Here is a 72089-nt window from a genome sequence, read left to right as displayed (position 1 = left end):
AAAATATTAAGAAGGAAGAGGAATACCAAATTCTCTAGGGTTTGATATTTCTGCAGTAATCTCAATAAGGCAGATATTTCTTCAGGTTCTGTAAAAGTACTCACAAAACATAAAGACAAATCCTGTAAAGTCAAATATGCATAAGATCTGAAATATGGAAATCCAAATCATAGAATTCAAGAGCTTGGAGGAAAACCTAGGAGGTTATTATTTCATCTTATACTGGCTGTAAGTTTCTCTTTTCAAGGGAGAGTTGGCCCCAGTGTAAAATACAGCCTGAGGTACAGAAAGTTCGTTCAAGAAAGTATTCACCCTAAAAACTTGCAAATGAAAAAGGGTTACGCAGCAAGCTGGCAGTGAAATGAGAAACAACCTCTCAGAGAAAGGTCAAGAGATGATGTGGAGTGAAAAATCTCCAGGGAACTGTCACTTTGTGAAAAGGAAAATGACAAAAGTGACAAATTTCAGAGAGCCTGAGAACAAAGAGGTTGAAAAACAGAATAGAACCAACCTTCCTTTTTCCTCTCAGATACCATTCAAGGTCATTTGCCCAGATTCCCTTAATTCTCCCCTGAAGATAAAAAAGGGGAAATCCTTGTCCCAGATGATTGCTAACCAAGAACAGGTGCTTCCTGACAGAGGTGAAGGTGAGAAGAAAGAGGTCTGGGTTCTTGAGCTGGCAGCCCCTGGCTCCAACCTTATTACCCAAGCTCCTTGAGGGCTTTACTTCAATATTAAACACACACCACTGTGCCTCCTAATGATCTCCTGAGCAATAATGAGTAAGATTAAATCCACACACTCAACACAGATTCAGACACACATTCATGAGACACATTCACACACGTGTGCGCGCACACAGACACACACAGAGTTATTAAGACATTTCCCAACTGGTGGCACCTTGCCATGTCACTTTCCGGGAATCCTTGCCTCCTCTTTCTTTCACATCCTTTTGTTTCATCCCTTTCCATTTCCCCCTTCCCTCAGCTAGCTTTAAACGTATAAGGGGGAGCATCCAAAACATTTGTTTGCACCACTGATAATATTCAGTGATTTAAAAGGTTCGCAAGCCTTACCCATTATTATGTGTTTAAGCATTTTGAGAAACAATGCACCAACTCTAGTCAGAGAGCCCCTGATTTGGGGCCACATGGAGAGTCAACTGAGAATAGTTCTGAATGTTTTTCAAATAAATATGCAAACCTATCTTCCAACCAGTTACTCTAGCCTCAAAGAGATAAAGAGTTGAAAAGCTTCTCTTTAGAGAGTAAAATATGTACTATTTGTCCACAATGAAAATCGTTTGCTTTAAATGTCTCCAAATTTAGGACATGTAAAAGGTATAGCTATTCATAATTTAACTACTTTAAGATAACTTCAGATCTTGGGGTTTTAATCATTTCTTTTTAAAGTTATTTTTAAAGATATTTATTTTGGGTGAAAACACTATAATACAATGTCATTCTGCAGCAGCAGTTTTCCATCAAATGCTTTTTACTTTAAGTTGTAAAAGCAATATTGACGACACTGCCAAGCACTGCTAAAAATTTCTCTGCATCATAAAAGGATTTGGAACCTCATTTATATTCATCTAAATTGTACATTGTACAATTGATATTAACATATTGTAAACTAAACAACCTTTCCTATCTAGACCAATGGATATTATAATAAAACAAGTCAGAAGTTTTTTGAAAAGCACAACTTGGTGGAGTCCTGATCTAAAACAAATCTTTTTGTTCCACCCAAAACAAACACTATTGAGGTGTGCCTGCCTCAATAGTTTTGTCCAACAGTGTTTGGTAATCCTGGTCACTTAGAATAGCACTGAGAGAGATGAGATGAAATGACAGGGATGCTAAGGGTCTGAATTCCATCACCAAAAAGCAACACTCAGAGGCAGAATGACTGGTTTTTGTTTTCCACGTTGCATCACACAGAGGTAGTTGTGTTTTCCTCCTGGGAAACAGCAAATAAACTTCAGAGAGACAAACCTATTAACACTGACCAAACTAATACTAAAATTAGTCCTAGTCAGAGCTAATGTACTTTGCCTGATATCAAAGTTTATTTCAGTTTCCAAATTTAATTTGAGGTCCAAAGTCTCGTGGTGGTGACCACATTTCTTCAGCCAAGTAAGAATAGGGAAGGCAATAGTATTTCTATGGTCTAAAATTGAGGTTCGGAGGGTTGAAAATGTCAATACTGATCTCATGACTTCTAATACTACTGCAAAAAAGGAGGATTGACTGTTGAGCTCTATGCAATATGATATGTGAAATTTTAGGCTGATGATGAAGCGAAACTAATGTAGGATTCATTCAACTGGCCTTTGTGACACAGGAATAACTTCAGTGGCTCCTGTGCTCTCATATATAGTACTTAATAGAAGACAGTAATGCTGGGCTTGACATTGGTCTTTGCCTAGTTTCTTACAACTGTTAGAATATTCTGGGCTGAATTTGCACATTGAATATGTCAAAAAACTCAAAGAGTTTATTATCATTAGAAAATATAAGCTTTATAACCTTTTATTATGTATTGTCAAAAAATGTCCTATCCTATACATTCTTATAAACCTTATAATTCCCTATCAAGAGGTGGACTCTATGTCTTTTCCCCTTAAAAATAGGTGGGCTCCAAACAAATAGAAGGTGCAAGGAGTGATACCACATGACTTCTGAGGCTAAGTTAAGAAACACTGTACAGTGTCTTCCAGTCTCCCTTAGGACACTTACCTGTGGATCCCTAAGCCTCCATGTCAGTAAGAAGTACCAGGCAGCCATGCTGTAAGGAAGGCCAAACTAGACCATACAAAGGGGCGCATGGGGAGGCCCCAATACTGCATGAATAGAGAGAGGTGCCTGGCCAACCCCCAGCTGACTTCAGTCATCATCTGACTGCATTCACACAAGATACCTCAGTGGTTCTGCTCACAGAACCCCTAAGGCAAGTCATTTGTGCTTCCTGACCCACAGAAAGCAGGAGCGATAATAAATTATTTTTGTTGTTTTAAGCCACTAAGTTGTGAGGTAGTATGTTACACAGTACTAGATAATGGGGAAAAAAACAAAACAAAACAAAACAAAACAAAACTTCTACCTTCTGCCTTAATTAAAGGACCTCTTCAATAAGGGGCCTTAAGTGGATTGCCCAGATTCTCCCCGTCTCTCTCCATCCCAGGTAGCAACAAAGAATTCATTCCACCAGAAGAGAGGAATGTTGGCTGCTGAAGGCTTAGAGCTGTGTCCCTTTGTAGGCATATTGCCCTCAGCTGAAGGGAGCTGCCTTGCCCAAGGGTATGCTCCACCCTAAAGACAGCCCACATCCAATAGTGGTTAATACAGGGTACTAAGACCTGGCCTCCTTGCTTTAATTCAGACAGCACAGAAGGGTCATCACCGATCCAGAGCTCTTTGTGGGATGGACTAAGGCCTTGATTGCAACTGTATCAGCTCAACTTCTTCCTCTGCTCAGTTTTGCTTCCCGCACTCTCTTACAGGTGTTATTCCTGAGTGTCTCCCTCAAAAACCTACATCCTCATTTCAAGTGTACATATAACCCGAATAGGCCTCAGTTTCCAGATATTGAATAGGCCTCAATCAAAGCTTAATTGCCATTGGAAAAGAAGGTAAAGTCAGGCTCTGAGATGCTACATTTCCCTGGTTTTCCCAGTACACAGCTGTAATAATTAAAGATATGATGATTCTCACAATGACGTGAACAAAGTTTCTAATCAACTGATTATCACCTGTAGACTGAGATGGTTTCCTTGACAGTCTTTAAGATGTCACTGACTCATTCTGACTCTTGCTGGACATGATCTAATTTGCCTGACCAAAACTATTTTGCCTTAAGAAGTTTTGACTATGTGATGTTTCAGAAGAGAGTGTGTCAAAAATAAAACCACTGTATTATGGATCTGTATTAGCAATGAAACACTTGACATAAGACATCTATTCCTAAATCTTGGTCCTAGATATATGGCAGAAATTAAGTAGATATCTGCTTTTTAAAAAGATTTTGATTAAAGTATATCTAAAATGCGATTTATATATTAGTTTCAGGTATACATACACCATAGTTATTCAATATTTAGTTGTAATTTTGATGTGGTCATGAGAGAAGGAAAGCATACCATTTACCTACTGCACCATCTTGACTGGAAATCAATATCTGCTTTTTTTTTTTTTAAAGAAGTCTTTTACAGCGAAGCTTATGAGATTTGAAGATGCCTAGTTCCATTTTTCCTGGAAGAAAATTGTTTCATTTTCTTATTTGTTGTTTGATCTCTTATTTTATCCACCAGTCATCTTCCAAAAGTGATTCATTTCTTCACAGGAACTGTGAAAAGAAAGACTGAGTTCAGAGATCATTACTAGAGGTTGATGGTATAAGGACAGTTCAGTAATTTAAACCACAGGACATTTTAATTTTTCCAACTAGGCCCTAACTTCTACTTCAGCCATTTTATAATTAATTCATGAAGATGATCTTCAAGTTCATTTTCTTACTTGTTTATCCTGTGTTTGTAGGCTCTTCCATGTCTTTACATGAGCACAGCTCCCAACAGAAACTACTGACTTCTCAAACTTTTCAAAGTCCTCTTGAGTTTATCACATCAGCCCTAAACACAATAGATAGGTGAATGGTAAGATACACTTACTGTCTTCCCAATAATAGGCACAGTGTAATACAGAATTGTTCTGTACCACTTTACCAGCTTGGGAAGCAAAGTAAGGTACCATTCTTTTTGATATTCAAACTAAGTCACTCTAATCACCCAATCCACCTGTGAAGGGAAGTATTTCTACCATCCCTGGGGTCTTCCTTCCCAAAAGAATTCCCAAGACTGAGAGGTGTTTACTCAGTCCAATAGGTCAGTTTTGATGACCAACTCTTCCAAAAGAGAAAATGGAACATACTCCTTGTTCAGAGTATTAGTCTGGCTCAATTAGGCCACTCTCTTTGGAAAATGAGTCCCCAGTGCTGCTTCACTACTGGCATAGGAATAGGCCAGGATCCACAGAATCAATGGTGCTGTTGACAGCCCAGCCACCTCAAAGCCAAGAGAAGGTCAACAACCACAATGGATCTCTCCATCCTCCAGCTCCAGGGCCCATCAGTTTTCTGACCTAGGATAATTCTTAGTCAGCATACTGACTGTCTCATCCCCATAGCCCACCATCAGCAATCAAAATATAGACCCACTATTCCAACACAGAAAGACTTGATTTCCCATAACACATAAGCCAAGGGTAGCAAGAATCTTAAAACAATATCATGTTGTGGTATCTCTCTAATTCAGCTCCATTAAGTCTGGGGGAACTCAAGTACACCTTCCCTCAAAATGCAGCTTGACACTTCTGGGATTTCTCAGAGGGTTTCTGCACATGCTCCATAAAACCTTTCAATATTCAGTTTTCAGTTCTCACAGTATTCACAGCTTTTACTGCTGCTCATCTTGGAACCATCTCTTGTTATGGCTGATCCCAAAACATTACTTCCAACTGTAACCCATCCTCAGTCATGAATGACGATGCCCACTATAGGCCCATTACTATGGGCACGTGCCAGAGTGCTGCAACTTGTGGCTCCTATCTGGCCAGGGCACTAACATATGACAAGGCCACTGGTTGCTCCCAGCAAAGCCACACCAAGATAACTACTATGCACACTAAGGGAGGTGTCTTCCATCCATGCCAACTCTGAGGCCTGTATTCCTGGCACCTAGCCTCTAAGAGCTCTTTAGCTTTTGCCCCATTTCGCTTCAACCCCTTTCTGTTGGGCACAGGCCAACACCCCCGGGGTCAGTTACAGATCCACTCTGCGCTTTCTCAGAGCTCACTTTGTGCAATACAGGCAGCATGACTCACTCAGGGTATCTTCTTGCCTAGTGAGTGCCCTGGTCTTATAAGGCAGCAGTGCCTGGCAGGCCCATCCACTGGTCCACCAGACATGCTCACACATGCCTGAACCGTGGGGAAGCATGGCTCAGCCTCCCGCTGCAACTTCTGTTACCAGCATGAGGCCACATTTATTTTGTGGATTAGGGATGACTGTTGGCTATGGGCTCAGACCCTCTAGAGCAGAGGTGTCCAAACTTTTTTCAACGTTTTTCACCAAGGGCCATATGCGGTAAAATACACAAATGGCCGGGCCACTCACTCGAGGTGAAGTACGTATTGCCTCACCTGGTTTATTTAACTAGATATATTTTTGGAATTTGCTGCAGGCCAATTAACAATGGATTGCAGGCCGCAGTTGGCCCGCGGGCTGCAGTTTGGACACCGCTGCTCTAGAAAGAGGTTGAGATCAAGGTGGGTGTTGAGGTTTCTTCAGCAGGACTAAATAATGTATTAAAGCTCAATGTGATGAGACGGGGAGCTACCAGAAAGTTTCCTGAAGAGGAAGAGGAAGGTTTAGGGGCCACAACTCAGTTATAATATTTTCATTTCTCCCCAGTGTCATCACTGAATATCCCTTCGATTATCCTTTAGGACCTACTTTTTCCCTCAAGGGTGAATAATATTGCACTTGTTGTATAAATAGAGAAACCCTCTAAGAGCAAAGATGCCTATTTTATGATAGCCTCCGCCACAGGCCCAGGGATTTAGAGTACTGTAAGGTTCTTTGAGGAAAGAATTTCAACTTTCTAAAATCCATGAAAGGGAAACTTCCTAAGGAGTTAATTAATTAAAGTTAAGTCCCCGCAAATACTGCCAAATACCAGCTCCAGATTAAGAGACATGTACATGCGTTATGCTTTGACCTATTGTCACTGCCTGAGTCCCTGGCAGATTTGTGGAAAGCAGCTTGTGTGCTGATCCAACAGAAATGGGTATTAGAGTGCAAGGAAGGAAGAGAGTGAGTTCAAGGGCAATCTCCAGCATTTACAGTTTGGGATTTTTTTCGTCTTTCTTTCTCCCCTCTGCTCCTCTGCAAAGTTTTCATCTTTTTTTTCACCCACATATGTATGAGGTGTGATCAAAACTACGGTGAATGTTTACATTAAAAAAAAAGTTATTACAGTAAGTGACACATTGCCATTAATCCTCCTCAAAATACTCCCCCTCACTTCAAACACTTATCTCATCAACCTTGCCACTTTCTAAAGCAGTTCTGGAAGTCCTACTTAGTGAATGTCTTTAATTGCTCTGTCATGGCTACCTCGATGTCCTGAATTAATTAAAAATATTTTCCTTTCATGGTCATTTTGACTTTGGGGAAGAGCCAGAAGTCGAATTGCACCAGATATGGTGAATAAGGTGAATGACACACTGTAATGTTTTTATTGGACAAAAATTTACGTACCAGAAGTGATGTGTGACAAGGAGAATTGTCATGGTGGAGAATGAAGTAAAGACACTCACAAAAGAGGACTTCTACAACTGCTTCAGAAAGTGGCAAGAATATGGAATAATGTGTTCAAAGTGAGGGGAAGTATTTTGAGGGGCATTAATGGCAATGTGTGTTTTACTGTAATAATTTTTTTTTAATTTAAATATTTATCATATCTTTCTACCACACCTCATATTTCTTGAATTGCTTCAGTACCGTCTTCTTGTGGGGGTGTATCTGGGATGAATGACTACTTTGAAGTCTGTCTGGTTTGGGGTTTGAGTAGCCACCTCTCTCAGCTCACCATACCTTCCTTTTCAGATGTTGCAAAGATTCTATGTGATTCTGTTGCAAAGCTCCCAGTTTAGAGCCAGGCATAAAAGAATACAGAGCAGGTCACTGGCTGTAAGAGTTGGCTGCCACACTGGAAAAAAGATACTTTTGTCATCAGTGGAGCACCAGCCTAGTAGGAGTGCTTACTTTGGTCCTCCAACCCTAAACCTTTCTCATCAGGTTGACACATGGTCAGGGGCTGAGATTTCTTCTCTGCTTTCCATCTTCCAAATTCCTCTGTTAAAGGGTAACCTCGAGTCTAAGCAATTATCATTCATTTCTACATTATCAGAGATTAGTTTATTAGACTACTTTCCCAGATAAGCAGAGGAAACAGGGCACAGAGCAGGAAAGTTTAAGAATGCTAGACTTCTTCCATAGAGGGGTTTTAAGAATTAAAAGAAGTGGAAACTGGCTAGGTGAACTGGGAAGAAGGAAGCAAGCAAATGGAATATCCATTACGTACTATAACAACACAACGAAGTGAGCATTCCTCCAAAGTAGGGTTTTTAAACAAGAGAAAACTAAACTTCAGAGAAGTTAATAATTTACCCCACTACTACTGGCTGTGGAGCCAAGATTCCAAGTCAGGACAACCTGATCTCTCTGCCATGGTACCTCCCTGGAGTCTGACCCATCATGTACATCATTTTCCCAGGGAAGCCATAGCTGGGAGACTCCACCACCCCTTAGCTTGGAGAGGGATGGTTTCAGAGCTCCCTCTACAGAGGCCTGGGATTGTCCCTGTTTCTTAACCTGCTGGTTGAGAATTGCTGGGAATCTAGTTGGGTATGTCTTAAATTAGATGCACTGTAATAATAATTAAAGCTAACTAGCATAATAATACCATTGTTTATTGAGAGCTTCACCGTGCCAGACACTAGGCTAAGCACTTCACAGACATGCTGTCAGAGAGAATACAAGGTAAGCAAATTCCATCACTGGTCATTGGCATTTGACCTTTTCCTTGGAACCCAAAAGCCGCACAATCTCAATGTGGGTTCAGGTTGTGGAATCAGTTTATTAACTGATCTAGAAACCAATTCCATTTTATTTTTCTCTGCCTATTAAACTCTCTCACCTGTTCTCTTCCAATCTTGAAATGAATCCTAAGGATGTCTCTGGTTTCTAATAATGCTTAGATAATAAAAGTCCTCTGGTTACCTTCAAACTTTATTGAGACCAGTCCAGCTAAAAATTACAGAGTTCCGTCTTTAGAGTAACTGAACTCCAAACTCATTCAAACTTAAAACTTCTCCTCCCCCCAAACCCTCCATTCAGGTCGCTCCAACCAGGAATTCCGCCATGAGGAAGGAGAGGAGTAATGATCGGTCTCTTTCCTCTTGCCATCTCCTCTCCCCTCACCCGCTTCTGTTTCTGACCATTCTGTGACTAGGCCTGGGGATAGGGCTTAGAGGGAAACGGCACAGATATAAATTGGTGTCAGTGCCCTTTGGGTTGGGGAAACGTCTGAGGTTGGCTTATTTTCTTGTGGGCACATTGGCAGGTTCCTCAGAGAACCCAGCTGTGGCCTCTGGTTACAGTCCAATGTCTATTTTCTGGTTGGCCATTTACTACCCCCTCAGCCTCTGGGCTTCACAAGTGTATGCCTCTGGGGAGTCTTTTCACCAGGCTAGCCTCATGGACAGACTGGCTCTCTCTTGTGAGGAACACATCTGACCCATGGAAAGCAATCACTTTTGCCCTGCCATCTTGTTCACTCCCCAGGAGATGCACTCTCTCTTTGCTCTGCCAACTCCAGGCTGACCTAGCCACAGCTCAAGCCTGCGGATGGTGTGTGCCAGGTACAAGGTCAAATTGTCTGAGTGGTCCCTTGAAGCTCCTTTCATTTGGGTTAACTGGTAATACTCTCCCCTTCCCCACAGCAAGACTTGGGGTGAGGGAGAAAGGGAGAAGAAAAATATCACAGCACTCTAAACCACCTCCAAAGAACACATCTATGAACGCTTGATCAGTTTCATAGAGCTTCGGCCATCTCCTTAGCATGCCCCGCAGATGAGAAACAACTTCTATAGCACCTCATGTTTTATTCTTGGGTGGGAGGCTCCACTGAGACAGCAGAAAAGCTTCTGAAGTCCGATTACACTCCAGAAAGGAGACACTTTCACATTTTCACCCCTTTCTTCCACCACTGACACGTTTGGAGAAATTCTGTGCACTGTGACAATCAGAATGTCTTGTATAGCCAAGTTCTTGAGCGGCAAACAGCACACCCCACAAATGTCATGACTGGGTACAAACCCCCACTTCCCAGGGCAAGATTGCATTACATGGATTTTTCCCATTACGTAAGCTATGTGACTTTTCTAGATTTGTTTACAGTCATCCCATTACTTTCAACAATTTCTACAATGTTATTGCAATGGGACTGAAAGCAATTTTATAACAATTTTAAAGATCCTTTGGAAATTATCTTAAAGAATCCTAGGATCTCCATTAAACTTGCTTGGAAAAGAAAAAAAAAAAATCCCCTGCCCTAGTCTAGCCCTCTTCTCCAAACTTTAAATACGACTGCCTAGGGCTTTCACTTTTCTTTCTTCAATGATAATGTGAAGCTCATGTAATCTGGGAGACATTTTCTCTGAGAATAAGCATGGAGATAATATTTTCAACAAAACATATTTTTCCTATTATTATCAACACAGAATATATATGAATCCATCTCACAGTGGCTCCTTAAATGATCACAGGCTAAAGAATAGTAAAATTGTGGCTTAAATTCTCTGTATTCATCACCAATATATTAAGCTAAATTTTATTTTTGTTTAAAAAAAAAGAACAGGCTTTGCATTTCTCAGTTATTCACTGAAATTTCATTGGCTCTTCTTATTTATTTCCAAGTCTTAGAGTCCATATTGTGAAGACACACATTGACTTTTTTGTTTTCCAGTGTAAGCATAATAATACTGCTAAACACCAGTGTGTATGGTAGATAAGATATAAAGCCCAAGCCGTGGATACATTGGCTAAGGCCTCTTTTCACAAGAGGATCAGATCTTGACCAGAATCCTATTTAAGCCAAATTAGCTGCCTCCCTTCCTTCTACCTGGAGAGCTCTCAGAGCCATTGTCAAGTTTCAGGACGTTGCCTTTGTGGCTGAGAAGCTGGTCATTAAGCTGCTAGAGACCAGGGATGCTGCATAAATTTCTTTTTTTAAAGGCCCTAGGATAGCGTGCTGCTTATTGTAGGACAACGACATGCTGCTTATTTATATAATATCATTAATATGCTTCACTTTTCTCCCTGAAAGCATTCTAAGGAGATGACAGACTCTCCATGGAACTGATGAAGACGTCATAGGTGGTTTTTTGGAAGCAGTTTGGAATGCTGTGGCTCTCCACACATTCAGACTTACTCCAACTTTATAGGACTGGTACTTGTCACCATTGGGTCCTCAGCACCCATGTCGTCTCTTCAGAACCTCTCTCCATCTATCACATTTCCCCACACCCCTCCCATCAAAGGATTCATCACTGTTTAAAGGATCTTGTTCATTTGTTATTAGTTCACTTGCTTATCTGCCTCCCTCACTGATGTCTAAATCCCAAGAGGACAGGGACCTTGAGTTTGTGGCTGTTTATCTGGGACCTAGAATGATGTCTGGCATGTGTTGGACACCCAACAAAAGAAGTTCCAGCTACTGACCAGAGCATCCTTGAATACCTGACTCCACTGCTGTAGGCCTTGGGTCTTTATTCTAGAATCATGGAGCTGCCCTGGGTAATTTAAAGTTTCTTCTAGCTGTAAAAGAACACTTCTTTTCAAAATATGAATGTCCTTATGTAATTTGCCTTTTTCATAAATTCATATTATTGGTGAAAGTGGGAAAAGGCCGTCTCCTTATTGGTCACCATTATTGATTTTCAGTTATAATATATGTCCTTAACCTAATCTCTGGTATCTGGGACTAATTTCAATATACAATTAATTCCTTCCCATCAGTTGGTTCTTATTCCTTAAATGTTTTATCATAAGCTACCGAAATCCTCTTTGTAGAATTCCATGGCCAGCCTTACAGTGCATCTCTGAGACAGAAGGAGTGTTGGAGTCTGTGCTCAAGGGATCCCAGGAGATACTGCAGAGAGAGGCTGAGCAAAGCTCCACAATAGAGAAGACACCAGTTCAGGGAGCCAGGAGGATGTATAACTGTAGGATAGACAGAGGGATAGGAGAGGCATGAACAAGAATGAGCCACAGATCCAAGAAACAGTAGGAGAGAAAGGTATGCTTGCCTTTGCCTGGAAACTCCAAGAAAGATTCACAGATGTTATCAAAAGTGAGACCACATCCAGCCATCTTTACCTCTCATAACACTGACACAGGGACCTAAGGTAGCAATATTTTGGGTTTGATAATAATAACTCTGGCAAGAACATGAGGCTGGCAAGTCATCCTTTCAGCCCTTCAATAACATCCAGTAGTTTCTGAAATGTTTTACAGAAAACTACAGCCACATGATCCACATTCAGGGCCCCCAGGCCTGGGGTGAGCCTTTTCATTTGGCAAATCAGTGTGTCCAAACACTTGCTCCTAAGTCGCAGAAAACATCAACAAAGGCACGATCTAATATGAAGTCAGGGTTTTCTTTATTCACCTAATGGAGTTTAGGGTCAATTTATTCACTGGCAGTAATCAGTTTTCTACTTTCCAGAGATCATCTTTGCCTGGAGTTAATCTGTAGATAATCTGGATTAAGGACTTCCAGCCTCTTAATAATATTGGATTGCCCCATTTGTTTGTGTGGCTGGTGTAATGTTATGAAAACATGGTTAGTCACCATTTTCTGCCCTCCTCAGCTTTCTAAGGAGGATTCTCTAGCTGAACTGTGCAATTTCCTGGCCTTTGTCTCATGGATTGATTGGGTCTTGGGTAAAGTGAAGAAAAATACCAGCTCAGTCATCCCATCCTCCCATGCACTATATTTATTTACATAAATTTTAAAAAGAAAGAAAGAAAAAGGTGATACTGACAAGGAAAACTTCCAGAAGCAATGGGGAGAGGAGGAAACAAGCCTGAGAATCAATGAAGAGCAATGAAGAGAAAGCCAGCAGGTCCTGGAGATGAGTAGACTGTTGGGAGAGATTTGGAGGAGGAAACAGTGGGCCACATGGGGCTTCACGGAGTTGAACAGGTCAAGAGGTTTCACGGCAGTTCAGTTGCATGTTACATGATGCAATCCCCCTTCAAATGACTCATGCTATGTTTTAAGATGCGTGCAAAGCAGAAGTATTCTTTCATATACGTTATTGACTTGGGCTGGAACTTAAAGCAGGGGTCAGTGGCCACAGTTTGGGTAGCATGAAAAAGGGTCATATAATGAGATGATGGCATTGGAGGCTCAGCCCTTGAGAATGAAAAGTCACTGAAATGGCCCAAACCTGGCAAGAACTTTTAACCCTAACCCATACATGCTCATGAGCAAGATTGGTGAGCACTCACGGGCCCTCCACTCTTGGCCTCCTCCTCTCCCCTCTGTTGGCTGGCAGGGCCCCCATTAAGCATCATTGTAGTGACCGCTAAGCACAGCTACATCTGCTGGCACCCCCACAACCCCACACAGGCCCACCATATTGTTTCCAGAAGTAAATACTCCCAACACATACAGCCATTTCTGACATTGTGGATGATTTAATTTCTTCCATTGATTTTTCTATATTTCCCAAATATGCTGTGCAAACCAATAATATATATGGGTCTAGTCCCTTGACATACACACATGTTGTTTTAAAAGAAAGCAAGCAAACCATCTTCCTAATTATAAGTGATTTAATAATGGGTTGAGTCAAGTACAGTTGCTTATAGAATATATGTCTGTGGATTTTTCCAAAAAATAAAATCAATGACTTTGACTTTGGTGATTTGGAAGTTATCCGTCTTGAATGCATGAGACTAGATTGAACCGTCCTTAATGGTCTCTTCCTCCTCAGCGATAAAGTAATTCTACATCCTCTTTTAGCTTCCTCCCTCCCGATCCATTTTTTACGCTGCAGCCTGAAATATCTATGTCAAACAACACACAGTTTGGGCATGTTCAGAAACCTACACTGTTTCCCTATTATCAGCTAAGTTAAAGCCACACTCCTCTGCTAGGTTTTCAAGGTCTTCCATACACCAGCCCCTTCACTTCTCAAATCTCGCCAACCACAGCCAACACCCTCCACCCATACCGGTCCCCAGCCCTGTGTACATCCAGGCTACCTCTGCTTCTGCTGATCTGAGACCCCTCTTCCTCATTCTCCCCACTTCCCACATCCATTATGCCCTTCAATGTCCAGCTCAGTCACCCCATCCGCCCATGCACCCGTTGGCCATAGTCCATGCCAGGCCGATAGTTTCAGTCTTCAAATTCCTTTGAATAATTGTTTGTACTATTTGTAATTTTTTTTTGGGGGGGGGCATGTTATACTCTGATTACCTACTTAGTTGTCTTGCACAATTTAACCCTTATAACAATATTATTTATGATGTCGCCATTGTAATGGGTGAACCTAACATGGCAGGTCCTCCCACTAGTGGGCCTTACACAGCACCTTTTGGCAAGGAAGCTCACTGGGTTCAATGGTCTGTCCATCTGGCCCACAGAGATCCATCTACTTCTGATTCCTATGTTAATTACCTTGGAAAGGCTCTTTTACGAAGATTATAAAAAGACAACAAAAAGAGATAACATAAGAAGCAATTGTTTCACATTAAGGGCTATGGAATAAATCATATTACTAAGCATGTGAATGATACATTTAAGTTATACAACAAAATGGATCAAAAGTTTGTTCTCTGGCACGTTTATAGACATCGTACATACCCACAGAGAATGTTCAGTGGTCACATAAATTTGGTAAATACTGGGTTAAGCAAACTGATGTCCTTACTCTAGCATTTCTCAAAGTCTCATAACATTTGTACAGGGAATCGCCCTGACTGGGTCAGTGGATGCTGTATTTTTACATCTGAGTCGATCACAGGACCATTTCCCTATGAAGCAACTTCTGGGGCACGTGTTCCGAGGAACGCATCCTGGTTGACACGGGGGTGGTTCAGGCATTCCCTTTCACAGGCCCCTGTCATCAGGAGCCTTTAGCAAGGGGACCCTAAAGGAAATGTTTACTTTGTGTTCCTGACTTCTTCTGTGTTTTGTTTCCTGGCCTGGGCGTGTGAAGGCGGGTCTTCTCTTATTTTTGGAAGGTCTAACCCCTTTTTTTGCATGTCTCACACCTTTTACGGTCAGTGTTAAGCCACCTCACAAACCTTAGATCATTCTTAGCCTCGTTTGCATTTGCTCAGTTTGAATTCCAGCTCAGGGAGACAGCCTCCTATACTGATGAAACTGGGGTCTGGGGTCCTGCAGCCTGGCTTGCAATGATAGCTGGGCCACTTACCAGCTATGAAAACTGGGGGCAGTTCTTAAACCCTCAGTGCCTTGTCTCTAAAACAGGAAAAATTAGAGAACATACTTCATGGGATTTTGTGACAGGTTAACATATGCAAAGGGCTCACACAGAACCTGGCCTCTAGTGGGTGCTATTGGTGTTAAGTTACAGTACAGTCCTCAATGATTCTATTTCTCTAACTATAGCTATTGCTGTTACTATTAGCTATTGTGAGGATCCATGTAAAGCCTAACACATCAGGAAGGCTGACTCATGACTTTTGAAAACCACTTGCTATAACTGCCTGAGAAAAGTATTCCTTCTGTGCTTTGGTGGGGAAAAGAAAGAGAAACAACAAGAATAAATCAACTGCAATTGGTGAGAAGAAAACAATTTCTGGGCTGAGTGTTCCCTCAAAGAGTTATTCCCTATTACTCCGTATCAGGAGTCAGCGAACTTTTCCTGCCAAGGGCCAAATAGTAAATATTTCAGGCTTTGTGTGATGTAAGACCCTACTCTCCCACTGCATGTGTGCAAGCAGCCATAAGCAATGCATGAGTATGCCTGTGTCCCAGCACACTTTATTTACAAAATCAGAAAGCTGGCTGGATTTCACCCACAGGCCTTGTTTTGTGATGTCTGATCTGCTGTTATCAACCCTGCATTTCCCAGCCCAGTGATTTGAATAGGCGCCCCTGAGTGGCCCTGTCCACCAAATGTGAGTAAAAAACCAACACCTTTAGGAGCCAGAAGAGGTGAGAGAAGCAAGCCCAAGAAAAAAGCCAACAAACTTTGGGAGTTGAGACAACCACAGGTAACACAGTAAACTTTTGAACTTTGCCGAAGCCTGTCCTGCCTTGGGATTTTATGCTTTCATAAGCCAGTAAATGCCCATTGTGGTTTAAGGCAACTTGAGTTGGGTTTTCTTGTCATGTGCAAACCAAAATTTTCTACTGATACAATATGATTATAGTTACATTAAATACATCAATGCACACTTTATGGTGAATACTTTGGGTGTTCAGTTTGTGTTTTATATTTAGTTAAAACTTTTGCTGGCTTATTCAGAAAAGGAAATTTAACAACCAAAATCCATTCCAAAATGAATTCGGAGCCATTCATCTAAAAATTTCTAGGACACTTTTGTCATTTCTAAAGTACCTATTATCTCTATTTTATTTATAAAGCTCTCTAGTATTTTGGTTATATTGCTTCTGGCTGTTATGTTACATAATAAAAACAATAAATTCACATTAGGCACTGCCGGAGGAATGAGTCGCAGGAGACCAAAATTGGTCTATTAGAATTTATTTGGTGTGTTTGAACTGTGGGAGATCAGGCTAGAAAAGACCATAACCTCCCCAAGCAAAGAGGGGTATGGAGTTTTATAGGAGGGGGTAAATGAGACTGTTCCCCCTTCAACGCTTCCTGGGGTTTTCACTGACAAAGGGTTTCGACCAAGCCCTCCAGCTCCACACCCTGGCCCCAGGTCACCATCCGGACAGCCCAGGCCCAGGCCTGCCCAGGCCCACTGATCACAGGCCCTAGGAGATAAAGCAAGACAGGATCAAGATAAGATGGCTTTTAAGATAAGGTTTCATATCTTGGCCTAGATATGGCTTAACAATTCACTCATCAGTCTATAATCCCTCAAAGGTCTGACTGCAGTTGAGAAGGACTCAAAATAAAAGAGAGGCATTCGCACTGCTTTCGTAAATCAACTTCTTTTTGTAAGATTTTTTTTGGTGCCTCGGTCGCCCTGAATGTGAAGCTCCAAGACGCCGTGGCCAGTTTTCTCTCTTGTCCAGAGCAGACAGCATGGTACAGGGCACTGAGGCAAAGTGTGTGGGAATGTTATCCAATCCACATAAGACTCCGAGTCTTGAACACATGACATGGTAAAAGCATTACCTCAAAGACAGGGACTGTGCCTGTGAGGTCTCTGAGAGTGTGGCAGGAGCTCAACACAACAGACAGGGTCCCTCCTGGCTCACACACACTCGCACACACCCTCAGACACACTCTATGCTCACAGAATCTCACTGGCCTGCTGATCACCATGGATAATTTAGGATAAAACAGTCCTTACCTTGGACATCAGTCCCCACACCGGCCAAATGTCAGCACTCATCAGATCCCTGATCCCGTATGGACATATGCATAGAGTCATCGATTTTGTTCATGTTTTGAGTCAGTTTTCTCTACTGCTGTAACAAGTTATCATAAATTTAGTAGCCTAAAACACAGATATTTTATCTTACAGTTCTAGAAAATGGAAGTCCGACATGGGTCTCACTCTACTAAAATCAAGATGTCAGCAAGGCTGCATGTCTTCTGGGGTTCCTAGGGAAGAGTTTCCTCGTCTTTTTGAGTCTCTAGAAGCTGCCCACAGTTCTTGGCTCTTGGCTGGCTCCTTTCCATCTCCAAACCCAGCAATGGGGATTGAGTCATTCTCACACTGAATCACTCTCACTTTCTGCCTCCCTCTTCCATTTTTGAAGACCCTTGTAATTATATTGACCCACCCAGATAATCCAGGATAATCTCCCCACCTATGGTCAATCTCCCCACCTAAGATGAGCAGCCTTAATTCCATCTGCAGTCTTAATTCCCCTTTTCCAATAACCTAACAATCATGGATTTCAGGGATTAGAACATGCGCATTTTTGGGGACCATTATTCTGCTCACCACAAGGGAGACAGAAGAAGGAAAATAAACAAAATGTATTGAATGACCAATATTGATAAAAGCAATGGAGAAAAGTAAAGCAGGAGAAGGGATAGTACATGCCAGTCAAGTGTGTCATTTTTTTATATAGGTTGATCAGAAAAGGTCTCATGATTAGGAGACATTTGAGTAGATCTCCAAGAGGTAAAGGAACTAGCCATGAAGTGATCTTTGGGGGAAGCTTTCCAGGCAGAGAGAAAAAATAAGTGTCAAGGCCCAGAGGTGGGAGCATGCTCAGAGTGTTGGGGGATCGGGAAGGAAACCTGTGTAGCTGAAGGTGTCTGAGGTGGGGAGGGAATGAGAGAGGATGACAAGGTCAGAGAGGGAATGGTGAAGGTCTCCTCAGATGTTGCAGGCTATTGAAAAGGACTTTGGATTGACTCAGCGTGGAAATGAGTATTTTTAGAAGTATTTTATTTTAAAATAATTTTAGATTTATAGACTTACAATGATAATCCAAAAAGGTCCCACATATTTTCACACAGCTTCTCCTAGTGTTCACATCTTATGTATCCAAGGCACAAGTACCAAAACTAAGTAATTAACATTGGCACAGAACTATTTGGTAAACTACGGATTTTATTTATATTTTAACAGTTTTTCCAGTAATGTCCCTTTCTGTCTCAGGATCCAATGCAGGCTTACTCATCATGTTTTCCTACTCTCCTCCAATCTGTGACAGTTTCTCATCCTTTTCTAGGTTTTTATGACCTTGGCAATTTTGAAGAGTGCTGGTCAGGTATTTGTAAAACATACCTTAGTTTGGGTTTGTCTGATGTTTTCTCATGATGACACTGGGGTTATGGGTTTTGAGGAAGAATTCCACAGAGCTTGAAGTGCCTTTCTCATCACCATATGTCATAGAGAACATGATGTTAACTTTGATCACAGCCGTTGGGTTTCTCTACCGTAAAGGTACTATTTTCTCCTTTCCAGACTCTATTCAACAGAAGTGAACCATAAGTCCAGCCCACAGTCAAGGGGCTGGGGTGGGGGTTGGCAGGTGGGGGAGAAATAAATTCCACATCCTGGAGAGAAGAGTATCAAAGAATTTGTGGATCTATGTTAAAACCACCACAGTAGGTAATGAGAGTTTTGGAGGAGGTACTTTGAAGCTATGAAAATATCCTGCTTCTTCTTAAAGTTTCACCCACCTAATATTAGCTCCCACTAGTGGATCTTGAACCCAGCAAGTGGTGTTTGGCGATTTCCTCTTTCTTTCATTCATTGCACATATGTTTAACATTTGGAATTCTTCTGTAAGTAAGATTTGTCCCTTCTCCCCTCTTTAGGTATTCATTTATTTATATGAGTATAGACTCATAGATCATTATTTTATTCTTTGGATTATAATTCAATTTATTTTGTTTCTCCAGTTTTTCCTGCTTTGGACATTGGGAGCTCTTTCAGGTTACCTCCGATGTCCATTTGACGTGTCCCATTTTTTATCGTGTTTTAGCATATCCTCATTTCCTGGTACGACAAAATACCACAGGCTCATCTCATATTTTCCCTGTCCTGACCCTAGAGTCAGCCATTTCTCTGAGGGCCCCTGGTTCCTTCTATTGGAGCACGGGATAAGAAATCAACATCTGGGAGCAGATGTGTTATTGAGAGATTTGGGCAGAAGACAGGTATGCTGTAATTTCATTTTGTAAAGGGTCAGTCTTTTGGCTGGGTTGAAAATAGCTACATGGGGGTGATTGCTGCAGTAATCCAGACTTCTTGACTGTCATCTAGAAAAGTCATATAGGGAAGTAACCTGATCACTGTAAAGTCCCTCGAGTGCCCTTCAGTGAACGCTGCACAAATCACAGCTGCTTGTCCTTCTTCACACTTCTATTGAGTCCCACTGTGTCCAGGCACTGTGCTATCTGCTGATGGTACAGACATGGAAGTGAGTTTTCTTTCTCCCTGGGGCTTCCATAGCCTGTACAATTGGTGCAGCACAGTGTGATAAGCAGGGGAGTAACAATTTGTAAGAGGTAAAGTGTTAGCAGAAAAAAGGGAATGGCTTTTTATTGGAAGACAAAGAAAGCAGAACACAAGGCTAAGACTATAGTTCTAAAGTCAGATTTACAGGGTTGGAATCCGGTTCTACGATGCACTAGCTGATGAGTTTTTGAGCTTGCATTACCTACCTGGAGGAGGTAACAGCACCCACTTGTGGAAGAGAACCTGCTGTATCTATTATGCAGTTTTGTTCTCATCCTGAATTTCTTACTATCCCTGCAGCTAAGAGGCACCAGATGTCAGATGGTGGCCAACAGAATGTGGGGGAAGTGGTAGGATGCCACTCAGAGTCCTGGCCCCTAAAATATCCCTGTGATCCTCCATGCACTCTCTCCCTTCTATGAAAAAAAAACTGCAGGATGGTTGAGACACATTGAAAGGGCTTGAAGGTGAGCTTCTCAGGAGAGCTGCCCAGCCAGGAACACGTGCTCCAGACTCTGCATCAGACCATGAAACAGTCTGACTGCAATTCTAGGACTGCTTATTGCAACTATTGGCCTATCCTGATTAGCACACCACCCCGAAGTTTGCTGGAAGACACATGATATGCTGTTGATAGCTGATAGCCATGATTGCTATTATTATTACTATGATGGGAACAATAAGGAACTGGGACTTGAGGATATTTGCTAGGTAGATGGAAGGTGAAAGGAGTCTAGAGTTTTGTGCAGAGGGTAAAAAATGACAAGTAAAGAGAGGAAAGGGGGGGAAGGTGAGAGATAGTGTATAAAGGGGGCGGGGGTGGAATTGACATGGGACAAAGGGAAGCAAGAGTTGTCCAAATTGTGGATGGAGCAGCTGCCCTTGAAATGTCTCCTTGCCGCCCAGCGTCCAGCCTCTGATGTGCTTGGCAGCATGGCTAAGCCGGCTGCGCCTGCCGACAGCTGTTCGGAGTCTCGCTAATATTTCTCCCTCAGCTGTTCCAGATCCAGATAGAGACACTAGAGGTGTGGCTTTTTCATTTGTTTTAGCCTCATAGCAAGACACTTCCTGGACACTTGTTTTTACTATTTGAAATGTGTTTCTTTTATCACCTTCCGGTCACAGGAACAATCTTACTGGAGGTAGGATCTGAAAGGGAGCAGAAAACACCACAAAGGAGAGGCCAACCAAACAAAGGACAGAGGCTTTCTTTGTCTCTCTCGATTGTGAGGGAACAAAGGACAAATGTGGAGAATAGGACTGGAAAGGCTGCAAAGGACGCCTTTCCTTAATGCCCCCTCTGTGTAACACAGACTTTTCTCTAGGCTTAGGGGCTCAACCCGTGGCCATGCAACCGTTTTTCTCTGTGCAAAGCTAGCGGGCCTGGAAACTGAGGCAGCCTTGACCTCGTAAGAACTATCAACAAATTGAGTGTCCTCCTAGCAGAGGAGGGGCCTGATGCTTCAAAGGGCACTGAAGATTTATCTCTTTGCTAAACTTACTAAAGTTCACTTAACCAAAAGTCATTGTTCTGGGGTCCCCATAAATGCCGTTGAGCTTTGGGGATGGTTAAGGTATAGCTTTTGCTTATGAGATGAAAAGGAACCATGAACACAACTGGAAAGGTGACACCAGCTGACCGGACCAAATCAACCTCATTTATTATAGAAATCTTATCTGACAGAAAACCACATGTCAGAAAAAAATCCAGCAGTCGGTGTTTCCAGGCAAAAGGATTACCATGTCTGAAAACCAGGAAAGAACTAAACAAAGAAAAACAGATCCAGAGAAATAAAATTTGGATGCGCGTGAAATTTGTGAAACCTTTACAATGCAATGTTAGGTTCCTGCCCCTCAAATTCCTCTTCTGTCCCAGTCTGACAACTTAGTTAAACCTTGCCTTGATGTCTCTACAGATTGACTTGTCTACCAATAAGCATTTGGGAGTAATGCTTCCTGCTGAGGGACCCACTTTGACCAGGCCCCACCTACAACGCAGAATCCTAAAAGAGCCCCATGTGTATAAATTAAAGTGCATTAGCCATCGTGCCCTTTTTCTGGAAAGGAAACCACATCTACTTATGCGGATCTGTAAACCAAAACCTACTTATCTATGGCATAGTCACAGACATGCCAAACAAAACCCAGACTGGCTTGCCTTGGAAGAGGGCTGAGCGCACAAAGAGATCTATTCACCCCTTTGGACTTCAAGAGAATCATATGGTCCAACCAAGGTCAACAAGATGATCGCAGCCTGATTTCAAAGGTTACTTTTTAACGGTACAGTTCACAACCACTGCTGCAAAAAAATGTTTTTTACCTTTAAAACAAACAGTCAGAAATAAGAAAGAAGCGTAAGAGAAAATGTCCAATCTGATTGGTGTTCATATCTCTTTAAGACACACACGTTGGTGTGAATTGGTCGTAAATTCTAATTTTTTAAAAAACCTCCTACACTATGGGATTTTACTCACAGAATGGCCTGTGGAAAACTCCCTGAAATGTCTACAAATATCACCAGTATTTAAATGCACAAACTTCTTTCATAGTCTTTTAGGGAAATTTTCTTTCTTTAGTTTCCTTCGTTCTTTTCTCTTTTTCTCTATCTCTTCTCCCTCCTACGTGCCTTGGTTTTTGTCCTTTTTTTTATAAAAGAAAGGGAAAGAGAAAGATGTTAACCTTTACTGGGCACCTACTTTGATGACAAGTGTTCTCCATGTATTATTCAGCAATCGTAAAGGATTACTTCCCTTGCCTTGATCTGAAAAATCCTGTCATGCTTCCAAGTGAACCCATTTTTAATAGAGATTTATTTTAAAGCAACAAAGGCAGTTGATTAAGTGCCATGTTTTATGACGTTGAAGTCCTCTGAAGGACTTAATATGTCCAATCATATCTAAAAAGGCGCCCCACCTGTGTGACTTGCAGAACATACTTTTACTGTCTTTGATATTAAAAATGCACACACATGAATATACACACATACACACAAATGCATGTTCTTTCTTTGCATTCTGTAACATGTATGCAAAGTGGTATTGGTTGCTTGTTCTCCCTCTCTCCTTTCAAGAATTAATTAGCCTCTGGGAATAGATGCAGCTTAAGCAGCCTTGAGAAGAAGCCTCTGTCTTTCGGAATACTATTCTCTGACTTTCCGCAGCTTCCTCTGTCACCTCCTTGCCCTCACCCATGTCTAACTCAGCTCCCTTGGCGTGAGGCCTACAAACCTTTGTGCTCTGTCTTACACCAGTGGAGGAAGGGGAACTGGTCCAAGGCAGGGAGGAACAGATCTGTAACTGCTCAGGATTTTTCCAGAGGAATATCTATTATTCCTTCAGATTAAACATCTATGGAATGAAGCAGTTACTTGAATGGAAACAGGCTGAATCTATTTAAAGGGTTCTGTGGAATCCTTTTTTTTTTTACTGTTCATAATATTTACTAAGTTCAATAGAAATAAATATAAATATGGTTCAATAAAAGCCCATATTTGAAAATTAATAAATTCAAGGATAAATTATTTTTTAAAAAATACTGATGGAACAGTGTCCCTTATATGCACCCATTTTCATCTTGACTTAGCCCATGTCCCTTGCACACCTCCCCAGGCAGCCTGTGGTCTTCCGACAGATGTGATCTGACGTCACTTCGCAGATTTGCTATTCTTAAAGAAAAGGAGTGGTCTGCATTCTTTTCCAAAGATTTTGTTCACTCTTCTTCATATGTTTTTCCATATCGGTCAGTTCCTTCCTCTACTGCTTCTTCATACTTCCTCCCAAGAAAGAATGAGTTTAGCCTTTAAATATGCTTTGGCCAAATAAACTTGAAAGTGAAGAAAGTTTTATACTTTACCAAAATGGATTCTCAGATGCACTTGGGGACGTTAATTTTCTCCCACGAGGAGGCTTCACACCCTCATATTCGACAGGTGCTTTCCCTTGGCCTCCTAGTGATAACTCACATTTGTTGAGCTATTTGCTCACAAAAATAAGAGGAAGGGACTAATTTTATCCTCATCTAATGATGAGGAAACTAAGCTTAAGTAGAGCGCAGCCCATAACCGACTGAAAATCCATATTTTTTTTCCCAGCCCTACTTTATCTTATGCCGGGGGAGGGGATGATTAGGAAGGCTGGCCCACCACCTTGAATGCAGCCTCCAGCACCTCCCCCGCATGCTTCAGTAGCCTTGTTTACAGGTGGAAATGATGGTAGAATAACCTCACTGCTTATATAGAACCTGCTCTCAGTGCTGTTATGTGGCAGCTCATTTCATAGATATGGTGCAATAAAACCATATTGGAGGCTGAGGTGGAGTTCACGTAACTGAAGTAAGTATAGGTGGTTTGTGCCAATGCTGTCCTTGATCGAGAAAGTTTCTTATGTTTTCCAGGATGTCATGTGGTAAGGTTAGGAATCTCTGAGAGGAAGACACAGCATGTTAAGTTTCCTAAATGTGCTTGGTCATGGGACCCTTCGTGTGGATAGATGCATAGGGTCATTGCTCTGCCAGACACCTGGAAGATGCTGGTCATTGTGATCTGATTCTAACACAGGTTTTCCAAGGTGTGCATGTCAATTATCAGGCTTTGTTTAATTCTAGAAGGATGCAGCAAATCTGGGGACGTGGTGTGGCAGAGAATGCCTGAAGGGTCGCTATGGGGTAGAGAGGGTCAAGAAGTGGTGGTGCACTCAGGTAAGTGATTGAACATCTCCTAGCCTCAGGCTTCTAATCTACAAAATGGGTACGATACTAGTATCTGCCTTGCAGTGTTGTAAGGATCAGAGAGGAGGATGGTGCTCGGGATGGGGGATGTGCGTGGGCAGTGGCGGCTGTTCCTTATCATCCTGTTACCTCTTATAACCAGCAGCCTCACCTTGGGCAGGTTTTTAAAATCAGTGTAGCCCTGTTTCTTCCTTTGTAAAACAAGAATAAATGTTTTCTTCCTAAGAGCATTAAGCTGATTTAAACCTAGCCCGGTGCCAAGCCCTCAGTGGCCTCTCAGTGTGTGACGTTAACTTGTCCTCCAGTGGGAGTACGCCTTCCACCTGCTTGCCTCCGTCCTGGGGATGAGGCATGGATTCCACGGGCAAGAAAACCTCACCCTTCTGAATCCTTCTTTTACCTTCTATGTGGGCTAGTTCCTTCCTCCTGGGTTCATTAAACTTATCCATCAAGCCTTGCACCGTCTGGTGAGGAGCCGGTGGTTTAATTTCCATTTTTAGAGTCTACAGCACAGAGCACACAGTAATTGAAGATCCCGCCTGACACGACTCAGAAATGCATGGCAGCTAATGCACTCGCTCACAGAGCCCCTAATGCACTGGCTCCCACAGCCTGGCTTCCGTGACCTCTCACCAGGTGCTAATTATAGCTGACCTGATATTGGGTGTGCCTGCCTGGGGTAGGCAGAGTCCCTGTCATTCTACTCGGTACAGAGTACCTGTCAGCACTCAGCAACCTCAAATAGTTCTATGGTGAATGCTCCAGTGGTTTTTTGCTTGTTTGTTTTGTTTTGTTTTGCGAAAGCACAGAAATATGGATTAGGGAAAACATCGGGATAAGAAACAGCCCAGTTTTACTTCTGTAAACTCAAGCAAGGTCTTGGCACAGGGGTTCAGCTCCCTGATGCAAAGCTGGTGGAAACTGAACCGTTGGCAGCGTCTTCGTGACACTCTGTTTCTGCGAAGTCCCATGCAGGGTCACACAAACCAAATGTCTGAGCAGTTTTTCTTTCTAAACTTTCAATAGAGCAAGTTCACGTCTAGGCTTTATGGAGGCACCTATACTCTACAGTGTAGGGTGGTAAATTTTATCCTGCAGTTCTGTCACCTGGGGAAGACATTCTGCCCGTACCAACCATTTCCATTTGTTGCAGGGTCTGAAATGAAACTATGTGCAAAGTTCATAGAAGATTTTACACATTACCTGGCACATGGTAAGAACCAGGTAAGTGGTAGCAAAGACAATGTAATCATGTAATTTGGTGAAAAACATGTTCCTTTTATCTCCAACTTAGTAGGTTTCTGAATTAAAAGAAAATTCTGAAAACCCTATAAAATCAGTGAGCATGTTCTTTTATGCAGGTGCAGAAATGGAGTTAGTGAGGATGGGATAGTGGAGAAGCTACGTTATGACAAGCTATTTCTATGTGACATTTTGCTGTACTTGACCAATGTTTATGAACTTTGATACTTAGACATTTTACGTGCAACTGCTGCCCTCTAGTGACAGGGGTACAGTCTCCAGCCATGTATTGTCTCATTTTTAAAGCTAAAGAAATCATAATTTATCCTACCCCAGATTTACAGGGAGGGAAGAGAAAATGGAGAAGCTGGAATGCAAGAAGGTGCTTTGGCGTGCCTTTATAATTCAAAAGACAATTTCCAGCATGCATCCTTGAGTTTATAACATAAGGGTGTTGGAGGTTTCATGTTTCTCCCAGAGGTGATACTGGTCTGCCAGGTATCTCTGGGAACCTCTCTAGTGTGGGAACTGAGTTTTTCCAGGATGCCTCAGATAATTCAGATATGCTCCAAAAGTGGCACAATTCCTTTTGGCTCTGTGAGATGGTGAAATAATGAGGCAGAACTCAAACTTTCCATAATCTCCAGCCAGAATAGAGCATGTTTCTCTTGTGAGCCGAAATACCTTCAAGCCAGCAGATGACCAAAGACTTCGTCTACCTAAGTATCTTATACATACATCCACTGTTCAAAGCCTTTCTTTCCATCAAAATGGCTCCTTGGCCTGGAGGATGATCTTCACTGATAGTACCCCTGAACTGAACTGGGGTACTTCACTGAACTGGAACCCCACTTAGTCTCCAGGGCACAGACCACACTCATTCTGAGCTGGCATCATCACCGAACTATGGGACATCTGTCCTGGACACCACTGCCTTAATCCAGGCCTTAGTCATTTCCTATTGAGACTGTTTTCATATCTTCCAAGTTGAGTTCCCTCTTCTCTGCTAATTCATCTTCTACACTGCTACGTACCACCTGTTTTTCTACAAAAACACTTTATTATCTGGTGATCTTTCTGGAAAAGTGCAATAACATGGAATTACCCTAACCCACTTCTTCAGCCTCTTCTCCTATTTCTCACGTGCTCATCTTCCGGTGCTCACACATGCTTTTCCCTCTATCAGAACATTGCTGAACCCTGGCCCTCTGTCATGACCTGCGAATGTCATCTCCTCTAGAAAGCATCCTAATGGCTCCCTCCCGTGATCCCATATCATAGGCCTCAACAGCAGGCCTGGTCATAGGGGTTTTGCTATCACTTTCTTAGGCATTTATCTCCACTATGACTCCTCCAGAGCAAAACTCCAGGTTTATTTATTTTTTTAATTAAAAAATTTTTTTTTTCTTTTTTAACACTATACATAAAAATTTGCTAAAACCAGAGCAGTATAACAATGCTTTTTGATTTTTTATTGAGAAATTGCTGACATATAACAGTTTCCAGTGTATATAATAATGATTGGATAGCTGTGTATATTGCAAAATGATCCCCACAATAAGTCCAGTTAACCTTCATCGGCATACAGTTATTTTTTTCCTTGTGATGAGAACTTTCAAGATCTCTCTTAGCAATTTTCACATATACAATACAGTATTATGAACTGCAGTCGCCATGCTGTCCATTACATCTCCATGACTTGTTATTTTATAATTGGACGTTTGCACCTTTTGAGCACCTTCATCCATTTCACCCCCACACCCTGCCTCTGGCAACCACTAATACATTCTCTGTATCTATGCACTCGGCTGTTTGCTTTTCTTCCTTTAAGATTCCACATATAAGTGAGAAAAGGTTATTTGTCTTCACTTAGGATAATCAGGCTTATTATGCCCCAGAGTTGCCTGGCATGTAGCAGCACACATGCACACAAAGGTAGGTAGGCAGGTAGGTAAGTAGGTAGAGTTTTATAGAATTTTGAAGAACAGCTTCATTTTATATCTCAGCGTGAAATTCAGCACCTGACAGGACAGGGTGTGAGTCTTCCTGCCCTCTCTTACTACCTGTGTGACCTTAGATAAGTAATTAACATTTGTGAGCCTCAGTTTTTCACTGTAAAATGGGGACAATAGTATCTTCCCTGCCAAGTGAAGACTAAGTTAGATAATGTATATAAAGTGCCTAGGAGTACCTGGAACTAAGCACTCATGGAGTCTTATCTACCCATCTGATATGTATTAGGTTGGTGCAAAAGTAATTGCGGTTTAAAAGGTTAAAAATAATTGCAAAAACCGCAATAACTTTTACATCAACCTAATAGACACATGGGTATGATTAAGTGGATTTGATCTTCCTGCATCAACAGTGGAAACTAAAAGTCTAGTTAATTGTCTCTCTGATCGTATGCTAAATATATCTATGCTTTCCAGCCTGATTCCATGCACATTTTCACTTGCAATTGGCATAGACTGATTTTTTTGTAACTAATGGAAGCTTATTCATGGGACAGTTATTACTTCATGGAAATAGTTGTCTACCATTCCTCAGTTTCAAACTAAGAAGCAGGGAGAATTATGTTTTTACTACTAGGCAATTTCATCATTCCTCCCACCCCCATACACACACCCTTATGTATCCACTGGGGCCAAGTCAGCTGAAAAAACAGTAAAATCATATAAGCAGACCTCTACTTCATCATCGTGTCTCAGAAACTCCTACCGGCAGCACACATTTCATATACCCAAAGTGGGGTGTTCTGAAAGAGACAGACGGTCTCCAGCTCCCCCTAATTTATTGCCCTCCTTTTCATAGCATCACACCTATAAAACATCGCCTGGGTGGCTGGTGGTCTCACTGTCTTGAGGCTGAGCCCAGGGGGTCCAGGAAGGAGACATTAGTTGCCAAGTCCCTGCTGACAATAATACTTGCCTACACCCTTTGAAAGCATTTCACATAGGCAAAGAGACAGGGGAAAATGACCCGGCTTGCCAACAAACCATTACGCAAATCTAAAAATGGGGCGTTAAGTTTTGCTCTGTAAGTGTTCTTTCCATGACAAGCCCTGCTAATTGGTGCTTCATCTTCAAAACTCTTTCAGTTTTTGTGTTGCAGAAGACACTCAAGAATCTAATTAGCTTTGCTTGTTAGGAACATTTGAATTTTTATTCTACCCATTGTTTTCATGTTAAATTAAGCAGAGATAAGGAGTAAAGTTAGAGGAAGAGTTTTAGGCTATTGCATCAGGTCCTAACTTTTCACAGTGTTGGGAGTTATCCTAGATATGTCAACTCTGCAAAGGCTGAAGGAAACTCATCTCTATACTATTTGGGGTAAAGCACGGATGAAAGAGCCCAAAGATGGGAAAATAGAAGAGAATAATAGGTAATTAAGTAACAGGCACAGATGCCTCTACACTGGGCCCTGGGGTGGGTTGGTACACATGAGCCCTTTAAGAACTGTTTCTCACTTTGCTATATGGCCTTGTAGGTCATACACAGGCCCTGTTTGCTCTGAGCCACAGATGTTCTGGGAGCTCTTCTCTCATGGGGAGGTCTTAAGAGTTGAGGTACCAGATGTGGGCTTCAAATCCTTTGCTCTTCAGGGAGAACTAGGGGCTGTGAGTTCCCTCCCATTTGTGGTCGCTGCACCCGGGGTGGAGTTTATGGCAAGATTATTTCTCAGCCTCTTCTACCAGCTTCAGTGTGGGCTTTTTCTTATTTGCCCATATGTAGGAATCACTTGACTAGCTTTTGGGGTTTTTTCTACAGGAAATTGCTCGATATTTAGCTGTAGTTTTGATGTGTCTGTGTGAGGATGTAGTTCAGGGTCTTTCTATGTCGCCATCTTGAGCTGGAACCCCATTTATTTCAATTACAGTTGATATATGATGTTATACTAGTTTCAGGTGTACTACTACATAGTGATTAGACATTTATATAACTTATGAAGTGATCATCCTGGTAAGTCTAGTACCGATCTGACACCATACGTAGTTATTATGGTATTACTGACTATATTCCCTATGCTGTATTTACATCTCTGTGAGTGTTTTTAAAACTGGCAATTTGAATTATTAATCCCTTCTCCCTTTTTATCCATCCCCTCCACCCCTTCCCATCTGGCAATCATCAGTTTGTTCTCTGTATCTATGAGTTTGTTTCTGTTTTGTTTGTTTATTTTGTTTTTAAATTCCACATATAAGTGAAATCATATGGTATTTGTTTTTCTCTGACTTTTTTCACTTAGCCTAATACCTTCTAGGTCCATCCATGTTGTTGCAAATGGTAAGAGTAATTTTACTCTTTTTATGGCTGAGTAATATTCCATTTTATATACCAGAATGCCCAAAAATGTATACAAGTGGACACTTTGATCAACGTGGCTCAAACAGTAGTTCGCCACAATTAGAACTGTCTGGACACTGATGGTAACCACTTTGAGCACCTCTTGTAATTGCAGAAGTCAAACGTGACTGGTATTCATCTTTTATTATTGTTATATATAGAGTATTACAATTTTAATACAGTTTTCCTTTCTTAAAATGTGTATACAGTTTTTTGGCACTCTCTATATGTAGCACTGCTTTATCCATTCGTCTATCAATGGACACAGGATGCTTCCATATCTTGGCTATTGTAAATAACGCTGCAATGAACATAAGGGTGAATATATCTTTTGGAATTAGTGTTTTGGATAAATAACTACAAGTGGAATTAGTGAGTCATGTGGTAGTGCTATTTTTAATTTTTTAAGGAAACTTCATACTGTCTTCCATAGTGACCTAACCAATTTACAACCCCATTAAGAGTGCACAAGGGTTCCTTTTTCTTCACATCCTTGCCAACACTCACTGTTTCTTGATTTATTGATGTAGCCATTCTGACAGGAGTGAGGTGATATCTCATTGTGGCTGTGGTTTGCATTTCCCTGTTGATCCATGATGTTGAGCATCTTTTCATAGGTCTGTTGGTCATCTGTATGTCCTCTTGGGAGAAATGTCTATTCAGGTTCTCTGCCCGTTTTTCAATTGGATTGTTTGTTTTTCTTGTGGTAAGTTGTATGAGTTCCTTATATATTTTGGATATTAATCCCTTATCAGATGTATCACTGGTGAGTGTCTTCTGCCTTTCAGTAGGTTGTCGTTTTGTTGATGATTTTCTTTGCTATGCAAAAACTTTTTAGTTTGATGTCGTCCCATTTGTTTATTTATTGTTTTGTTTCCCTTGCTACCTCAAGGAGACCTATCAAAAAAAAAAAATGTTTGTAAGAATGATGTCAAAGAGTTTACTGCCTATGTTTTTTTCTAGGAGTTTTATGGTTTCTGGTCTTACATTTAAGTTTTTATTTTAGGCTTATTCTTGTAGATGGTGTAAGAAAGTGATCCAATTTCATTCTTTTGCATGTATTTCTCCAGTTTTCCAAACACCGTTTATTGAAGAGAATGTCTTTTCCCTATTGTATATTCCTGCCTCCTTAGTCAGAGATTAATTGACTGTATAAGGATAGATTTATTTCTATACTCTCTATTCTGTTTCATTGATCTATGTGTCTGTTTTTATGCCAGTACCATGCTGTTTTTAATACAATGGGCTTGTAGTATAGTTATCAGGTTACAAGATTTCTTTGTTCTTCTTTCTCAAGATTGTTTTGGCTATTTGGGGTCTTTTGTGGTTCCATATAAATTTTAGGATTATTCATTCTAGTTCTGTGAAAAATGCCATTGGTATTTTGATAGGGATTGCATTGAATCTATAGATTGCTTTGGGTGGTATGGGCATTTTAACAATGTTAACTCTTTTTATTCATGAGCACAATATATGCTTCCATTTATTTGTATCTTCAATGTGTTTCTTCACATTTACAGATTTCTGAGTACATGGTTTTCACCTCCTTGGTTAAATTTATTCCTAGGTATTTTATCTTATTTTGACGCAATTGTAAATGGGATTGTTTTCTTAATTTCTCATTCTGATAGTTCATTATTGGTATATAAAAATGCAACTGATTTCTGAATATTAATTTTGTATCCTGCAACTTTGCTGAATTCATTTATTGGTTCTAATAGTGCTTGATGGGATCTTTAGGGTTCTCTATATATAGTGCCATGTAATTTGCAAATAATTTGTACGCTTTTTATATCTTGTCTGATTGCTGTGGCTAGGACTTCCAATATTATGTTGAATAAAGTAGTAAAAGTGGATATTCTTGTCTTATTCCTGATCATAAAGAAAACACTTTCAGCTTTTAACCATTGAGTATATTAGCTGTGGATTTGTCATACGAGGTCTGACAATTAAGTTCGTGAACTCATCCTAGAAAAAGTGCTACATACCTCATTGCTGAATATCACTATGGTTACCTTTGAAGTACTCCCCTTGGAAAGCTATGCACTGACTCCAGTGCCTCATCCACCTTACAAAGCAATTTTGGAACTTTTTCTGGAATGGCCATCAGAGCTGTCATCATATTACCCTTGATGTCCTGAATGTCATCAAAATGTCTTCCTTTCAATATTTCCTTTATCTTTGGGTAGAGAAAGAAGTCGTTGGGGGCCAGGTCAGGTGAGGCGGGAGGGTGTTCCAATACAGTTATTTGTTTACTGGCTAAAAACTCATGCACAGACAGTGCCGTGTGCGCTGATGCATTGTTGTGATGCAACAGCAACTTGGGGACTATTTTTGCATATGCCCTTCTCATCCCAAGATTTTCAGTTAAGATTTTCCTGACTGTTTCTCTACAGATGTTTACTTGGTCTACTATGCTTCTCACAGTCAGCCGATGATTTTGACGAACAATTCAACACATTTTTGCAATGTTTTTGTCAGTTTTGCTCATTACTGGCCGCCCTGACCTCTCTGCATCAGTGTTGCATTCTCTCTCCTCAGAAAAACGTTTAATCCATTTGTACACTGCTGTTTTCTTCATGGCATTATCCCCATAAACTTGGACTAATATGTCCCTGATTTTACTTCCACTCTTGCCAAGTTCCACTATTCCACTGATTTTTTCTCTAATACTCTGTGTGGATGATCTACCCATTATTGAGAGTGAGGTACTGATGTTCCTAATTATAATTATACTGCTGCTTATTTCTCCTTTTACCTCTATAGTTTTACTTTATATATTTAGGTGCATAAATACTAACTTTTGTTATATCTTTTAGATGAATTGACTTCATTTTTATATAATGTTCTTCTTTGTCTCTCATTACAGTCTTTTTTTTAACATCCATTTCGTCTGCTGTAAGTATAGTTTACACTTGCTTTTTGTTGTTGTTGTTGTTACTATTTGCTTTCATCCCCTTCTCTCTGCCTATTTGTGTGTTTAAGGCTACAGTGTGTCTCTTGTAGGCAGCATATTATTAGGTCTCTCTTTTTTTTTTTTAAATCCATTCATTCATTCTGTGTCTCTTGATTGGGGAACTTAATCCATTTAAATTTAAAGTCATTGTTGATAGGTAAGGACTTTACTATTACCACTTTATTGTTTTCTGGCTGTTTTGTAGATCCATTGTTCCTTGTTATCCTGCTGTCCTTTTTGTGTTTTGATGTCCTTTGGTATCAGTATCCTTTGACTTCTGGCTTAACATTTTTGTGTATATGTGCAGTTACTACAGGTTTTTCCTTTGTGGTTATCATGAGGCTTACATAAAATATCTTGAAGTTATAACACCCTATTTTAAACTGATAACAAAATAATTTCAATAGCATTCCTAAACTTTAAACTTATACTTAGGCTTTCACTCACATTCTAGATTACTCATGTCATAGTTTACATATTTTTTAATATTTTGTAACCAATAAAGGATTATTGTAGCTATTGTCATTTTTTACATTTTTAATCTTTTAATCTTTTAAACTAGTCAGAAGTGCATTATGCATCACCATATTACAGAATCTAATTTTGACTATTTACTAGTAGTGAGTTTTACACTACCCTCTATGTTTTTATGATAATTAGCATCCTTTTACTTCCACTGAAAGAACTCCTTTTAGCATTTCTCATAAGGCAGGATAGTGGTGATGAACTCTCTCAGCTGTTGTTTGTTCAGGAAAGTCTATCCTTCATTTGTAAGGACAGTTTTGCCAGGTATAGAATTCTTGTTGAGTTTTTTTTCTTTCAATATTTTGAATAAATTATCCTATTCTATCCTGGAATGAAACATTTCTGTGAGGAAAAAACATCAATAGTCTTATGGTGATTCCCTTGTATGTAACTTTTCTCTTTTGCTGCTTTCAAAATCATTTCTAGTCTTTGACTTTTCACAGTTTAGTGATAATATGTTTCAGTACATCCCTATATAGCTCAATCTATTTGGAGTCCTTTGGGTGTCATGGATTTCCATGTCTCTTCCCAGGTATGGGACATTTTTGCCATCATTACTTTAAAGATACTTTCTCTCCCTCTTTCTCAGAATGCAAATATTCTCACAATGCAAATATTGTTTTTTTTTGATGGTGTCCCATTATTTCCGTAGGCTTTCTTCATTCTTTTTTTCCTCTTTCTGCTCCTGTGGATAATTTCAAATGTCCTCTCTTTTCGGTAACATTGTTTCTTCATTATCAGTCTGCTTTCAATCTCTTGATTTAATTTTTTAGTTCTCTCATTGTATTTTTCAGCTTTAGGAATTCTGTTTCTTTTTGGATGGTTTCTATTACCTAATTAAACTTCTCATTTTGTTTATACATTGTTTTCCTAATTTAGTTGTCCGTGTGTTCTTGTAGTTCACTAAACATCATTAAGAAGATTATTCTGAAGTTTTGTCTGACAGTTCATAGCTCTCTATTTTTTGAGTCAGTTATTGAAGCTTTATTAGTTTCCTTTGGTGGTGTCATGTTACCTGATTTTTCCTGAGTCTTACTTAGTTCCTTAAGCTGGTATTTGTGCATTTGAGTAAGTAATTTCTTCCAGAATTCATAGGTTTTCTTTGGCAGAGATAGTTCTTCACCAGTAAACTCAGTTTGGGTTTCTGAGTGCGTCTGCTGATAATGTCCTTTGGCAGGTAGGGCTTGCTGTCAGGGTCTATTTATGAGTGAGTCCACTGCTTGAGCTCTGAGCTGAGTGAGGGGTGGTGGGAGAGATGCCACTGTCTGGGAATCATTTGATAAGACTACTACTGGCTTTGTTCTCTGCCCAAGCGAGGTGGTAGGATGAGCCCCACAGGTTGCCTGGGTTCTCCGGTCAGGCTTACTAGACAGTCGGGACTGGATACTATACTCAGCAGTAGATGGGGCTATGAATTAGCTTCCCTCATCTGGTGGGACTGTTGGATGGGGCCTAAGACATGCACAGCATCTTGACTGGGGACTTGAATCAGGCTAGGGTGTGCACTAAATTCTCTGGCCAGACAAGACCACCAGTTTTGCTCTGCAGATAGGGAAAGCCACTAGCTATACTCTGTTCAAATCCTATCATAAGCAGAGCTGTTGGATGGGCTTCAGTTTCCCATGTGCTGTGTGGTTAAGTTACCTGGTTGGGTGGGCTGTATTCAGCAATGAGTGGGGTTACAAATTAGATTCCCTATCCAGGCAGTGGGAGAACCAATTCAAAAACCCAGTAGGGTTCTTTGTTTATGGTCTGGACTCAAGCTGACCCATCCTGGGCTCCGGCTTTTCCTGGGCACTATTAGCTCTGCCTCCTGGACTCTCTGCTCAAGTGTTGATGGGCTGCTTGGCTTTCCAGGTGTCCAGCCAGGCTTTCTGGTTGGGCAGGGGTGGAACCTTCACTCAGTAGTGGGTGGGGATATTCTTAGCTGCCCTAAGGAGAGAGCCAGCTCCAAGCAGCCTCTCAGGTTTTCCCAGTCAGGCTTTCTGGTGAGAAGTGGGCCATGCTTTGAATTAGCTTCCCTGCCTTGGAGGGGGTAACCCTCCACACCCAGCACTGGCTTTGGTCTGTATATGATTAGCTCTGCACTTCATACTCTCTGTTTAAGCATTCAGGCTACACAGCTTCCAGGCGTTCTTGCTGACCTTTCTGTTCAGATGGCGCTAGGAGCAGCAGGCTTGGTTATGATTCAGCTCCCCTGCCTGGGAGGGAGCAGACTAGGCTGCAGGTTTGGTGAGGCTCTTCGTCTGGGGACCCAATTCAGGTATACCAGCACCCCCACCAAGTTCCATGGTCAGACGGTGCCACCAACTTGGTTCTGCACATGAGCAAAGTGACTGGTTGGGATTACTACTTGGTGGCTGCAGATAGGAACTCGATATGCCAAGATCCGTGTGCTGGTTGTGGCAAGCCCCTCCCCACTTCCCGGTCACATTCAGATTCCCAGTGGTTGGGCCAGTGGGAATTCCCAGTGTAGATTTCTCTGCAATCTCTGTGAAGTGAGACTGGTGTGGGGACTCAAAAGTTACGCACACACTGGGGGAGCTGCAGACTCAGGGGGTACCTCTTGGCATACAGCAATGCTGGCCTGGGGGAGCATAGCTCTATGCTCAATTTATCCGTCTGTCTGGGTCTGTGGTGCAGGAGGGTGCTCAGTCTCACCTCCCATGTTCTCAGACTCTCATTGGTGTCTTGTCGTTGAATAGTTTAGTTCTTGTGAGGGAGATCAAAGTCAGGAATGACCTATGTCGCCATCTTGGTAACATCACTCTAAAGTATCTGACGCCATGCAGAAGGAATCAGGAATCATGTTAGAGCAGTGGTTCTCAAAGTGTGTTTCCTGGAGCATTCTCCAAATAGTTAAAAAATACAGTAGTACCTCAGTTTTCGAACATCTCTGTTGACATACATTTTGGTTTACGAACACCATAAACCCAGAAGTAAATGTTTCAGTTTTCGAACACGCCTCGGAAGTCGAACATGTCACGCAGCTTCCGCTGAGTGCAAGATCCTGAGGCCTAGCCGTCAGCTGTTTTCGAATGTTTCAGAACTCGAACAGTCTTCCGGAACGGATTACGTTAGAAAACTGCAGTACCACTGTATTTTAAAAGGTATGTGGTCAATACCTTGCTTGAAGCTTAGTTTAACAATTTGAACATTTCTGGCTTTAATCCTAAAAATGATAATCAAAGGTCAATCTAGGTTATGGTTTCTCAAATTTGGGAAAAAATGTAAAACAGCAGCAAAACCCAAAATAGCACTTTCAAACTTAAAACAGTGTAAAAAATAGTTTTCCTTAAACATAATACTGTAAAGTGAAAAGTATACTAGGGCCAAATACTCATGCTATTATTTGAAGTAAGTAGAATTTAACAAGCATTTATAGAATTACACACCCGTTTTAACTTCCTAAAAGAAACATTTAGGATGTTTTGGCAGAGAATGGTTTAGTAAGTCAAAAACCACTGGACTTTACCTGTGACTCAGCTGTTGTAATGACACTAGATAAGCTGTTTCAGTTACCTCACCTGTGATCAGAAACCCCTACTCCATGCCTAACCAACAAAGGTACTTACCACAAAAATGTTAACTTCTCTGGCCTTTCTTACTGTTTTAAATTCTTAAAATGTGTTCATTTTAAGGATGATTTCAAAGATTTCCTTCATCTGTAAATTTAAGAAATCTCCTCGTTATCAGCCTTGACAACTTTGTCTTTCCAAAACTTTTCCTTTCTCCACTAGTTAATTCTGAAACAAACGATACATTTAAGAGAGACTTTTCTGGGCCCTACTGTTTATCTAGTCTATTGAAAACAGTATAGTTGTCTTTCGGCAAACAAGAAAACCCCCAATAAATATTTCATTGCCTTTTGTCAAGTACTCCCTCCTGGGCTAAATCAAAACAAAAAACTACAGTCCTGGGATTAGAGGCTAATAGCAAATATAGCAACAAGAAACTTTCTTATTTTCCTAAAGAGGACACCTGGGTCAAGGGTAAATTGAAGTCAGCACTCAAGAGGTTTCCCTGCGGACATAGACCTTAACTTCTTGTTTATTACATCTCCAGTGTATCTTCTCTAAACATTCTGAGTTCTCTGACCTTGAAGTTAGCAATTCTGCTATATTCAATGTTATTATAGCTCCACTTGAAAGATGGTGTTTGAAGTTGTTCCATAAAAATTCTTGGTAGCCAGTAGCCACCTTAGACAAAAAAGGGAATAACAGTCCTTCTAGTATAATATTAATATGAATTAGCATTTAAAAAAATCACTATACACCTCTGGGAAATAAGTCGAGGTATTATTTATTTATGTTATATTTACATACTTACAAAGTTGGTTTTCTCCAACACATCATCCTGCATAATACCTTAAAAATGAACACCAGATTCTGGGAGTAAAAATCCAAGTTCAATAATTTACGCATAACCCAACAGCCTTCAGAACATAGAATATTATCAGTTTGGCTTCACAGAACAGAAATTCCTGTTAAGAATTTTATTTAGCCAAGAACATATTAATTTAGTTGACCCTGAGTATATCACTAATTTGCATAATTTTTTAATAGATGTACATAATACACGTTTATTTGTACTCTTACACTTTCTATCGTACTACCATTTTGTCTATATTCATTCATCTCGATTTTCTACCTCATTAATCCTTGAGAAAGAGGAACAAAGAATGGGAAGTAATGATAAGAGATCAGAAGAAAAAAGTACTAGTATTACCTAAAGCTTTCCAACTCCAGAAGTTTGAGGCACAGTTCTAGGTCCAAAGTTACCTGATAAACTTAAGAATCGGATCTTGAACTGAAGTTGATGTTAAATTGCTCTTCCTGCATTTTTTCCTTTTTTTTTTCCCCCACACTAAATTCAAATAAAGACATGTACAAGCTTATAAAATTCAATAAGTAGTTCCTGGAGCACTTCAGAAAGGGTGAAAAAAAAAATCACAAACACGACCAAAACAACACAGTGATGAAGTACTGTGTAGGTTTGCCTAAGAAGCTTCAGGGAGAAAAAAACAAATAGCCCTCCATCCAACTCTCACTAAAAAATGCTACTGTAGGAGTTAGAAGGAAATGAGCAAGAAAAGAACAGGGGCCGTTGGACACTTGGTAAAGGGAACCCTGGCCTTCGACGGATGACTAGCATCTTATGCCACAATACCAACACTAGCAGATTGCCTGGCTAATGGTGCTGTGGGATGTGAGATAGAGTTCCTTTCCTTGCCCCTTGTACAACACCGAAATCTAAGGATGAGAAAACAAATAAGCAGTTGGGAAAGCTGAGTGTGTGGAGTCAGTCACCCTCTAAGGCCTTTCAAAGAGAAGTCTGGGCCAAATAAAGAATCAGAAATGGCCAGAACCAGATCATGTATTTCTCTTTTCCATCTGCCCTTCCTTAATCCACCTCCTCACCCACTCACACTGTTTCGAAGAGCAAAAGGTTTACCAAATTACCAGGTGCAGGAAAATCACCTGGCTTCAACCAGGACATAGAGTAACTCTGCCACTGCTGTCTGAGGATTCTAGGAAAATAGCCATCTAATGGGATGTCAGTGTTTGTGATTCTATGAAAACCACTCAAAACACATAAAGTATTTGAGACTTGGTAAAATAAGAACAGAATTAAAACTTAAACTTTTTAGGATCTGTAAAATTTTTCTGTGACAGGAGAGAAAGTAGCAAAAATATTTTAAGTATGGGAATATTTTCCTTCATCCCTGTGATTAGTCACCCGGCCACGCCATGATAAAATGCTGTTAGAAAAGGGTAGCTTTTGAAAATAAAGGATAAATGCCAACAGTAGAGAAAGGTTTTTCTTATTCATGGAAGATAGAGAACACACAGATGAACCATTCTATAAACACCAATAAAGAGGGGAAGAAGTATTCTGTTCCTGTTATTCCACAATAACTGGTTACATCTCTCTTCTCTCTCATTACTTTTAATGACACAGAAGTCTGAATTTCACTGAACAATCATTATACAGTGCTTGGAAATTAACATATATCATAGCTGCAAAATTAATACTTACTCATCTCATCCCCAGGTAAAAAACAGCAAAAACCAAATAAGTACTTGAAATAATACAAGCAAACATTACGTGATGACAATATAGGATAAGAGCTTCAATCTTTATATAAGATTGTGCTAATTCTTTTATATCTGAAGAACTGCACAGAAGAGTAAATAAAAATTAAATTGCATTTATATAAGAAACTATCTTCAAAAAGTTACTTGAACTTGCATACATAGAGTTGAGAAATGTAAGACAATACTATTTAATTTTGATTTATTAACATATAAATCCCCAAACGGTAAAATATATTATTTGGAAAAAACAGAAGCTTTCACTAAATACCAACATAATGGACTAAGTAAACCAGATTGAATATAAAAATTTTCTTTGAAAACTTCCATAAAAAGTAAAGGCAGAATAGCACAAAGTTAGAAAAGCAGTGTTTAAGGCAAACTTAGTAAGAAGTAAACTTAAAATAGGAGGCATACAATCCCATAAACAACAAAGTAATTTCTTCTCAAAAATTTCTCTATTACAGTGGCAATATAGAGGAGTGGAAGCAGAAATAATGGCTGTTGTCAGTTTAATGAGAAATACTGAATAGCATTGTTTAAAAATGACCCAAATGCTTGATTTAAAATATGCTTGAATCATCTGCCACCTAATTGTCATAGAGCAATGAGAAAACAAAATGCATTACCTAGTGTTCAGAGCATAAATCTGTAAAAAGCCAAAACTTGTTTTTGAAAAAAGGAAAAAGTAGAATTATTCAGACTGTGTGTGTACATAACCAAAAAGAAAGCAATCAGTTCTGTTGTTTTGGCCCATGTTAAAAACGTGTACACACGTGCACAAGTGGGCGTCAGGCTAAACCGCTGAGCTCAGCGCTCAGCATCAGACCTGAGATCACATGCACACACAGGAACTTCAAAGACTGACAGGAAGAGATTAATCATGAATTAAAAGAAACAATGCTTTTAAAGAATATCCAATAAACATGTTCTTTAATTAACTGTATTCTTAAAAAACAAAATAATGTACACATCATTAAGTTAAATGTCTCAATACACAAATTTGCACCGCATGAATTTGGTATATCAAATTGTCCTATAAAAATATTTATATATTTTCTTTTTGGAGAACTGTGGTACATGAATTATAGTCATAAAAAGGATCTGTTTCTTTTCATCAGCTGGCATGACACCATGCCTTTCTAGAAAGAAAAGCTGCAGCCTACAGGAAAATTGTGGAAACTGCTGGATCACTGAAGCTCCCAGTTTAAGAAGGGACAATCTCTGCTTTCCCACCAGGCTCGAGATGAGGACGGCTCAGTCCCCTAGGTAAGTGTCCTCTCACATGGTCCTGGGTGGCAGGCGCTGTTTATACATGCCCGCTATTGCTCTGGCTGCACTGTATATCATCTGTCGACGTGACATGCCCGTGAAAGTCAAGTGCCAATCAGTCCGGCTGACATTTGCTAAATTCTTTTCCAGGACTTCGCCCACTGTCACCAAAAGGCCTGACCACCTCAGATTGTAGTCCTCGGGAGTTAGACTTTGAGCCTATGGAAAAATGAAACTGATATTATTTATCATTGGAAATACAGTGGTACCTCAGTTTTCGAATGTCTCCACTGACGAACATTTCGGTTTACGAACGCCATGAATTTTATGGATCTACGGTATCATTAGATAGTAAAATTCATACTAAACTTGCAGTTTTAGGGGTTGGTTTTAAAGGTCTGGAACAGATTTAAACCATTTTGCATTACTTTCTATGGGGAAACCGTGCCTCAGTTTTCAAACGTTTCAGAACTCAAACGGTCTTCCGGAATGGATTATGTCCGAAAACCGAGGTACCACTATAGCTGTAAGTGACATTTCAAACTTTCTCAAGTTACTTTTAATAGAGATTATGACAAACTCAGAAAAAAACACAGCTAATGCTGTCAACTGCTAATGGCTGTGTTTCTTTTACCTGATTGTATTTGGGGGATGGACAGTATATCTCACTGGGGAACGTTTCCCTTATCTAGTGCTGTATGACAGAGGCATGTAAATCTGCCCTTCAAGCTCTGTTAATTACACATGCTTTATGGGAATCAGTAAGACCCGCTGCCCACACAGTGTAGTACAGAAGCCAGAGTGCTGGTAGGGACACAATCTCTGTGCCATAGCCTTATGTGGAGCATAGATTGGGGCTTACGGCAAAAACCCGTGAGTGCCTCCCAGCAATGACTACTGGATGCTGGACTAGAGAATTTCCATTTGAGGGACATTTACTACCTTGCTATTGGACAGTATTAACTGAAACTACTTCTGTGACTGAAGGACATAAACTGATCTTAAAACTTTGAAACCCATCCTACCTACGGAGATGCTGAAGAAACACCTAACAGGGTTGGCAGCGCTCGCTCAGAAGAGTTCCGTAATAGTACACAAATGGTTTACACAGGATCATGCTGCCTCAGAAAGCAAGGACAGATACAAGCAGGGAGTCTCTTTTTTCCTAGGACTACCTCTGGAGCCACCTGAAGAGCTGCTGGGCCGACTGCCACGTGGACAGTGCCCTATGAACAGCTCTCAACTGAACACCAAAGAGCTGCTTGGTTTACAGATGGCAGTTCCAAGGTGAACGGACAGCACGCCATTGGAAGGCCATCACTCTGACTGAAGGTGAAAACAAACCAGCTGGGTGGGTGGAAGTGCATGCTGTTTTCCCAGCAGTCATGGAAGAACTGGACAGTGGTAAAATCCCGTTTGGTTTTTACCATGCATGGGTAATGGCCAACGGCCTGGCCCTACGGTCAGGCAGGAGGGTAATGGGAGCCTGGCTTACTGAGGGGATGGTCCACAGGCTAAGGGAAAGGCACTTGCTAGACTAGTGGTGCAGCCTACAACCTAGCCCAGCACAGGGGCCAAACCTAATGTCCCTTCCAAAGGTGGAAAAGTATGGGTATAAACAGAGAGAAGGAAAAACAGTAGCTATGGGTAAAGGAATGAATAAATGGTTTATGTAATGAGGGAAACTGAATATTATGCTAACAACTCAAAAGGCTCAGTGCAAGGGATGATACTATCTCTTAGCTCAATTATAGGCAAACCTCATTTTATTGCGCTTCACTGTATTGTGCTTCAGGTATCTCTATCTATTTTTTTTTTTTTTTTTTTTTTTTACAAATTGAAGGTTCGTGGCCACCCTGTGCCAAGCAAGTCTATCAGCACCATTTTCCAACTGGCTTAGATGGTTAGCACTTTTTTTTTTTTTTTAGCAATAAAGTAATTTTTAATTAAGCTATGTACGTTGTTTGCATACTTAAACTACAGTACTGTTTAAATATTACTTTTCTATGTACTGGGAAACCAAAAAATTCATGTGACTCGCTTTATTGAAATGCTCGCTTTACTGAGGTGGTCTGGACCAGCCCCGCCGTTATCTCTGAGGTGTGCCTGCACCAGAGGCCTGAAAGGCTGAAGCCAGCCATGTACTGCTGACACCACTGCTGCTTTCGGAACCTGAACAGATCAAATAGAAGCCAGACCACACACCTGCGTGGCCTCTCCCTGGGAGACACTTTCTCCTAAATGGCCTGGATAGCTATCAACGACTGAATGGGATTCTAGCACTGACCTTTATGATTCACTGTGAGATCTGTGTCTGAAGACCAGGATGTGGACAGTAATAGTGTGATTTATAATAATACACATTTGGTCTTCATCCCAGTTTCTGGCACAGAGCTCCTAAAACGTGGAATTTCCTAAGTGATAAGAGCTATGAAGGTGTCTTGTTATGTTAATGAGATGACTTTTGGAAAGCTTCATGAAGGTAATTAAGGTTGAATCATAGGAAACTGCCAATATTTGACTGCTTATGACTTCACAGACAGCAATTTCATACGGTTCAACCTAATTCTGTTTTTTAATTTTATTGGGTAACAGTGTGGTTTTTCCAGGACCCATTAGCTCCAAGTCAAATAGTTGTCCTCCAACCTAGTTGTGGAGGGCATAGCTCATCTAAGTCCAGTTGCCATTTTTAGTCTTTAGTTGCAGGGGGCGCAGCACACCATCCCATGTGGGAATTTAATTGGCAACCTTGTTGTTAAGAGCACGCACACCTCTAACCAACTGAGCCATCCGGCCGCCTCTCTGGCAGCTCAGCGACAACGCAGCTCAAGTTGTCTTCAATCTAGTTGTGGAGGGTGCAGCTCACTGGCCCATGTGAGAATCGAACCGGCAACCTTGTTAAGAGCACGCGCTCTAACCAACTGAGCTAACCAGTTGCCCCTCAACCTAATTCTTATTCCTAAATCAACTGTGGCAATTTATACTTTCCTAGAACACCAACCATGTTGTCTAATTTTTCTAATTTATTGGTATAACAGTATGCACAATGTTTGCTTACAATCTTTAAATCACCTTCATATTGGAGTGAATTTAACGTTAACATCTATGAAAATGCTTTCTTGAACTTCTGAAAAGAAACTGTGGTATAAATAAAATTCAATACAATTTCAAAATTCTAAGCATCTAAATTGCAGATGCTTAGTCCCCATCTCAATTGTAAACCCCTGGGTAAGAGAGCCACAAGTTGCTTTCAGGGATTCTATGAACACATATGCCAAATTTGTATCTGAGTGCATCCATGTGTTTTCTTGGGACAGTACCCAGTAGCTTTATCAACTTCTCAAATGCCAAACTTTGAGACAATTTTGAAATAATATTTGACAATATACGTAAGAACAAATGTGATGAAAATTTTACAAAATGGGGAACAGGGAAAAAAGTCAACAAAAATACTATTTAGGAGTACAAAGATCCCAATGTAAATATATATTATATCCATTTAGTTCAAGAAAGAATTAAAGGTAACATGTAAAAATATAAAAGGAATCAAAACCATTATACATTAATGCTTACAGTCTTCTGGAAACAATGTAGATAGGGAAATACGTGCCTTTCACTAAGGTTTCTAAACTTTTTAAAAAAAATAGGTTTCTACTTGTTACCAAAGATGAACAAACTAAGAGAGGAAGATTAAGACAAAGAAAAAGGAAATGAAGGTAACAGGAGAAATAAAATGTGGGATAAAGGGGAAACTAAATGAAAGGTGAACATAAAACCAACAGAAGAAGTAAAAGTTTTTGATTTTAGGGTAAGGAAAACAATGATATAAAAAAATTGAGGAAAATAGTGATTAACCGTGTTATATGAAAAGGTTTACCTTTTCAAAGACAGTTAGTAAACAAAAGTAGGGAGGTATGAAACATGAAACAAATAGGAAACTGAAAAACAAAGGCTATTCCCAACAAAATATATAACCACATTTTTATTTTGAAGACAATATTGCAAGTTTCTCAGGAGCATAATGGAAAGAAAAAAAAAAGATAACTAACCTGTTGTACAAACTCCGAAGGCACTGGTGTGGCTTGTGTAAATGTTTCTAGATGAATGCCATGGACAGGATCTTCAACTATCAAACAACCAATGTCAAACCATCTGTAACAGAATATGAGTTACAAGTTGTTTATGTACTAAGTAAAAGTTATAGTGAATAGAAAAAAGTAAAATTAAGTACTATCATTCAAATAAAACATAAAAAGATTTCAAAAAGAAAATGTTTTTCTAATCAATTTTTAAGAGGGCAAGCCATAGAAACAATACATCGTGTTTCCCCCAAAAATAAGACCTAGCCTGACCATCAGCTCTAATGCGTCTTTTGGAGCAAAAATTAATATAAGACCGAGTCTTATTTTAATACAAGACCCGGTCTTATTAATTTTTGCTCCAAAAGACGCATTAGAGCTGACTGTCCAACTAGGTCTTATTTTCGGGAAAACACAGTATAAAATTACCGTTGGCTTAAACGCAAAAGGTGAAAAAGAATGGGAAATAACAACGAAAAAAATAACTGAAAATTATTTATCATGGAAAGTTCCTTTTTTTGCTAAGATGAGGGTAGAAGAATGGGATGGGGTACTCACATGCAATAGATAACTTTACTCATTTGAGCACATGCAAATAGTTTGTCATGAGTCATATTTAAAATATCACTTGAGAAAATATGGGAAAATTTATATTACATTTCTATCATCCACATATAACAACTAGAAAAGTTATTAGAAAATTTAAAAATAAGGTAATTCATAGGCAAAAAGTCCTTTCCTCATTCTTGATAAACCCTTCTAATCACATTTTCTGAATTGTTCACAATGAATCAATCTTTGAAAACATCTTCATGAAATAAAAAAACTTACTATTTAAAGATACTTACAAATTATAAAGTGATACGTTTTAAAATCGACTTAAGTCAACTATAACCCCACCAGCATTTTATAGCTAACCAGAATCATAAAACTACCAGATGCTTTGAAATCCTGAATTTAAGTAACAGGATATAGCAAGAAAATGTTCAATGTCTATTTAAAAAATTATGTTGATCTAATAAAGTATAATGAAATGTAAAGTGGATTAGGAGACTTATTTAGATATTCAAAGAAGCAAGAACAAATAGAATGAACAAAAAAACACGTGTAAAAAGAGTAACATAAACACCCTTGCTGAGTATTAAAATGGCAGTTTGTAGTATTTGTATGTGTGGTATTCATATCTGTCAACTGTTTTAAATTAATATTAAATAATATTGTATATGGTATACTAATTGTTTGCTAAATTTTGTTTTGTATGATTTGTGTATAATGCAGATGATACAGAATACCTTTACTGTAGTGACTCAGCTGTTGGGTATGGACTTCCTGAAAAGCAGTTATACACGGTAGATGGAAAGAGACTTTTGTGATGCCAGTGAATACACTTTAGAAAACTTCAAGATCCCCTTCAACTCAATCTAAAAGTGCAGTATCTGTTATCCCCACAAAAATCTCTTCCATTTCTTTCACTACTAGTGCTGTTGGGTGAAGAAATTTTCAGTTCTCCTCCCGACTTTCAACTTCACCTCCCTCACCACTCCAGGAAGAGTGGTAATCTCCACTGATCACTTTCAAGGCCATCACTGAGGATCTCTCTCCCTTTCCTCCCTTCCCTCTCCAAGCGCTTGGTAAAATAAGATGGACTTGACCAATCCTATATGGAGGCCACTTAGACTTGAAAAAGGCTTAAGAAAAATTGTGGTTCCAAAATATTTAGACTTCAAGTAGCAGAAAAAAATTTCAAAATCGAATCTGGAGAACTGATATAGGTGTGTCAATTTGTATTTTACAAAGATAGACCATCTCCTATCACCAGTCAATTCACAAAAGAAAGGATATTTTTAACACACTTTAGCACATTTAACATACAACCCAAGATTTTAATATTTGACAGGTTAATCTCAGAATAAGGACAGTCCATGCTTACACAGACATTTTTTCCATGTGTGTTACCCAGCATGCTAATTTTTCTCATGTAGCATGAACTGATGCAGTTCATCACAGCTAGTTCTATACTGGCTCTACTCTTTGCTAGGGGCCAAACACATTTGGGATTTCTTCTTTGGGCTGACTTGCTCTTCCTGGATTGGTCTTTTCTTGCCTCCGTTATAAGCATTCTTTTCCTTGCATTTTCTTCCATGCCTTTATTTCCTGTAGGAACACCACAGGGAGAAGTAGCCAAAGAAGGAAATATCAAGTATTTTGGATCCTGGGTTTGCTGTCTGTTCTCATGTACTCCCTCTGTCCCCTTTGTATAACTTAGTATCACAACCTTTTTGTCCTCTCTCCTCCTAATCCATACTAAAAACCATCAACAGACTTCCTAATACTATTTACTATTCCTAATCTTTCTAATATGCTACTCTTCTGCTCAAAGCAATTTGGTAGGAAAAAATACCACATCTAGGCATGACGGAGCAGTTTACAGCAGGCCAATGCTCCCCATGAAAAGCTGGATATCGTATAATTAAAGGTATCAAAGAGTGACAGACGCAAGGATGACAAATGGAGTAACATTCCAGATGGAGAGAACCGTTCAAAGGGGAGCTGAAGGTGTTCAACGCATACTGAGTGCAACCTAGCTTAATCTGTATACTACACCACCCCCTTCCACACACCCACAACTCTCTTTATTAGAGGAAAGGGTGACTCTTCTCAAGATCACCTGAGGACTCCATAGTTTCTTATAAACAATGTCTAACTTTCAAAGATTTCTAGGCATTCAGAGAGCAACAGATCATCCAACTAAAAGGAAAGGCCAAAGGAGACCCACATGTGACCCACATATTGGAATTTAGTTATTCTAAAATCCTGTCTACTAACTCATATATTCAAGAAAAGAGAGGTGAAAAAAAAAAAAAAGTCAAAATAGATGAAAAGATACAGATATACAACAGATAAATTGAATCTATTAAAAAGAAAAGAATTCAATGTATGGGTGAATAGCCGGCTGGACACAGCAGAAGGCAGGATTATTGAACCGAAGACTGGTGAACAGAAAATACTCAAACTGAAAAACAGAGAAAAAGCAGAGGGGCAGGGGAAGCAGTGACAATGTGAGAAATGTTCACCTTTTCACAGTACGTTGCAAGCATGTAATTAGAGTCCAAGAAAGAGAAAACAGGCTGTCTGTTGATGGTTTCTAGTATGGATTAAGAAGAGAGGATATAACGGCCTAATGAAGATATAATGGCCACAAATTTTCCAAAACTGATTAAAGACATCAATCTAATGAAAGACAGAATCAAGTGCAGTGAATCTACAAAAAAATAAATACAAAAACATGTAAATCAACCTAGGCAAACCATAGTAAACTGTAAAAATAAAATCAGAGAAAAATCCTAAAAGCAGACAGAGAAAACAACACATTATCTTCACAGAAACAATATTGTGACAGACTACTGACTTCTTAATAGAAATGATGGAAGCCAGAAAACAATATATCTTTAAAGTGCTGCAAGAAAAGAACTGCCAACTTAAGACTTTTATATCCAGCAAACACATTCTTCAAAAAGAAAGGTGAAGTAAAAGCACTTTCAGACAGACAAAAGCTCAGAATTCATAGCTAATCAATCTTCCATTACAAAGTAGTATCAAAGGAAAATGATCCCAGACAGAAAAACAAAAAATGCTAGAAGGAATTCAGAGAAGAAACAAATGAATATTGAATGCACAGAGCACCACTAGTAATTTCTTAGGTGTTTAAAATATATGCAGAATAAAGAGACTTGACAACACTACTGCAAAAGGTGAAAAGGGTAAATGGTATTAAACGTGGTTCCCATATTCTCAAGCCATAATTTTTGTTATAATGTAATACATTAAAAAGGCACAATGTAATTGCTAAATTAACCATTAAATAACTAGTAAAAGGTTAATAGAGGGGTAGAGGGAAAAACAAATAATAATGATCATTGGATGGTTCCCTGGGACTTACATGAAAAATTCAAACTTCTCAACCTACCATTCAAAGCTCTTGACAATTTGTCCCCAAACCACTTCTTGATTTCCTATCTAAAATCGTTCAGTGAAGGTGATATAATCACTGACCTCAGATGACTTATCTTAATCATCTTCAAACTTTTCCTTCATTCAGAATGCCCTTCTTATTCTTTGCTACTTATCCAAATTCTACCCATTCTTCAAATCCAGTTCAAGTCCCAGTTATTCATGAATCTCATCTGACACTACCTCTACTGAAATTATATATGTAACATTTCCCATCAGCAAAAAATTATATACTTCCTTATACAATCATTTAAAACTGTACTATGTGTATACATTTTCACTTTTAACAACAAACCTATAATATACCCTCAAAGTTTTGTATACTATAGCCGCAAGTACTAGGCAGTGTCAGTCAATACTAAATAAACAACAAAACCACAATGTGATTACTAAAAAGGTAGATTTACACGATTGGGAAGTTATTTCTATAGAAATCAATTCAGCATGCCAAAAAAAATTCTCCCATAAAAAAGCCATCTATTAAAAGTACAATGCTCTCAAAACAATGATAAATTATATTGCCTGGAGTTTTTTCTTCCAAACTAAAGAGATGAGAGCTTAGCAGAACTCAAATCTGGTGACTGTCACCAGGCCCTCTTGTCCATACCTTCCATTAGTCTGAATAATGACGTAAATGACTGTGTTTGCTACTGGTAGTCAATTACATCCAAGCCAATATACCACTGTATCACCTTATACTTAAACTATGTTCTGATTATTAACAGATTATTATTCATTTTATAGTCAAAAGGGGTAGAAATGTGAGCTGAGCCACACAGGTCAAATACTTAGTTAAGTAATATAGATAAACCAGAACATACTTTTCTCTCTGGTTCTAAAACTGGATACATTTTTTGCTAGGTATTCACTGTGAGCTTCCTAGACCCAATTCTACTTTGCTCTTACGGGAAACTTCAAAAGCCTCTTACTGAACAGTTATATGCCAAGAAATTGTACAACCTAGAAGATATGCATAAATTCCTAGAAACATACAACCTGCCAAGAGTAAATAATAAAAGAAAATCTGAACAGACCTATTACTAATAAGGAGATTGAATCATTAATAAAAAAACCTCCCAACAAACAAAAGACTAGGGTCAGATAGCTACACTAGTGAATTACTCGTAAAACAAATATTTAAGGAAGAATTAATACCAATCCTTCTCAAACTCTCCCAAAACATAGAAAAGGAGGGAACACTTCCAAACTCATTTTACAAGGCCACCATTACCTCGATACCAAAACCAGACAAATACACCACAAAAGAAATACACAAACAAATATCCCTGATGAATATAGATGCAAAAATCCTCAACAAAATATCAGCAAACTGAATTCAACAATATTAAAAGGATGACACACCATGATCAAGTGCAATTTTTCCAGGGATGCAAGGATGTTTCAACACATGCAAATCAATGTACTACACCACATTAACAAAATGAAGGCTAAAAATCATATGATCATCTCTGTAGATACAGAAAAAGCAATTGACAAAATTCAGTATCCCTTTATGATTAAAAAAACTTTCAATAAAGTGGGTACAGAGGGAATATATCTCAACATAAAGGCCAAATATGACAAGCCACAGCTAAAATCATCTTCAATAGTGAAAAGCTAAAAGCTTTTCCTTTAAGATCAAGAAAAAGACAAGGATGACCACTCTGACCACTTTTATTCCACGTGGTATTGGAAATCCCAGCCAGAGCAATTAGGCAAGAAAAGGCATCTATGTCAGAAAGCAAGAAATAAAACTGTCACTATTTGCAGATACATGGTATTACATACCTTGTTTCTCCGAAAATAAGACCTAGCCGGACAATCAGCTCTAATGCGTTTTTTGGAGCAAAAGTTAATATAAGACCTGGTATCATATTATATTATATATTATATTATATTATAAGACCCGGTCTTATATTATAGTAAAATAAGACCAGGTCTTATATTAATTTTTGCTCCTGCTCCAAAAGACGCATTAGAGCTGATTGTCCGGCTACGTCTTATTTCCGGGAAACACAGTATAAAAAACCCCTAAAGATTCCATCAAAAAACTGTTAGATATAATAAATGAACACAGCAAAGTTGCAGGATACAAAACTAATATATAAAAATCTTTTGCATTTCTATACACCAATAAAAACATCCGAGAAAGAAAGTAAATCCCTATCAAAATTTCAATGGCATTTTTCACAGAAATAGAACAAATTATTGTAAAATTTGTATGGAACCACAAGATACTGAACAGCCAAAGCAATCTTGAGAAATAAAATCTGGAGGCATCATGCTCCCTGATTTCCAACAATATTACAAAGCTGTAATAATCAAAACAGTATGGTATTGGCATAAAAACAGACACATAGATCAATGCAACAGACTAGAGATCCCAGAAATAATCTCACATGTATTGTCAATTACTTTATGACAAAGGAGTCAAAATTTATATTCTGGGGGAAGGAGAATCTCTTCAATAAATGGTGCTGGAAAAACTGGAACTTTAAACCATACACAAAAATGAATTCAAAATGCATTAAGAACTTGAACAAAGACCTGAAATCATAAAACCTGCAGAAACTATAGGCGGTAACCTCCTTGACATTGGTCTTGACAATGATTTTTTGGATTTGGTAACAAACGCAAAAATAAACAAGTGGGACTACATCAAACTAAAAAGGTTCTGCACAGCAAAGGAAACCATCAACAAAATAAAAAGGCAACCTACTGAATGGGAGAAAATATTTGCAAACTATATATCTGATAAGGAGTTAATATCTAAAATATGTGAAGAACTCATAACAAAAAAACCCAAATATTCCAATTATTAAATAGACATATGTTCTAAATAGACAGTTTTCCAAACAAGATACACAGATTGCCAACAGGTACATGAAAAGATGCTCAACATCACTATTCATCAGGGACATGCAAATCAAAACCACAATGAGATATAACCTCACATCTGTTAGAATGGCAATTATCAAAAAGGCAAGAAATAACAAGTGTTAGCAAGAATATGGAGAAAAGGGAACTCGTGTACACTGATGAGAATGTAAATTGGTATAGCAGTATGGAAAACAGTATGGAAGTTCCTCAAAAAATTAAAAACAGAACTACCATATGATCCACCAAATTCCACTTCTGGATATTTATCCAAAGGAAATGAAAACACTAACTCAAAAAGATACCTGCACCCCCATGTTCATTGCAGCATTATTTACAATAGCTAAGACATGGAAGTAACGTTAAGTGTCCACTGATGGATGAAGGGATAAAGAAAATGTCACACACACACACACACACACAATTATTATTCACCCATGAAAAAGGAAATCTTGCTATTTATGGCAACATGCAGGGACCCTGAAGGCATTACGCTAAGTGAAATAAGTCAGAGAAAGACAAATATCATATGATTTCCCTTATATAGGGAGTCTTAAAATGAACAAACAAACAAACAAAAAAAAACTCAAGAGATACAGAGAATAGACTGGTTGGCTGGGGACATGGGTGAAGGGGGTCAAAAGGTACAGACTTCCAGTTATAAAATAAGTCACGGAGAAGTAATATACAGCATGGTGACTATAGTTAATATTGTGCTAAGAAAGATCTTGAGAAAGATCTAGATTAATGAGAAAATTCTCATTACAAGAAAAAAAAATGTATGTTAAAAAAAAAAAATAGCTTACTTGTCAGGTAGCAACTCTGCAATAAAGTTTTCTACTGACACAGCAATCTGTTTTTCATGGATCACTCCAGTTCGACGCAAGGTATCTATCCGTTCCTGGGCACCCTGAATAACAACAGTGTAGGTTAGAAACCATTTCAAATTATTCAGTATTAAATATACTAATTTATGATTACACAAGCAATACATGCATACATTTACACACAAACACATATATACTCATTGTAAACACTGAAATATAGAAGACAAAAAGTCTAATTGTGTTCCTCTCAGTATAGTATTAACTTTTGGAGTGTACCTTCCAAATTATTCCAATGTGCATTAGTGTTATGGTTGCTACTGTGAAATGGATTATTTTTATATTCTATGTTCTAATTGGTTATTAGGAATATAAGGAAACTATGTGTTTTTTTATTGTTGATCTGGCAAGAGGTCCTCTTACTGAATAAAACTCAGTAGTCAGTCCCAATAGTTTTTTAGTTGTCTCTAATTTTCTAAGTATGTAATCATATCAATGGTAAATATGTTTTTTCTCTTTCTTCTGATTCCTTTTAAATAGAACCTTAAAAATATGAACCAAAATGAGCGTTTTAAACTGGAAATGTATATATTACCCCAAAGCTTATTCAGGAATATTATAACCATTTATGAAACTGAGGGGAGATGAACACTAGACAGATAACTCAAAATCATAAATATATCTATTAGTAAAACTAAAAAAACTGGATTAATGAGAACAAGGTTGCTGTTTACTTCTACCTGAATTGCTTCATGAACAGTGATCATGAATGATGTGTGAGAATGTATTCAAAAACGAGATAAAAATCTTTCTATTTCTGAATAAAATTAGCCATGGATAAATACCTATTTTTGTTATGGACAGCAGAGCTTAATAGTGAATGAGGTTAAGAGGTTAATTCTTATTCAAATGAAAATTGAGAAAGCTAGGGCACTTCTAGAGACAACTGAATTTATTTCAGCGATAAATGAAGAACAGAAGGTGACAACTATGAGCCATTAGCTTATATATGTGTTTGTGTATAAATTTAAGACATTAGCTTATTCAAGAGAGGAGTTTCTCTGTGCTACATGGGGTCTAAAATGGACACCCAGAAGGATGTTCAACCCCCAAAGCAGCAGCCAATATTACCTGTGGAGAATGTCACACAGAAAATGAAATATAGTCCAGGGATCCAATCAGATGCAGAGAATGTAGATACAGAATAATGTACAAGAAAAGGACTAAAAGATTAGTGGTTTTTGATGCTCGATGAAACATGGAATTCAGAGGAATATCTTTGTATTAGTTTGGTGCAAAAGTAATTGCAGTTTAAAGGGTTAAAAACAATTGCAAAAACTGCAATTACTTTTGCACCAACCTAATATTTGGATTTCTTGTTAATTTATTGTACAGCTTTTGATTAGTATACTTTATGAATATAACTATACATACATGATTTCACTTTAAAAACCATATTGTATTTAGGTCTCCATTAATAGTTCATATAAAGAAATTTTTTGTTCAATTACAATAAAGATATTAGCTTATAAAGATGGATAAAAGAAAATATGATTTAAAGTACAATAAAATCAAGACTGTATTTTCGCTTACTCTTATATCGCTAGTATCTAGCATAGAGTCTGACCTACTAGGCATTCAGTAAGAGCTTACTTACTACATGAAAAACTGAACAAAGGAAAAAATGAAGGCCTATATAAGTAATGTTAAAAATCTAAATAGTGTATTCAACAAATCTAATACTGAATGAGGAGGCAGGTGTTGAATTTGAAAGAAAATATAACACATAAGATATAAACTTAATTTTTTTATACTGGATATTGTGAATTTGCCTAATTCACTCCTCCCAAGAGGTACTTACGGCTTAATTTTAATTATAAAGAAGATTAAATAAATGTTAATTCAGTAACAATTAGGGGATTAGTGGATGCTTAGAATTCATCCCTCTCTGAAGGTGATACCTCAGTTATGCACTACAAAAAAATATTCCTAGATTTTATGCTTCCAGGGTCCCAGGGGTAATTTCCTTTAAACTACAGCACTGGACTTTATACTTCATAGGGGTCACAAAATATTTAATTGAAACTAATTAGCAGCTATAAGAGATATGAAAGTGAGCTAGGTAGACAAGTTTAACTCTGTTCTTTTGGTTTTGTTTATGGAATCCAGAAGAGAAAATGAAAATACTGACCTCTCTTCCCTTTTGACCACATTAATTAAATGTGGCATCTTTTGGAGTCACAATTATAGACATGTTAATATTAGTCCCTACTAAGGTATGGAGAATGGAATTTTACCTTTATTTTCCAGTAGTACAGGGGATGAAGAATTAGGTAGCAGAGGCCACACTGAAGAATTATCTCAGAACTGAAGTAAAATACACAAAGGCCCCTAAGAACTTTTTACTGAGAGCCTTGGTTTAGAGAAAATTTCATGCTTTTTCATACATTCTTGTAGATATTAACTATAGGGCTCTATTTGTTGACTATAAGCTATATAAAACAATGGTCATAACTGTGATTCACTTTTCAATAAACTTAGTGAGCACTGTGTTTTTTCACAGTTGTGCTTTTTCTTGGTGATTCTGCTGTTTAAAATGGCCCCCAAGTATAGTGCTGAAGTGTCGTCTCGTGTTTCTAAGCACAAGACTGTGATGTGCCTTATGGAGAAAATATGTGAGAGATAAGCCTCCTTTAGGCATGAATTCAGTATACCACTGTCAGCAGCGCGAGTTCAATGTTAAAGAATCATATATACACACTGAGTTGTATTTGAACAGAAGTAGACATAAAAAGAGTTATGTACTGACTAGTTGGCAAAAATGCTGTGACTAGAGGCTCACAGGGACCTAACCCTGAAGAAGTACATAAGCGTCAAGTATTAACAGTGGTAGTAATAAAAAGCTTACGGGATTTGACAGTTATTATATCTTTAGCAACTGATTTGAATGTTAACACTGGGTTAAGAAGATCTCTTTTAGAACTAACTACTTACTCTCTTTGTGTGTGTTTCCTCCCCTCCCCCAATAATCAAAACCCATCTTGGGTATCTTTAAATTAAAACTCTACTATGTCTTCATGACACTACAGAGTTGTCTAATTAAAAACCAAGCTGATCATTATTTCAGTATGTAAAAACCAATTAGCTCCGTACAGACCATAGGATTATGAGAATTATGAAAAAATTAATTGCCAATTGTTATATCCTGAAAAGGTGCTCCCTGACTCACTTTTAATCCCGCGGCATAGCCCACTGGCTGCGGGGCAATATTGGACTGCACGGCCTCCCCCACCACCACCGCTAAACCAAAGACCTCCTGGAAGGCATCGCGGACGGCAGCAACTTTTACGTCTTTATTGGAAGTCACTACAATATCCAGTTCACCTCCAGATTCTACAAAAACCAGAAGAAAATTTCAATTAAAATAATGAAATTTTCATAATTACTATCATACTCTAACATTTTATTTGCATAATTATTACTAACCTCGCAAAATGATGCAACATATAGCCATTTTATTCCAAGTGCTTAGCCCTGAACTGCCAAATTTTCCTTAGTTTTAAAAATGAGAATTTAGTGCATCATCTGAGGCAGTCTATCTGCAAGCAGAAGATGTCACATACCTTCTAATGGTTCTGAGTACCATATCTGCCACAAATAGAACACCACATTGTTCTATATTCTATGAAATACTGTTCCAGAATATATTAGTAGCTCCCCTTGAAAACAGCTTTCTGTGGTCAGTTAAGCTTGGGAGATGCTTGCTGCACACCATATTTCTTTCTTGGAAATTTACAACACACATTAGCATTAAGATTTTGAGAAATCCAATAATTAAAAATCATGGCTTTAACCTAGCATTTTCCATACTTAAATCTGTTCATGGAATACTTTTTTAGCATCTAATAATAGCTCCTAAAAAGTGTTCTATAAACATCAATTTGAGAAATGATGTTACAGCTACTATGAAAATAGTTTGTTTTCTACTACACTACTCTGTTAATTTAGTTGTTTCATTTTCTGATTAGTTTAAACTTTGGATAGATACATTTATCGCAATTTTAAGGTTGCAAATCAAAATGGTTTTTCTGCTGTTAATTAATCAAGACAGACATCTATTATACACAAAACTGTAACACCCTATGGATGCCACAGTTGCCAATCTTTCAGCTATGAAGCAATCACAGAAATTAAATAACTGACTTATGAAGTATAAGTTATACATATGAGGTACTCTATAGAAAATTAAAATGCCTGTTACTGATACAATTTGCCAAAGAGATGCGTAGAAGTTCTGCACTAAACAAAGACTACCATTAAATGTGCTTTTTATCTAGAAAATAGTTTAAAATGTGGGAATTATACTTTCTAAATTATATGTCCCCATCATTGAAAAAAAAAAGCACATACCACAAAGGGATACTTATAAATAATACATCTATTATTGTCCTAACACAAATATGCAATAAAAAATGAAATACCAACTTTTATAAAACTTAAAATTAAAAAGGCTAAAAGTAATATTAAAATACTTTAAAACATTTTTAATATTTGAATTATTTTTAAAACCTGTGTACTATTTAGAGTAAATTGATCAAATATACCTCATTATTTTAAAAATCTTGATCTAACATTTTGCGATATACTGAATTCAAAGGCCTGGCTCTAAGTACTACATATTTTGCTACTTGGCATTAGTCTATCTCTGGTAAAAGAAATTCCTCAAGGAAGCTGTTTGTATTCTAAGACATTTTGCCCAGAAACAATGCTAAGTTTTTCCCTAATATCTTGTGGACCAGTTGAAAATATTTTCCAAATATTTGTGTTTTGTATTATGGATCCCCTTTTTCCAAACTGACATAATGTTCCTTAGATCCCATCTTTACTGGAATTTCAGAAGTTACTAAAACCTAAAAGGAACGGCTCACATAGGAGAGAAGAGGAAAAATACACTTTTTCTCTGTTCTTTTCCTCCATGTGGGACATATCTTTTCACCCTAGCCAAGTACTACTCCATTAAGCGTGCACTCAAAGCGTTTTTCAGCCCTTTTGTGATGAGTGCCACCTTTCACAATAACGGAGGGAGAACTGATGAAAAGAATGTGGAAAGTTAAACTGTGTTAAACTCCATTTCTAATAGCTCTTGTGCTTTTCTGACACATTTAAAATTATAAAATCAAGTGATTTTTAGAATATTTGTATAAAAGTATCTTGTTTCACCTTGAGTTTTGTTAGACAACAATGGTCTTGCTTTGCTGCCTGTTAGGCAAACGTCAGCTTTTTCACACTCAGTATTACTTTTTAAAGCTACCAACATAGTCCAGACTCATGAAAGCTACTGATTAAGATTATGTTATATTATCTAATAATATAAATTTCACTTTGTATCTTTCTTTTCTATCCCCCCTTCTTGGTTTTGTGCCTTTTTCTTGATGTCACGCAGAATACTGGCTTGAGAAACTGTCTTAATTGAGTCCTGACTTTATCATTTTCTAGCTTCATTATACTGGGAAAGTCACTGAGCTTGTTTCTTCATAGAAAAAGTACCTATCACCTCACATGGCTTGCTCTAAGAATAAGTAAAATATTGAGTTGGTGCAAAAGTAATTGTGGTTTTTGCAATTTTTAACCTTTTAAACTTTTGTACCAACCTAATAATTGCTCTCACAAACATAGTACCCACTAACACAGCAAGAGCTCCAAATATACTGATTCCTTTTTTTCTTTCATTCAAAATAAGAACTTTGGGAAAAAAGAATATATATGATGCATTCATTATGTCCAACTTTATTGTTAATATGTAAAATCAACATACATGGTAGGGTCCTATTTCTAAATCCTTTGGCAGGTAAAACACCAAGAATAATTTAGCTGATTTAATTCCTGATTCAATTTTCTACTTCAAGGGAAGCAAAGTGACTAAGTGTAAAAAAACTGAGCATAGGGTCAATCTGGCTTCACCTAGTGGGACCTAGGATAACTTAAATCTCTCTGAACCTAGGTTCCTCATCAAAAACTTGAAGAAAATAATACCTACCTTGCAGAGCGCTTTTGAGAATTAGTGCCTGGAAGAGCAAGTATTTAACAAATGGTACTTATTGTTAGATCCTGTTATCTGACACGTACCAGATAGTAAACTACCAACAAAGTCAAGACTTGTGGGAACTATTGGCTTGTTAAGGCCACTGAATCTCTATTCAGGTACCTAGTACACAGCTTTGGCCTGTAAGTTACTTCAACAGAATTACTAATAATTGATCACTGATACTGCTAAGTGATTATGTTTTTCACATACTGGATTAAAAATTAAATGGCAGACAGCATGTCTGGAAGATTCAAAAGGGGTTAAAACAGCTTTCACAACGACAAACCTATTACAGTAATCAGATATTATTGAAGTAGATTAACTTCCTCTAAAAATAATATTTCTGAGTTAAGCATACACACATTTAATTAAAATAGGTAACTGGAGAAATGCCAAAATCGAATATGAATAAATATCAACAGTGAATAAAATTCATATAAAGCAACACCAACCATATTCATACTTAAAATCAGTATGTATATTATTAATTCATATCATTTTTACTCCTCCAAAGTTCATTCTGAGGGGTTTTCAAAATGTATTTAATAGTATTTAACTAAGGAAAAGAATTAAAAATGCCCAAATTAAGACTTGACAATTTAAGACTGTAAGAGGATTTCCACTGATTACAGATCTGTGGAATTACAATGAGTGGCTGACATGGCATAAACTTTAAAAAAATATGGCAGATGCTTGTCTATCTTAAGTACATACTGATATACGGAGCCATGCCAGGATCCAGCGTTGTAATCATGCTTTCTACGGAATGTTTTGTTTTATCAAGCACAGATTTCACCATAGGATTTCCGGCCACACCCTGCATAAAATAAAATATAAATACCCATTCTAAGCAAAGAACACCATAATCACCTGATAATGAAAGAAACTGTTTTCTTAGGTTCCCAATGCATCACAGACCTGTACTTTTGCAAAGGATAAGAAAAACAAGGTTATGGCAATGTTAAATTGCTACTGAGTTTCAAAATGCTTACTCCCAACTTATCTATCAGAGACCTGCAGCAGTGTCTGCAAACCACACTCTGTGTAGCACTGGCCTCAGAAGTATACATACTGCATATACATATGTGTGTACGTATATATTTATTTCATTTCTCTATATACGTATACATTATTTCATTTCAATGTATTTATTTCTATAAAATCTTGACAAAACTTATCCATCAAGGTCCCAAATTAAGACTGTAATTAGATGTCTCCATAGACCCATACAAAATATACAACAAAAATAGTAAAAAGTAATAAAAATAGTGAAAACATTTCTCATCTTTAGTCCCCCAAAACAATTACTTATTACCTTAGTATATAATATTCTGTTACGTTCTACTAAAGTTTCTTCTTTTTTCCTAGCTCCCATTGCTTGTTTTGTTCATTCCCAAATTCTCCCTTTTAAGCCAGACCTATTCTTCTGGATTCTTTTAAATTTATTTTTCAATTACAGTTGACATACAGTATTATATTAGTTTTAAGTGTACAGAATAGTGGTTGGACATTTATATAACTTATGAAATGATCCCCTCATAGGTCTTGCACCCACCTGAGTTTTAAAACCATACAACTAGACAGAGGAACAGGTCTGAGTACTTCCGTCTTGTGCTATACTTCTCCCATGGTAAAAGACATGAGAGAAAGCAATGACTCCAAGATGGCATCTGGCTAACAGGTCACTGATTTCACCTCTTCCAACCCACCATTAAACTAAGGTGATTCATTAACACTGATATTTAAGATTGTGGACCAACCTTATGCTGAGTATCAGGAGAGTTATTTATAAGACCTGTGGAGTTGAACTAGGTATTACAACTGATAACAGATACAATGACACACCCTCTTAACAAGCAAAAGTGATAGCTCTTATATAAAGAAAACCTTAGAAAAGCACAGTAGGATACAAAAAAGCCAGCTTAGAAAAACGTCATCTTCATGAAACATGAAGCTCAAATGCTGTCAGTCAAACACCTACTAATCTAAAAGTGTTTAATATAGAATTAAATTGCAGCCAAACTATCAGCAAAATATTGAGGGGAAATTGACAGAATGATTCCAAAATTCATCAAGAAAAATAAAAGGAAAAGACTAGTAAAGAAGATTTTATAGAAAAATCAGCAAACTTATATAACCAAAAACTGATGTCTTTATGAATATAGAGAGTTGGAATTGACCTTAGCTTACTAATAATCAACAAACATCTCCCCATTCCCACCTTAGCAGAGTAAGCTTTCAATAAACATTAATACAATAGAATTACAATAATTAAAAGTGTTGTACTGTTGTCGCAAGGCAATGCAGTGGAATAGAATACAGAGTCCAGAAACCAACATTAACCCACAATGCAGTAACTATGATAAAGGTGACACATCAAATCACTGAGCTATGATGTTGGAACAGTCAATTAAGCAGCAGGAAGAAAATTAGACTTCTACCTCACATAATACAGTAAAGTCAGTATCAGTTACATTAAACTGGTAAGTGTGAAAAAAGAAACCATAAAAGAATTAGAAGAAATCATAGAAAAACATTTATCATATATTGTGGTAGGCAAAGGTCATTTTTATCATTAAAAAAATTGAAAAAGGACTGATAAAACTGAGTCCTGAAAATTTAGAAGCTTTTGTGTCAAAAAGTATAACATTAAAATGTAAGGTAAAAATGGAAAAAACTGCAACATATAAAATATCATATAATAAAATATTCCTAATACATTAAGAGCTCTTATGAATTCATTAAGAGCTCTTATGAATTCCTTAAGAGAAGAAAATCATCCCAATTCAAAACTAGGCAAAGAACAGATATTTCACAAAAGAGAACTATAAATAGCAAAAAAAAAAAAAAAAAAAAAAAAGGCACAAACACATAAAAAATGTTTAACTTCAGTAACAAAGAAATGCAAATAAAAACAAGGCATTATTTTTTTGCCTATCAAATTAGAAAACATTGTATTTCAAGTTAATAATCAGTGCTAATAAGTGAAAAATGCTGTGACAGTCTTTTGGTATAACCTTCCTGGAGAGTAATATGTATCAGTAATTGTTAAAATGTTCACTCTGACATTCATCAGGAATTAATCCTGATAAAACAGAGATGAACATAAAGATTTGGATATAAGATAAAACTTATCATCATAGTTTTACTGATAAGAATTACAATTAGAAAATGCCAAAACACTTTTGCAAAATAAAACATGGGAAATAAATGCAATGGCATGCAGGGCAAAGCAGCTAGAAAGAAGAACATTTCTGACGAATATTTCATGGCAAGGAGGATGTTCCTGATATATGCTGGGTAAAGACAAACAAAAGACACAGAATAGCGTGTGTCCACGTCACTAACCCCCATTTGATTTTTATTAAAACAGAGGTACATTTACATAGATGTGCACATACAAAAGACCAAGAGGAACTATGGAAAAGCGGTAATAAGATTCAAAAGGATTTTTTTCCCTTACACCATTTTGTATTTTCAAAATTCTCTCTAATGAACACCTATTACTTTCAAAACTTAAAAATTAATCATGGTTTTTAAAGTAAATACTGCTTACCTTAATAAAACCCCAGAGTCCACCAGCAGATGCTTCATCCTGACCTCTAACAATTCTAGGATCTTCTTGTTCCTCTGGAAAAGTAATGGCTGATGTGGTTCCAGGTCCCTGGGCCAGAGATGTCAGACTGGCTTGCTGAGTAATGGGAGTTGGCAAAACACCTAGTTAATGGCAAAAACGTTTCATATATGTAATTTATTCCATAAACTATTTCCTATAAAAAGAAGATATATGAGGTGAGTAGTTCAAAATAGCTTAAATAATGTAACTACATTACATACTCAGGCATTTCAAAATTGAGTTATGAATCACCTAAATCATTATAAAATACAAATGAAATGAAATTCCAAAAAAGAAATATCTTTCTTTTCATAGGCTCACACCAACTGTCCTGAAAATAAATAAATATACAAATGTAAATATAAATATAAATATAAATATATATATATATATTCAAGTACTTCATGTTTGCTCTATTTAGCTCTTGGATGTGGACACCATAGTTATAATCTCTTTTATGTATAAAAATAATTGATGTGAGCACCCAAGCACATCACATATAACAATTAGTACACATACTTTATATACCCTATTTTAACTCAAAAAAAAAAAAATTCACACATACATAAACATGGATATAATACTTGTACTCTGCAAAAAATTTTATTTGTAAAGGTAGATATACAAAGTTGGATAATACAAATCACAACAAAGTTGCTTCCCAGATGAAGTTTTGATACTGGTTTCCAACAACCATTCCAGGGAAGCTTAAATTGTAGATATAGATGACCTAGAAAAGGAAATGGCCCAATACCACCAACTTAAGGCACACATGAGCTTTCATTTGGTTTTGACTTTTTACCTGGCTAAAGAAAACTCCCTGGACCATTCAGTCCTGAAAATTTTTTCTCTCAAACTTCACCTTGATGTTTCTCTATAAGTGCACAAAATGCTAGGATAAAATTTTGAAATTTTGTCTGACACTCAATGTACCAATCATGTACTACTAAGTTTTACAAAACATAAAAATCACATACTAAGTTACAGCAGGTTTATTTTAATAATTTAAATGGGAAAAACATGAGAATAGGAAAACTCTGAAAACCAAGAAAATGAATTTAAAACATTAATGCAGAGAAACTGAAACCCTCATACACTGCTGATGAGAGCTGCTTTGGACAATAGTCTGGCAGTTTTCAAAAGCAATAATTCCATGCCTATGTACATACCCAAGATGAACGAAAATATGTCAACACAAAAACTTGTACACAAATGTTCATAAAAGCAATATTCATAATAGCCAACAAATGCAAAGAACCCAAAAGTTCAACTGATGAACCGAATAAACAAAATGTGGTATATCCATCCAATAGAATATTATTCAACCATAGAAAGGAATGAAGTACTGACACATGCTACATAGATGAACCCTGAAAATTTCATGCTAAGTGAAAGAAGCCAGTTACAATAGACCGCGTATTATAAGATTCTATTGATATTAAATGTCCACAATAGGCAAATTCAGAGACAGAAAGATTAGTGGCTGCTGAGGGCTATTAGGATTTGGGAAGAAGGAGGGAGTGACTGCTAATAGTTACGGGGTTTCCTTTGGGGCTGATTAAATGGTTCTATAACTGATTGTTGTAATGGCTGCACAACTCTGTAAATACACTAACAACTGTTGAGTTGTACACTTTAAATGGGAGAATTGTATTGTATGTAAATTATAACTCAGTAAAGCTGTCACTAAAACAAACAAAAGAAAAAACATTAGCTATAGCCATTTATTTCAAAGTATCAGTAAGAGAGAATTACCTGTTACTGGAGGTGCAGAAAATGATGGCATCAGGGGTGTCTGCGGAGCTCTTCCTGCATGTCCCCTTGTAATGTCATAAGCTGAACCAACAGCAAATCCCGATGTGGGAGGACCCGAAGAGGGTGAAGACAGAACAGGACTGGGGGCAGAAGGTGAAGGTGGGAAGTGGGACACAGGCGGATTACCAAAGGCAGCAGCAGAGGGTGGAGAAACAGGAGTTGGCATAGAAGTAGCAAGTGGTGGGGCAGAAGGGACTGGTGAGGGAGGCACAAAAGGCAACGACGCCGCCGACGGCGTCACAGGAGGAAGGGACGGCTGAGGGGTAGAGTATGCGTGGGGTGCCAAGGACTGCATGGAAGACACATCTGGAGAAGAAAAAGAACTGGTTGCAGCTAGAAAAAAGAGAGGAGGAAAGAAACTCTCAAAATTGGAAATGCTTTTCACTTAGTTTTCAAAGTATCTCATTACTTTCTTCTTGCAAAACTTTTAAGTCTATATTTCAATAATTATTTTTAACATGTGTAATTTAGACTATACAACAAATATGATTAGTGCAAATGACTTTTAACTCCCATAAGTAAAAACAGCTACATAAAATTATGGCATTGTTCATAAGTAGACCTTTGTGTTTTTATGTGTTTTAATAAAACATTGTTAACTCCTGCTAAAATGAGCATAAAAACATACACACTGAAGGCTCAAAAACTTTGGTCGGAAGGCCAATCACCAAAAGTCATAGAACATGACACAAAACTTTTTAGGATATTTGTCATAAGAAAGATGATTTATAGTCAATATGAGTGTAAGAAACAAAAGGTTACCTTTATAAAGCAAAACACACACGTTTTCTGCCTTTGGGTCTAATTAAAAAAGGCTTTTCCCCTTCATTTTGGCAAAGATCAGAAGTTTTAATATACGCATTGTCTTTTTAATTGTCTGAGAAAAGATAATAGTGTCTTCATTATCTTCAAAACAAACTAGATGCGAGACAACTCCACGTACCTAAAGGAACTGTGGTGGAAGACACTGCAGCAGCAGCAGCCAGTTCAGAAAGCGTTAGAGGAGGAGTTCCAGGTGGTGTTGTCTCTATTCCACTCTCTTCCATCATTTTTCTTCAATTACGGTGTACTGTAAAAATATAAAAATGTAGTACGTATTACACAGTAGTCAAAAGTTTATTTTTAAAGCTTGTATAGAGAGTAATTTAAAAGAACTATCATTAAGGGACAGATGTCTGTCGTTATGTTTATAATGCCACGTATTTCCAGACGAAGGGTCTGTCAAAATTCCTAAAAATAACAGTGTGAGAATATTGCAAATAATCTGTGGCATTTTCATATACATAATTTATAATTGGCAAATAATTTTATGTTAACTATATAATTAATCATTATAATTTTGTTAACTATATAATTATCCTATATATTTCAAATAGTAAATTATTAATTTAATTTGTCACATGAATGAATGTTAGATTTATATCTAGGTTCCAGTCATTATTACATTTAAAATAAAAATAAATTATTTAAGTATTTTTGAAACACTTCCTCTCTCCCTATAAAGCACTGTATGTGGGCTATTCCTATTAACATTAAAAAATAATAATAAAGTGTGCTCAATTCTCAGTTTTCCTAATTCACATTCTCAAACATACCCAGTAATGGCTAAATATGCCTCAGGTTTTAGAGAAATTAACTATAGGAAAAATGCCACTAGATATCAGGGTTCTAACAGATGATAATGGATTACAAAATATGGGAAAATGCCTTTAAAAATTACATATTTTAAAGCCTGTCTCCAGTATAAACTCAAAACTTCTAAACATACCAAATTTGTTTTTGATGTTTTTTACTCATTTAACATTCACTGAAGGTCAAGTGCTTGTGAAGCACTGTACTGGTGCCTCTGGAAATACAATGGAAGCAAAAACAGGACATTGACAATCCAGTACAGGAGTTAATCAAAGAATAATACCAAAGTACAATGAACTATACATAGAAGCTGAGATATGCAGGATGCACAGAATTTAATTAGGCAAGGAAAAGGAGATTAGAAAAGCAGAGTCTAGAAAAAGTGAATGTGAAGGAGGTATAAAGGCCCTATAAGGTAGAAGGAACAAGACACATTCAAGAAAACCCATGTGGTAAGGAAAAAAAGAAGAATGAAGACTGGAGACATAGGCATGAGCCCAGACTACACTGAGCCTTGTAAGCCAGGCCAAGAAGTTGGGTTTTTAAGAACAGAAAGTCACTCACTCTAGGGCATTTAAACTGGGAGTAACATTTTCATCTTTTAACTTTTTTGAAGAAATTTTAGATTCTCAAGAAGATGTAAAAATAGGACAGAGTTGAGTACCCTTAACCCAGCTTCTCCCAAGAATAGCATCTTATATAATAACTACAGTACAAGTAAACCCAGGAAATTAAAATTGGTACAACACCAGTAACTAAACTACAACCTTATGAGGATTTCACCTGTTTTTATATTCATGCTCGTGTGTGTGCACATGCACGTGCGGGTGCATACGTGTGCGCGCATGCGTGGTTCTATGAAGTTTCACCATACGAGGTCTGACAATTGTTCGTGAACTCATCCTAGAAAAAGTGCTACATATCTCATTGCTGAATACAACTATGGTCACCTTCAAAGTGCTCCCTTTGGGAAGCTATGCACCGACATGAGTGCCTAGTCCACCCTTCAAAGCAATTTTGGAACTCTTTTTCTGGAATGGCCATCCAAGCTGTCGTCGTATTACCCTTGATGTCCTGAATGTCATCAAAATGTCTTCCTTTCAATATTTCCTTTATCTTCGGGTAAAGAAAGAAGTCATTGGGGGCCAGATCAGGTGAGTAGGGAGGATGTTCCAATACAGTTATTTGTTTACTGGCTAAAAACTCCCTCACAGACAGTGCCCTGTGAGCTGGTGCATTGTCGTGATGCAAGAGCCATGAATTGTTGGTGAAAAGTTCAGGCCATTTTCGTCTTTTTCACGCAGGCTTTTCAGCACTTCCAAATAGTAAACTTGGTTAACTGTCCAGTTGGTACAAATTCATAATGAGCAATCCCTCTAATATCAAAAAAGGTTAGCAACATCATTTTGACTCTTAATTTGGACTGACAGAAGATTTTTGGTTGTGGAGAATTGGCTGACTTCCATTGTACACTTTGATGCTTTGTTTCAGGGTCATACTGGTACACCCATGTTTCATCACCAGTGATAACATGGCCCAAAACATCGTCTTGCCTCTCCAAAATGTCTTGGCAAATTTTGACTCTCCTTTGCATTTGTTCATCAGTGAGCTCCTTCAGGATCACTTTTGTACACACCTTTCTCATGCCAAGATTTTTAGTTAACATTTTCTAACTGTTTTTCTATTGATGTTTACTTGGTCTGCTATGATTCTCACAGTCAGTCGACGATTTTGACACACAATTCGATGACTTTTTACAATGTTTAGGTCAGTTCTGCTTGCTAGTGGCCACCCTGACCTCTCTTCATCAATGAAGCGTTCTCTCCCATGAGAAAAACGTTTATTCCATTTGTACACTGCCGTTTTCTTCATGGCATTATCCCCATAAACTTGGGCTAACATGTCCCTGATTTCACTTCCACTCTTGCCAAGTTTAACAAGAAATTTAATGTTTGTTTATTGCTCTAGTTCAAGCTCAGACATTCTCACGATGACACACAAAAACATGCAACATAATGAATGCCACCCAGCAAGACACCATCACACGTCGACACGAACATATCTGTGACATACCAAGGTTATGAAATCTTATTGAGCGGTTTGTACAGTGCTGCCAATATAAGTGCACGGTAGCAAGTTCATGACCTTAATTGTCAGACCTCATATGCGATGACTTGTGTAACCACCATCACCATCAGGATACACAATGGTTCCATCACTCGCCAGAAACCCCCTCATGCTGCTCCTCTGTCACATCCTTCCATCAACCATAAGCCCTGGCAACCAAATGTTCTCTAACATTTTCTCACTTCATGAATGTTACAGAAATAGAATCATACACAGAATGTAACCTTTTGGGATTGGCTTTTTTCACTTAGCATAAATCCCTTGAAATCCATCAAGTTGTTGGATGTATCAATAGCTGGTTCTTTTTTATTGCTGAATAGTAATCCATTTTATACCTGTACCATAGTTTATCCATGTATCTGCTGAAAACATTTAGGTGGTTTCAAAGTTTTGACAATTGATATTTGTGTTTCGAAAAGATCCTTTTGATGACAGTATGCAGACTGGGCCACAAGGCAGTCAGAGTAAATGAAGAGACCATTAAGATGGATGCAGAAGTAGTTCAAATAGGAAGTGATAACACCCTAGACACCTAAGGAGGTGGGGAAGAGGGTGATTCTGCCCCCCAGGGGTCATTTGGCAACGTCCGGAGACATTTTTGGTTGTCAGAACTAGAGGCATATTACTGGCCTCAGTAGGTAAAGACCGGGGATACTGCTAAAAATCCTGCAACACACAGGACAGCCCCCACATGAAAAAGTTATGTGGTTCCAAATTAATAATGCCAAGGATGAGAAACTCTGGGTTAAACTAAGGTGATGATAGTGGGGCTGGAGAAGAATGGATTCAGAAATGTTTAGGTGGTAAGACTCTGGTAGACTGGTAATGGGGGCAATGAGGGAGGGAGGCATGACTTACACAACTAGATACATGGTGGTGCCATTCACTAAGATAGGGAACACAGGAAGAGGTCAAGGTGTTTGTTGGATGTCTTTTTGGGACAGGGGGATTATGTAGTGTTTAATATTGGACATGCGGAGCTTGAGCCCCTTGAACCATCCAAGGAAAAACAATGACTTGGTCTGCAGCTTAGAAACCACGTAAGTCTGGGTTTGTTAGAGATATACTCTCTAAAGTCATGTTCTGAGACAAGAGTAAGAAGAGAATACCAAATGAAAAGAGATGATACAACCAATCCTTGAAGAGTAGCCAGGTAGAAGACAAACTCGCAGAGAAGCATGAGATGACCAGAGAGATAGGAAGAAAACTAGGAGACTGTGGTGTCCAAAAGCCAAAGGATGTTCCAAGGAAGAAACAGGTAACAGTATCAAAGTCTGCAGAGACACCAAAGAGGATGATCCCTGAAAAGTTCAATGGATTTGCCAAACTGGAGATGAATGTAGTGAGAGCTGTTTCCACAGAAGGAGTGAGGATAGAAGCCAGTCTGAATTGGACTGAGGAGTGGAAGGTGAGGCAAATGTGCACAACACTTTCCAAAAGTTTAGCTGTGAATGGAAAGCAAAGATCTATCACAGTAAGTAGAGAACAGGGAACCAGGGAGGCAAAATCCTTTCATTTCACCAAAGGTAGATAACCTGGAACAGACCTAGCTCTCAGAGGATTTTTATCATTCCCAGCAAAAGCTCTCTTTTTTATCTTCCCATTTTTCTATTAGTTATTCATTTCCTACTACAGAGGCTACCAAATTCTTACAGAGGATGAAGAAAGTCAGATTTAAAGATAACCCTGATCCTTAACAAATTAACAAATTCGTTGGTTAAAGAACTTGTACAATGGAATACAATACGTAACATGGAATAATTGTTCGATTTCTTTCAGTCTTTAAAAGCTTTACTATGAGAACTGGCTTAATGACAATACTGGGTAAATTCTGTGTACATAAATGTAATACTTTCTACTGAGGAAAAGCTATTGTGATAAATTAACAGAGAAGTGTCAGAGTGGGGAAAGGTTTGAGTGCTCAAGTCTGGGCACAAAAGTAATCTTAATGTGCCAACATTAAAGTGGATGGCTACTTATACAGATACAAGAAAAGAAATGGAATAATGGAGCTTTGATAACCATAAAAACCCTGAAAGCAATTATTATTGCTGATGTACTACTGGTGCAAAACACGGTCTGTACTACCACACTGAACGCTAGAGTAGGGTCTGGGTTTGGGCTGCATTTTCAGCTCTGATCCCCAAATAAACGTCCATAAATGTTCACTGAATTAAATAGCGGCTGTACAGGAGAAAGAACGGAATGCCAAAATGTGTCATGTTCTAAGAAACGTAACGGTTGTCTCTCAGAACTACTTGCAATGACAAAACCTCTCTTGGATATAAATTCTGCCAAACTAGGATATGGGTTCTCCCGTAAATTTGCCTGCAGCAGGTCCCAAGAAATAACAAAGAGCAGAGTACGAAAGCCCCCTGGTACGGCGCTGGGCACTGACCCGGGAACCTACGGGAACCATTGCCTGTCCCGGTTTGTGGACCTAGGAGTTTCCAAAGCGGGAGCGGCCTACCTCCGGGCTTTGCCACGTCTCCAGGCCGGGCTGGGCCGGGCTAAGGTCAGCGGGCGCCAGGCACCAGTATTTCCCCTGCGGGCAGCGCGCTGGAAGGTGGAGCCAAATCACTAAGGACTCCGGCCTCGGTCCCTGAACAAGACCAAAGGGCGGGAACAAGCCCCCCGAACTGCACCCCGCGCGGCGGGGTGGGTCTGCCTCGCAAAGCGCACCAGTGTCCGGGTTGCACGCTGCATGCTCCCACAGCCCGCGCCTGGAATGAACGACTGCGGGGCTCCGAAAAGACCCTCGCCTACAGTGGCGCCGGCCCGCCGGCCCACCTTGCAGGGACTGACTGCGCCCCTTGGCGCCCGCATCCCATACCGCCGCCTCCCGCATGCACCCGCGCTGCTCACAGTCTGACGCTCACCTGGGGGCCCGAGAGAGTGTCTGCGTGGCAGCCGAAAAGTCGGGGACAGGGAGGACGGGACGTTAAGAATACGGCTCGGAGAAGACGAGGAAGATGCAGACAGGAGCTCCCTCCGCCAACTCCCCGCCTCCAAGATGGCCACCGGCCGCGCACGCCCCTGCGGCTGCCACGTCGGCGCCCGTCGCCCCGCCCCGCCCCGCGCCTCGCCCCGCCCCGCCCCGTCCCACTCGCAAGAACCCCGCCCCCAGGGAACGGGTGAAACCTGTCTGAGTACCTTGGTCCAAAGATCCTCCTCCCCGCCTGGGCTTGGCTCTCCCTTTCTCCAGAAGCATTCCCCAGTAGTAGTCCTTTCCACTCCGCAACCCCACACGCAAGAATGACACCCTTATTACCAACAGTAGCTCACTTATCCTGTGACCTGGGAGTCAGCCAAGTCCAGTCCCCACCTCCAGACAGGACCTCACTCCAGAAAAAGGGGAATTGTCTTATGTATCTTCAAGAATAACCAGATAACAGCAGTTGCATTCAGGAGAGAGAGCCGGGTGGGGAAAACGCACTGTACTGATTTCTCCCCCATCCTCAAGCACATGTATTACACATTCTTTTTTTATTTTTTTAATGAAAAACCAAAGACAAAGTACACCAACTTTCTTAACCTTATTTGTTCCACTTAAAGCAGTACCTGAAACAGTCGGTGCTCAATAATATACATTAAATAAGTCGATGAATTGAGTGCAATGGAGGAAAATATAGAATTTGAAATCAGAAGTCCTGGTTTGGGTCTGGGACTACCCTGATGCCAGTTGTGCAGTTGTGTGACTTTGTATGGGTCACTTAGTTTCTGTGAGTCTCCATATTTCTATCTGGGAATACTATTATCTGCCATATCTAACTTAGGCAGGTAACAGCGTCAAATAAAAAAAATAAGGCATAGGAAAGTACTTTTTAAACTGCTGAATGCTAAACACTGAAAAATTGTTTTTGTTGTTCCTACATTCCTTCAGGAACCCATTCATAGATTTAACACTAATTTATCTCTTAGACTTGACAGATGTAAGCATTCTAAAATGCCTCACAGGAAAATTAATACTATTTAACTATGCCCTGACTTGAGATCTCGCTTTGCAACTACAATGGGTTGTTTCCTTTGGTGGTGACACTTACCTCTCCACTGAGAATGTGTGTAGGTGGCTGTCTAGGTTACTCTCCAGAGTGCTGTTTGGGGTGGTGCTGAAAATAGTTATCATCTCCATCCTCT

At 38.8% G+C, this 72089-nt stretch overlaps 1 protein-coding gene and 1 pseudogene across 1 annotated transcript; one reads left to right on the top strand and one right to left on the bottom strand.

Moving 5' to 3' along the window:
• Nucleotides 1–37805: 37805 nt before the first annotated feature.
• Nucleotides 37806–70978, bottom strand: PRRC1 (proline rich coiled-coil 1). The gene is made up of 9 exons (XM_019732398.3): nt 70832–70978; nt 65137–65262; nt 64134–64526; nt 62319–62479; nt 59477–59579; nt 55907–56070; nt 52660–52763; nt 44936–45038; nt 37806–41105 (listed from the first exon to the last, which is right to left on the bottom strand). Exons 2-9 carry the CDS (start codon nt 65240–65242, stop codon nt 40896–40898), a joined length of 1344 nt encoding a protein of 447 aa, XP_019587957.2. The 5' UTR covers nt 65243–65262; nt 70832–70978; the 3' UTR covers nt 37806–40895.
• Nucleotides 53614–54045, top strand: LOC109447742 (DNA-directed RNA polymerases I, II, and III subunit RPABC4 pseudogene; annotated as a pseudogene).
• Nucleotides 70979–72089: the final 1111 nt, after the last annotated feature.

The sequence above is a fragment of the Rhinolophus sinicus genome, chromosome 3 (genome assembly GCF_057876585.1).
Source record: "Rhinolophus sinicus isolate RSI-liver-muscle chromosome 3, RSI-T2T, whole genome shotgun sequence".
Lineage (NCBI taxonomy): Eukaryota > Metazoa > Chordata > Mammalia > Chiroptera > Rhinolophidae > Rhinolophus > Rhinolophus sinicus.
This window is presented reverse-complemented; position numbering and strand designations above follow the sequence as displayed.

Bases quoted from the DNA above. Each gene is read 5' to 3' on its own strand.
- PRRC1 (XM_019732398.3), bottom strand. From the start codon at position 65,242: ATGATGGAAGAGAGTGGAATAGAGACAACACCACCTGGAACTCCTCCT. The intron at 59,580-62,318 runs GTAAGCAGTATT...TATTTTATGCAG, and splicing joins GACTCTGGGGTTTTATTAAG to GGTGTGGCCGGAAATCCTAT. The intron at 56,071-59,476 runs GTATGTACTTAA...TGGTTTTTGTAG, and splicing joins TGGCATGGCTCCGTATATCA to AATCTGGAGGTGAACTGGAT.